This window comes from Rhineura floridana, chromosome 7, assembly GCF_030035675.1.
Source record: "Rhineura floridana isolate rRhiFlo1 chromosome 7, rRhiFlo1.hap2, whole genome shotgun sequence".
Taxonomy (NCBI): Eukaryota; Metazoa; Chordata; class Lepidosauria; order Squamata; family Rhineuridae; genus Rhineura; species Rhineura floridana.
This window is the reverse complement of record NC_084486.1, coordinates 63,535,396-63,607,484: the sequence shown is the minus strand read 5'-3', so window position 1 is coordinate 63,607,484 and position 72,089 is coordinate 63,535,396.

Below are 72,089 nucleotides of genomic sequence, written 5' to 3'. Positions count from 1 at the left end.
TCTCTGTTTTTTAAAAAACGTTTCTTTATATTTTAAAAAGCATTACAATATGTGGTACTTCATTTTTTCAATACAAATGTTGATGGAGAACAATGTTAGTTTCATTTCCTGAGTAGGAAAGGAATGCCTCTTATATATCCCAGCGCAGACTCCCATGCGTGGATGGTGGAATCCTATCACCACCGTGTCTATTAGCCCACTGTTCTTCAACTTTGGGTCCCCAGATGTTGTTGGACTACAACTCCCATCAACCCAGGCCAGCTTAGCCAATAGCCAAGGATGATGGGAGTTGTAGTCCAACAACATCTGGGTATTCAAGGTTGAAGAACAGTGTATTAGCCAATCAAACACAAACATACCATTGAGCTGCAAAGTCAGCTTCATTTTCAGCTACTATAAAAGCTCAGATTTATTTAGTCGGTTTCTCTGCCAAAGTGCATTCTTGTAATTGCACCTCCATTTTCATCTTTCCCATCTTTCACAGTCTTGCAGCCACCATTTATTTCCCATTCTGAGGCTGTAGTCCTTTGATTGTCATCAGTCTCTTTCTGCCAGTGATAGGCCCTCCAGACCAGCTATAATTCCCATCAGCCCCAGCCAGCATGGTCAATGGTCGGGATGATGGGAATTGTAGTCCAACAACATCTGGAGGGCCACAGCTTCCTCACCCCTGCGTCATGCTAGATTTGCCATGCTCTTTTAGGACCTTCCATATTAGGAACTGCAAGAGGTTTTTTGTGTGTGTGTGTGACTAGAGGGGAACAGAGCATCACGTCTGCTAAAATAACAATATCATGTAAATTGGATGTACTGTCTGCAGGCCCTGGCAACTGTCTCTCACTCTGACCCTTTCCTAGCCCTGACCATTTTCTCCCTTGTCCTATATTTTGCCTATATGCTGGAATTTGAGACAACATTCACCATTTGCTAAGTATAAGAAATGGTTTTAATGCCTCACACTGACACCTGAATCCTATCAATTTTTCTCTGTTTCATTCCTACCAGTAAGCCAGCCAATTGGCTTGTGCAAGCAATTCAGGGGAAAAAATGTAATTGAGGTTCCTCTTTTCAGAAAGGTACTTCTGTCCAATTGTTTTTATCTTGAGAATACAGCTCTGAGGTCTGTTTCAAAAGATGTCCTTCAGCAGGCGGCATGAATTGCAAAATCAGTCACACAAATGGCCCACCATATATAAAATAACCAATATATCAAGTGAGCTGGAGCCAAGCAGCAGTTAAAATAACTACTAGATCATGAACACTAAGCTCACAATGCAGCTCAACAGACAGATACATTCTGGAAATGAAAAAGCATGAGCTCTGTGTGTGTGTTTTAAAAGTCTGATTTATATTAGTGCTTCATTTTTTATTCAAGATATGAAACATTCTGAAAAGCACATGCTAAAAATTGAAAAAAGATTGCCATAAATGTATAAAATACAAAGCAACTATAAAATGGATGGGGAGATATTCCTGTCTCTAATGACAAACATGCTGTGGCTAAATAGAAGTTGTATTATGCAGCATACCCTATAAATGCTTTTATACAAACACACACATTTCCCCTGGTCATCTCACATGAGAGTCATCATTTTACAGTGGATAGTGTTAGAATGTTTATTAAACAGTGGAAGATGGAACGATACTGTTCTGATCAGATGCAAGACACCCAGTGTCAACTCTTAGGTCTATGGAGTTCAGAATCATTTTAGAAACGGCGTTTTTCCAGCATGGAAATAACTTGAGAGGAGAAAGTGCAGATGTGTGCACACTGCCATATTTGAAAACTGAACATGTGCTTTTTCCTGCTTATCATTGGTTTTAACGAATGGTCCAATAATGATAAAGATGTTTCACATAATCCACCCACCCTCCTTCCACATCCTAGGCCAGGAATAGGAAACTTGTCATCCTCCAGAAGATGTTGGACTATAACTCCAATCAGCCCAAGCCAGCATGGTCAAGTCAAGGACGATGGGAATTGTAGTTCAATGTATCTGGAAGACCACAAGTTCCCCACCCCCGCCCTATCCCATCCAAAAGATCAGGTGGGGAGAACCATTGGCTCTACAGATATTGCTGAATTACCACTCCCATCAGCCCTAGCAAGCATAGCTAATGACCAGGAATGATAGAAGTTGAAGTTCAGCAACATCTGGAGGTCCACAGGTCCCCCATACCTGCAATAAAATGTAAATGTACTGCCTTCAATTCCGACTTACGGCGACCCTATGAATAGGGTTTTCATGAGGCTGAGAGGCAGTGACTGGCCCAAGGTCACCCAGTGAGCTTCATGGCTATGTGGGGATTCGAACTCTGGTCTCCCAGGTCATAGTCCAACACCTTAACCACTACACCACACTGGCTCTCATATACCTGCAATAGAGGGAAAGAAAAGATGTCAGGCTACTGAAACAATGCCAGATATGATAGGAGAAGTTATAGCATGCCACTAACCCAGAGACCCACAGAGGAAGAAACATGGTACTTCCAATATCACAAGTATATCTTTTTTGAGACAGACATCTTTGCAAGCTCTTTAATGTAGATTACTACATGAAAGACTCCTGAACTTCAAAAGTGGTTTCACCAAGTGACATGATAGGATGTTGATTAGGAGGAGACACAAATCCAAAACCTAACCAATACAGAGAACTACAGCTTGTGATGTTATCTTACTGTGGCCCAGTCCAACAGTTCTTATCTAGAATGGCACATCATGACTCAAACTACCATGGTTTTGGTTTGTAGGGTTTAATCCCACACTCCCACCCCCCATCCATCAACCTATTTGCAGTAGTGAACTTTGCAAGATGTTTCCATTTAGGAGGAAGTGAATTTTTTCAAAGGGCTTCAGGAATGTTAACTGGCAGGGCAGATTCTCTCTTTTCTTTCTTTAAGTTTTATTTTTTCTGCTTATTTGTTTTTAGACCATCAATAGCAAAATTTCTTCAAGCACAAGACATTAATCTAACTAAGGCCACATTCACACCACACATTTATTCCACTATTATTCCACTTTAAACAGTCATGGCTTCCCCCAAAGAATCCTGGGAAGTATAGTTTGTGAAGGGTGCTGAGAGTTGTTGAAATGGAAATGGACTGCCTTTAAGTCAATCCCGACTTATGGCGACCCTATGAATAGGGTTTTCATGGTAAGCGGTAGTCAGAGGTGGTTTACCATTGCCTTCCTCTGAGGCTGAGAGGCAGTGACTGGCCCAAGGTCACCCAGTGAGCTTCATGGCTGTGTGGAGATTTGAACCCTGGTCTCCCGGGTCATAGTCCAACACTCTAACCACTACGTGTTAGGAGACCCTTATTCCCTCACAGAGCTGCAATTCCCAGACTTCCTGGGGAAGAGGGATTGATTGTTAAACCACTCAGAATTGTAGCTCTGTGAGGGGAATGGAGGTCTCCTAACAAATCTCAGCTCCTATACAAACTACAGCTCCCAGGATACTTTAGGGGAAGCCATGGCTGTTTAAAGTGGAATAATAGTGGAATACATGTATAGTGTGAATGTGGCCACAGTCTGGAAGAAAAATGTCTCCAGAGTTTTCTTTAAAAACAGTAGTGATAAAAACATACATATTTTCCTGGGGAGGGAGTTCCAAAGGTGTGGAGCTCCCTCAGAGAAGTCACTTTCCCTAGTACCCACCAATCTAGAGTTCACTGACCTTTTTGGACCCATGGGCACATGTAATATTTTGAGAGAGTGACATGGGCACTATCTCCGCTCATTGCTTCTTTCCTCCTCCCATTGGTCATCCTCCCCCCAAAGACAGAAGGAGAGCACACACACACTTTGCTTTTCTATGGGATCCAGGTAAAGGTCAGAATGAAACAGATACTGTCAAATCTGCAAGATTTTACCCAGAGTACCCTCAAAACCAACATCATTTTTTTTTAAAAAAAAAGCTTACATTGGTAGGTCCATTACAGAGAGGAAAAATCACAAATCTAATGTGTGTCAGCAACACAAAAACATTGCTTGAAGTCACAGGTTCTCATAGATCTTCATGTTTTTTACGCAAGATGACAGCAAAACCATCAACAAATCACAGAACACATCTGTGAGCTGACCACAGAGGTGATCTATGATATAATGATGGTTTGCTGTGATCCCTTGTAAAAATGTTGAGAATCCATGATGATTCATAATGTTCAGGGAGGCTCACAACAGGCATAGATGGCCCTTCAGATAACCTCATCCCAAACTATGTAGGGTTTTAAAGGCCAGAACTAGTACCTTGATTTGGACATGGAAATTGCTGCCCTGGGATCCTTCAGGAGGAAGGATGGGCTATAAACTGAATCATCATCACCATCACCATCATCAATAGGCAGGCTAGTGGTACAGAATAGATATAAGGTAATCTGAACGCCTAGTGCCCACAATGGTTCTCACCATCACATTCTGTACCAATTGCAGCTTCTGAAGTGTCTCAACAGCAACCCCATAGACAGCACATCAGAGTAATCTAGGTTGGGCATAACCAAAGCATATGTCACTGAAGCTGGGTCAATTTTCTCTAGACATGACCACAACTGTCAAGGCAGTCTGAGCTGGTAAAAAGCACTCCTGAACCTGATGCCACCTGAACCTCTATAGAAGGGATGCTTATCAAATTTGCAGATGACAAAAAATTGGGAAGGGATAACTAATTTCAAAGAAAACAGTACTGAGATTCAACAGGTTGAAACTAGCATAAAGGCACAAATATAGGATCAGAGAGAGACTTGGCTTGGTCTCTTAGGGGAACATGACCATGAGCCAGCAGTCTGATGTGACTATTAAAAAACAAACACATTAATACAATCCTAGGTTGCATCAACAGAAGCACAGTGTCCAGATCACAGAAAGGAAAATTCTGCTCTATTGTGCACTGATCGGGCTGCATCTTATGTGAAAATGTGGACAACTGAAGTTAAGATTGGAAAAATGAGAAACCAAGATTGACAGGTTTGGCCATTCCTACCTGCTCCTGCTCCTCCTTCACTCCTGCCCTCTCGTCTCAGCCTTGTCCTTCTCGTGGAGAGAAGTCCCCAGTCAGTGCCCCTGTAGCCACCCTCCCAGTGATTGCATCTCTCCCTTATGTGGCCATGGGAGCTGTGGGAATGCATCAGACAGATGCCACACAATGCATCACTTCCAGCTTTCCCATGTTTACTTCCAATCAGGCTGGATGCAAGGCCACACAGACTTTCCACAATGAAATAAACAACACAATGAAAGTTCTCAGACAGTTCTTCAGGGCATCCACTACTTCATTTGGTTCTGATGAAAAGAAACAGAGCTGAATTTCATATAGAGATTAAACAAGATGAAAGGCCAGGTAGAGTACTGATTACTACGCTGTTTTTTTCCCCATGAGGATGAGCAAAAGTCTTCGTGCAGTGCAGGATGCAACTGGCACAAATTGGTGACTTCTCCCAATTCACACAAGAGTCCAGAAGAGACTCCATGGTGTTGAAAGCAGTGAAGAGCTCCATAACAAGATCAACTCTCCCTGCCTTTCTAGTAAAAACAAGGAAGAGTCATGTAGCACCTTAAATACTATCACATTGCAAAGTTTGGATTTATGGCTGCTATCCTTCCTTACAGGGGTGATGTACAGATTAGGATGGTCTGCTCCAATGGATTCCTGAATGCCTTTGGGTTTTTCCTAGTCTAGTGGATAGAGTAGGTGGCCCTCTTGAAGCCCTTGTCTCATTATGAAATTTTAAAAGGGGTAGGCCTAGAAGTAGGCATTGTGAGAGCAGGGGCACAGGATATAAATTCAGAAGGGCAAAATTACCACAGGCCAAACCACAAGTGCCAAAGACACTTGAAGAGAGACACTGCTTACAAGTGCCTGTACGCTAATGCTAGCAGCCTCCGAACCAAGATGGGAGAACTGGAGTGCTTCGTCTTAGAGAAGAGCATTGATATAGTGAGCATAACGGAGACCTGGTGGAATGGAGAAAACTAGTGGGATATGGTTATCCCTGGATATAAACTATATCGGAAGGACAGGGAAGGACGTATTGGTGGCGGAGTCGCTCTATACGTGAAAGAAGGCATTGAATCCAGCAAGCTCGACTTCCCAGGAGGATCCTTCCACCTGTGCTGCCTCTGAGACGGGCTCCCGTCTTGGATGAAACTTTTTCAGTTTTAAATCCAGTCAGAAGGGGGTTTTTTTGACTGGGGATAATTTCTTCTGGATAAGGAAGAAACGTGAGATTTCCCACACAGCTTTGTTGTGTTTGTTGGAGACTGGAATTCATTAGAATTGTCTGTGAAAGAAGGTCTTCCAGCAGCTCGGACGGAGCTAGGATTTCTAGCTAGCTCAGCTGAATAAGTGAGCCGTTTTTTCTTCTTCAAAGAAAAACGGATTAACAGGCAAGCATTCTCCTGTCTACGCTCATTATTTTGTTATCTATACAGCTAAAGAGATTTGTCAAAGAACCAGCAATTAAGAAAACCTGGGTGAGTTAAAACCTTCTATTTTACTCACAGAACTAAGGGGGAAGAAAATAAAAATAGCCTATCTTTTTTTTTTATTGCAAAAAGCTGGCATGGAAATCAGCATTATAAAGATTACAACGGATGAGGGGTTTCTGATTGGAAGAGACTTTTGTGTAATATATGTCTGGGACTATTTTTTCTGGTCTACTTTTTTTTTTTTGACAAATCTGCTCATTCTTTCTGCTACTAGTTATTTGGATGCTGTGAACTAAAGCTGTTTTTGCACTTCTGGGCATATAAGAGATAAGGAAATCCATGCTGTCTTGAGTGTGACGTCAGTTGGTTTGAAAGATTAACTCCTTTGTAACTGGATAAAGAAATAAACTGCTCTTTGCTTGGGACATTGAAAATTGAAGGAGTTTTGTTCCTTTGGTTTTAAGAATGACAATTAAGAAGATCATGGATGTACAAGAAGGGACTTTATCTTTAGATATGTTTCAGAAAATAATGAATGGGATTAAGTCAATAAAACAAGAACAGAGAAATAATAGACAAGCGTTGAGAATTGAATTTGACGAAATGAGACAGGAGCTGAAAGAAATTCAGGATTCTATGAGAAAGGAGAATAAAGATAGATCTGGAAAACCAAAAAAGGATGAAAGAAAAATTAAAGGCAAGGTTCAAACTATGGAGATTGGATTAAATATGGACTTGGAAAAAGATTTGGATTTCCTGGCTGTGATGGATCCTGGAGACAAATATTACGGTTTGGAACTCAGTGCTGTCCCTGAAGGAATTGAGGAAGAGATTGGAGATAAAGATATTATCGGTTCGAAAAAATTCCTGGACTGGAAGGATTTGATGGAACTTGAAATGGAGAAAGTTAACAGAATTAATCCCTGTTTTGTGTCAATGGAAAAACCTTCAAGAGATGTGCTAGTGTATTCTGTAAAAAAGAGGAACAGAGATGCGGCTTTGCAACAATACTTCAGTGATACGTTCGGAATTGATGGCAAGGAAATATCTGTGATAAAGGAAATTCCTATCAGACTCTTATTATATGATTATGACAGCAAGATTATTGGGTGCGTAAAGATGGAAGATGGAAGATGGAACCAACACGGATAATGGAAGAAGAGCGATTTGAAATTACTGGACTTAGTAGACTTGATGAGTTGGATTAATTGACATGTTTATCTAGAAAAAAATTGATGGACATATATCTCAAGGATTGGAAACTTCTCTTTGACTTTTTGTGGAAGAATAAAATGATATGATGTTAATGAGATTTGATACCAACTAAGATAACCGCTGGAGGAAGGTGATTTTATAATCTATTAAGAGACAGGCTTGTTATATATTATAGACTTATAGCTGAACTACGACAAATCGGAAGTCAATTTTTTCTCTTTTTTTATTGTATTAGTTATTGATTTGTGTTTTTTCTTTTTGTATTGTTTTGGTTTTGAAAATTTGAATAAAAATTAATTGAAAAAAAAAATCCAGCAAGCTCGAAACCCCAAAAGAGGCTGACTCCTCCACAGAATCGTTGTGGGTGGTGATACCATGCCCCAGGAGGGATTTAATACTGGGAACGATCTATCAATCCCCTATCAAAATGCTCAGGGAGACCTTGAGATGAGATATGAAATTGAGGAAGCATCCAAACTAGGAAATGTGGTAGCAATGGGTGACTTCAACTGCCCAGACATAGACTGGCCGCATATGTGTTCCAGTCATGGCAAAGAAGCAAAATTTCTAGATATTCTAAATGACTATTCCCTAGACCAGTTGGTCATGGAACCGACCAGAGGGACGGCAACGCTGGACTTAATCCTCAGTGGGGACTGGGACCTGGTGCGAAATGTAAGTGTTGTTGAACCGATTGGGAGCAGTGACCATAGTACTATTAAATTAAACATACATGTAAATGGCCAATTGCCAAGAAAATCCAACACGGTCACATTTGACTTGAAAAGAGGAAACTTGACAAAAATGAGGGGATTGGTAAAAAGAAAGCTGAAAAACAAAGTCCAGAGGGTCACATCACCCAAAAATGCTTGGAAGTTGTTTAAAAACACTATATTAGAAGCTCAACTGGAGTGCATACCGCAGATCAGAAAAGGTACTGCCAGGGCCAAGAAGATGCCAGCATGGTTAACGAGCAAAGTCAAGGAAGCTCTTAGAGGCAAAAAGTCTTCCTTCAGGAAAAAGAAGTCTTGTCTGAATGAAGAAAATAAAAAAGAACACAAACTCTGGCAAAATAAATGCAAGAAGACAATAAGGGATGCTAAAAAAGAATTTGAGGAGCACATTGCTAAGAACATAAAAACCAACAACAAAAAATTCTATAAATACATTGAAAGCTTAGCAGTCATGGAATAAGAGGAGAGGTCCTCTTGTGGATAAGGAATTGGTTAAGACCATCTAGGGAGGCGACTGGACCCTTGGATGATAAGGGAGTCAAAGGTGTACTAAAGAATGATAAGGAGATTGCAGAGAAGCTACATGAATTCTTTGCATCTGTCTTCACAGTGGAAGATATAGGGCAGATCCCTGAACCTGAACTAACATTTGCAGGAAGGGATTCTGAAGAACTGAGACTAATAGTGGTAACGAGAGAGGAAGTTCTAGGCTTAATGGACAATATAAAAACTGACAAATCACCAGGCCCGGATGGCATCCACCCGAGAGTTCTCAAAGAACTCAAATGTGAAATTGCTGATCTGCTAACTAAAATATGTAACTTGTCCCTCGGGTCCTCCTCCATGCCTGAGGACTGGAAAGTGGCAAATGTAACGCCAATCTTCAAAAAGGGATCCAGAGGGGATCCCGGAAATTACAGGCCAGTTAGCTTAACTTCTGTCCCTGGAAAACTGGTAGAAAGTATGATTAAAGCTAGATTAACTAAGCACATAGAAGAACAAGCCTTGCTGAAGCAGAGCCAGCATGGCTTCTGCAAGGGAAAGTCCTGTCTCGGTAACCTATTAAAATTCTTTGAGTGTCAACAAGCATATAGATAGAGGTGATCCAGTGGACATAGTGTACTTAGACTTTCAAAAAGCGTTTGACAAGGTACCTCACCAAAGACTTCTGAGGAAGCTTAGCAGTCCTGGAATAAGAGGAGAGGTCCTCTTGTGGATAAGGAATTGGTTAAGAAGCAAAAAGCAGACAGTAGGAATAAAGGGACAGTTCTCCCAATGGAGGGCTGTAGAAAGTGGCGTCCCTCAAGGATTGGTATTGGGACCTGTACTTTTCAACTTGTTCATTAATGACCTAGAATTAGGAGTGAGCAGTGAAGTGGCCAAGTTTGCTGACGACACTAAATTGTTCAGGGTTGTTAAAACAAAAAGGGACTGCGAAGAGCTCCAAAAAGACCTCTCCAAACTGAGTGAATGGGCAGAAAAATGGCAAATGCAATTCAATATAAACAAGTGTAAAATTATGCATATTGGAGCAAAAAATCTTAATTTCACATATACGCTCATGGGGTCTGAACTGGCGGTGACTGACCAGGAGAGAGACCTCAGGGTTGTAGTGGACAGCACGATGAAAATGTCGACCCAGTGTGCGGCAGCTGTGAAAAAGGCAGATTCCATGCTAGCGATAATTAAGAAAGGTATTGAAAATAAAACAGCCGATATCATAATGCCATTGTATAAATCTATGGTGCGGCCGCATTTGGAATACTGTGTACAGTTCTGGTCGCCTCATCTCAAAAAGGATATTATAGAGTTGGAAAAGGTTCAGAAGAGGGCAACCAGAATGATCAAGGGGATGGAGCGACTCCCTTACGAGGAAAGGTTGCAGCATTTGGGGCTTTTTAGTTTAGAGAAAAGGTGGCTCAGAGGAGACATGATAGAAGTGTATAAAATTATGCATGGCATTGAGAAAGTGGATAGAGAAAAGTTTTTCTCCCTCTCTCATAATACTAGAACTCATGGACATTCAAAGAAGCTGAATGTTGCAAGAGTCAGGACAGACAAAAGGAAGTACTTCTTTACTCAGCGCAATGATAAACCCCCTCTGAATAGCGCTTACCATGAAAACAATGGTGTGTTTGTGTGTGTGTGTGTGTGTGTGTGTTTGGCTGCTGTGAGAATAGGATGTTGGTCTAGATAGGCCTTTGGTCCAATGCAGCAGGGTCTTCTGCTGTGGTGATTATAAGATGTACTGTTTATGCAAAAGATACCTGCTGTGGAATCACCTTAATAAATGCTAACGGAGGTTCCTCATTGGCGAAGCATATAAGAATCAGGCTTTTTGTGTGGTGGCACTTATCATTTGGAACAGCCTCCTATTACGTATCAGACAGGTGAAGTCCCTATTGACTTTTCAGTGCCTATTTTTCAACAAGCCTTTTAAGTGGAGATCTTTATCCCAGTCTATCTGTACTGGAACTATTTGTAACAGGTTTTGTATGTTGAATTTTAAATGCTTTTATATATGGAACTGGTTTTAATTGTTGTTACTCTTGTTTTATGGTTGTTTTAGAGCCACAAGAGTGGCTGTATAGTATAGTCACCATGGATTTTTTGCATTCCACAATGTTATATTGAAAATACACCCATGACATTCTGATGCTTCCCATAAGCTCATTTCAACAAAACCTTACAAAACTTATAGTCCTGAACTCAGAAAAGCTTGCTTAACAACCTGTAAATTTTCACGGTGATACACAAAACAGTCAAAGAAAATTGAGAGTTCAAAAAGAGAGAGAGAAAGAACAGACCCCTTTGGGACTTTTTTCTGTCAGAGTTCTCGTAATCTGTTGAAATTAATTAAAAATCAGCCATGTTCACAGAGTACCTGTAATCTATTACTGACCTTGCCCCATACTTTGACCTTCATCTTCTGCAGTGTAAAAGATTTTTTAAAATGCCTGGATGATTTTTAAATAATTAAAGACATTTAGCATTGACGTCTATTATAACATCGGGCATGCTCAGTAAGAACCAACTGTCAGTGTTCTAAAAGCCAGACTCACAGCTGTTTGGCTTGGCTAATCAGGGGGCCATACCCACCCCAGACCTTGATTTCACTTTAGACAGTCATGGCTTCCCCCCAAATAATCCTGGAATGTGTAGTTTGTGAAGGGTACTGAGAGGAGACTCTTATTCCCTTGACAGAGCTCCAGTGGCTAGAGTGGTTTAACAGTCAGCCGCTCTGATTGAAGCTCTGTGAGGGGAACAGGGCATCTCCTAGCAATTCTCAGCACTCTTCACTAACTACACTTCCCAGCATTCTTTGGGAGAAGCCATGACTGCCCTACAAATTTGTCAAAATGCAAACATCATTTGGGTTGGTCTTTCACAATCTAATCCACTTCCTGTGTAGCTTGGAACAATTTGGTAACATGTGCCTCTAAGCATATATTGTGAGTGATGGTAACACCTGCAATCAGCCCAAAGAACAGAAACAAGACATGTGCTGTGCTGATCTTGTTTTAGCAGGGAGGAAGCGACAATATTAAAACAGTTGATATGGTTCATATGGTCACTTTAAGTATGTTTGATTTACTTTGCAATTTTAGTGAAGTTTTCTATAGTAAATCATTTTCTTTTGCTTCTGTTTCTGTGAATATGTGAAATACAGCAACACTTTCCAACACTAAAAAAAAAGCTACAAAAACAATTGTGGAATAATAGCACTGACTGTTCTGCAGAATAGTTTCCAATGGACATCAGGAGTGTCTCAGTTTGCACAAGATAAAACAGTGGGAGGTGAAATATATTCTAGCAAAATTCTAGGTGTGCTCTATGTTTTTAATTGACCATGCCCACCTTTCCTTAAGTGGAGTGGTTTAAGCATTGCAGCATGAAAATATCCATCTTGGGCAGGCCAAGTTTGTTTTTTCTAACAGCTAGAGTCATGGCTTAAGTAGCAACGTACTGTAATCAGTCTGATTTTACATCAAACTGCAGTTTCAGATTCAACAGTTAATGCACCCAAAATAGAAGATAACCTCCAGTTTGAAACACAAAAGGCTGCCTTCACCATCATATGGCATTGACCAATAAAAAGGCTTTGAAGTTAATAAAAATAAATTTGACACAGATTTCTAGGATTAATAATGAGAGAAATATAATTTTCCAGGTTAGAATCTCTGTAGAAACAGTAGTAACACAGGAAAGAAGCAAAGTAAGAACACCAACAAACATACAAAAATGTAATTCTCCATCTTTGGAGATGGGAGGTGTTGCCACCACTCACCATATGTTCAGAGGCACATGTTACCAAATTCTTCCAAGCTACACAGCATGTGGATTGGACTGTGAAAGACCAACCCAAATGGTGTTTGCATTTTGACAAATTTGTAGGGCAGTCCAATATCTCAGAGAGGAGGTCAGGTCTCCTGCTCCCCTGGTGCATTCACTATAGCTGCCCAGTTTTCCCTACTTTTTAAAGTTGGATAGAAATATCTGTTGGCTATAGGTACATTCTTAAACCACACGGTTTTTGCCTATTAGTGAATAACTGTTTTGTTTGTATTTATAAGTGTGTATTTTATTATAACCTGCCCTGAGACCTTGTGGTGATTTTATGTATTTATTTATTTTCAGTCCTGTTACAGGCGCCTATTGAAGACTTTCCTTTTTCAACAAGCCTTTTAAGTGAAGATCTTTATCCCAGTCTGTATCTGCATTAGATTTGTAATTTTTTCTACATTGTTTTTGTATATGGACATGTTGTTTGTATATATGGAATTGTTTTTTAATTTTTTTTACATATGGAATTGTGTAAATTTTTATTGTTGATGTTTGTACTGTGAAATCACCTTGAGATATTACATAAAAGAAGTGATTGATACGTGAAATCAAATAAATAAATGTATTATGGTATAAGCTTTCATGGACTATGAAAGGTTATGACATAATAAAATCTGTTAATGTTTGTGGTACCACAAAACTCTTAGTTGTCTTTTCTGTGACAGTCTTGAACATGACTTCTCCTCTAGATATTGCCTTTCTAGTGTAAAAGATCTAACAGCAGCAATACCTTAAATAAAACAGTAAACAGAAAACAACAGAGACTGGATTTTGCCAAACTTAAAATACACTTTTAAATCAAGGAAAATAGAGCATGTAGAGCTGTTTTAGCTTCATCTTTTGCCAGGATCTTCCACTGAGTGTAGTGTGTGCAACAGAAATATGCTTCAATACAAATATAAAACAAAAAGCAGGTCTACTTTTAAAATCCTCTTTTATCCCTCCAGCCACCATGTCTTGAAACGATACACTCCATATATCCACCAGGTGGTGCTTTTGGTCTATGAATGGAGTGTTGGTTTTCTTTTCTGATCAGGTTGGGACTATGGAAAAAGCATCAGTGGAGTTATGAAATAGAAGTACTTCTTGTTTTTTAAAAAAACTAAACATTCAAATGGTGGTTGTTAATTTGGTTCACAAAAGAGACGTATGAATGCCCTGCACTCTTAAAATTAGACTAAAGACAATGAAATGAGGATTTCATATTAACATCAATTGATCAAGGAGTCATAGGGATTTCTTGTTGGCCTCTGCAGGTAAGGCTGCAATTCTATGTACCCTTACTTGGAAGTCATTCCAATTGAACTCACTCGGATTTTCTTCCCAGAAAATATGTACAGAGTCGTGCTGTAAGACAGGGCTTGACAGACCAGATTTACAGGATCTCCTTTTTTTTCCTCCTAGAACCCATCAATCAGAGTCAGACAGATTGGGTGGGATAAAGCCAGATGCAAAATTGTAGCTCAGGGGACAGAGCTATTTGTATACTGCACCGAGACAACTCTAGGTACCAGAATGAATCTATGTCTGAGTTGCTACAGGTAGTTTAATTGTGTTTTTTTGGGGGCGGCGGGACTTTTTGCTGCTGCATTATCTTTTACCTGTGTGCAGGGATGCATTTGTTAATTCAGCAAAGTATTGCATAAAAGAATAATAAAGTAGATGTATGTGAGATGACGGTGCTTTTTTTGCCGTGTTTTATTTAATGCATGTCAGGAATGTAAAAGGCAGGAATATATAAATGAACTGAACAAATGGAAAGCTGTAGCAAAGTATGCAGTATCTAGTCTTAAAATGGATTTTGTTATATTAGCAACTTTGAAGATATTTTTTAAATTATATATATATATATACTTACAATGGAATAAATAAATATTTTTAGAGATTCTCCAGTTGAAATGCCTGAAATTCAGGAGAAATGGAGTGCAGGACAGAGTGAATGGTAGATAACCTGTGAACCACAGGCCTCATGTGGCCCACATCGTCATTGCTTGCAGTCCCTGGTGTTCCCAGCATCTTCCTTTCCCTTCCCTCTGCTGTACAACAATTCAGCTGTCACCATGAAAAGAGACCACTAGGTGGGTGCACATGTGGAAGCTGGTGGCTCCATGTCAGTGGAGCAGTGGAATCTGCCCTGGGTTTTAGTCTGAGCTTTCAAGGAAAGCTCAGACTAAAACCAGGAGCAGATTCTACTGCCCTACTGACATGGAGCCACCAGCCGCCACTGCACATGAGGCCCACCCACAGAATGAGGCAGCTTTGGAAAGATGTTCTATCTGTTCCCCCCACCTCCAATGGTTGGACCTCCAAGCTCTCTATCTCCCTGTGTTCTTTTTTGTTCTCTGTAAGACGGAGAAGGATCCAGACACTGATGCAATGAGGTGAGCAAGAGTAAAGAGTAGGAGGCAGAGAGCTCAGAGCCCTGACTGTGGCACGTGGCTGCTAGTGTGTGCTTCTGCAGGCTGGACCTCTGAGGAAGGGAAGAATGTGAATCCTTCGATGGGAGAGGCAAAGTGGGAAGGCAGAGAAAGAGATAAGAGGGGCTTAGGAACCAGGTACCTGAGAGACAATCTCTCACAAGAACCTGCCTGTGTATGCCTTGGAGGCCTTTCTCCAAATTCTTCCCATTGAAGGTGAGGCAGGGGGTGACCAGGGATAGAGTCTTCTCTGTGTGGTGGCATCCTGACTGTGGAATTACCTCCTCAGGAAGCTTTATATGGTGCTGGATCTGTCACCCTTTTGCCCTTGAGTGAAAATGTTTTCATTTTCCCACACTTTTGAGCTCTGCTATGTTTACTCTGCATTTATTGGTTCATGCTGTTGCAATGGGTGATATTCAGTGCTCATTGGATACTGCCCACTGTATTCAGATGTCTTATTGATAGATTTCACTTGTTGCTATTAGGATTCAAAATTATTGTAAGCCACACTGGGGGGCTGTCAGGGAGAACAGTAGCCTAGAAATGCAACTATAAATAAACAAAAGCTGAGGAATTATAAAGGAATGGAATGGAGAAAATTCTCTAGTTTCTACAAAGGTGTCAGGGTTGCAGGAGTGGGAGTTGGTATGCAGGGCAGGTGCCAAAAGGTGGCCAGGTGGGGCCCTGGCTGAGGGCCCTATGGCCCACAGGGGCCCCTGAAGGGCCCTTGATTAGGGTGGGGGAGTAGCACTCCCCTTCGGCTCGCTCACTCACTCCCTCTCCCCCTGCCTGCTTGGTCTCCCCCACCCATGTGCTCGCTCGCTCGCCCTCCCCCTGCCCACTCACTCACCCCCCACCTGCCATCCCACCAGGTAGGTAGGTAGGTAGGAGGGGCGTGCATGCATGCGGGTGCCAGGACCCAGGGCAGGCTGGTGCCCAAGGGCCCCGGCATGCCTGGCGCCAACTCTGTTGGTATGTATTGTGTAAAGAATGTATGAGACCTTGCATCGAGACTTTGCAGATTGTTTGATAGGCATACATTTATTCAACAATGACAGGAATTATATAGCCAGACATACTTGAAACTGAAGATAGTTGGGATTTTTAATGAGGTTTTCGCTGCTGCCATTTACAATGGGTGAACTGTGGAGGCTTGAAGATCTTAGCTCTCTTCAGTGGCTGTAAATAGTTAACCCATAAGCCACAGACATGTGAAAAAGGCATCCCTTTAGGGATGCTGGAGGAATTCAGTCTTTCAAATTCTGAACAAAGTGATCTGATCTGCACCGCCCAGATGAATATGTGGATTGGAACTTAATTCTCCTCTGGCTATTGCACTTCTGCAATGTTTAGCTGCAGATCTCAGCTCAATTTGGTGGTGGTGTTTTGTTTTGTTTTAAATGTATATTTGGAGAGAAAATACATGAATGCATATTTTAATACATTAAATACAAACTTTCATATGGATTTGAAAATGGCAGATTAATGCAGAAACAGGACAGAATGGATGAATGGAGCATGAACCAGAAGCAGACTGATTCACCTATCCCTACGTAACTCATTTCCCTTTATAAGAAAAAAAATCTTTTTATTAATATTAGGGCGGAAAATTCACCTTAAACATATAGATTTTTTTGTTCACATGGCAAACACCATGCTGATTCCAATGCCACAACCCACATGGAGGGTGTTTTTTGCACCAGATATAACTGGATGAGAACAGTAGGATAGACTGGCATTACTGTCAAATAGGCTGTTGGCACAATCCACAAATATCTTTTTTTGTTTTGGTTTTTAATAAAGTGACTAGTATTTTGCTGATAATTCGCTAGGTGGTGCTCTTTCTTTGCTCTGAGTCAATGCCCGTTTGTTTTTGTTTTTTATCAGTATAGAGATTGTCTGCTGGAAATGTTTCTTCTGATTATAGTATTAAGCTGCTCAGTATTTTGCCTTGATTTGTTGTTGAAAGCAATCTGCATGAAGAAACACGTTTCAGTTTTAGCGCTCTTCCACTTTAAATTTGAATTGATGCTCCTAGGCAAATTTTACAAACTTTGTTCAACAACATAAGAAACAGGAATAAGGTGACATCATAAGATACAGGTGGAAGGAGGAGCTTTCCACCTGTACAAGGATGATGGATGCTGAAGAAATGGGAATCTAAGTAAAATAATCAAGGATAACTTATTTATTTATTTTATATGATTTCTTACTATAAGGTGCTCAATGGACTACAACAATGTAATATACAATTATAAAAACAGATAATACTATCAAAATCAAAGTTATAGATATATAAGTATAAAAGGTATTGGTAAACAAATGTAAGAGAGTTTCTGCCCAGGCTTTCCCTGACCCTGTCGTTAGCTAAAGGTCTGTTTTTATAGACCTATTTTACTGTTTTTAAGTTTTTAACTTTGTTTTTATGACAATGTTTTATTGTTTTTACCTTGGATTTTTGTAATACGCTTGTTGATTTTTAAATATTAAGCAATTTAGATAAATAAATGTTTAAGGTAAATCTAATACCAACATAAGTTATTTTCCAGCTAACAGAGAAAAACTAAATTGTTTCAGTTCAGCAGGCCACACTGAATAAAAAACAAGGATCATGTGAAGCTAGCTGTATTTGGATCTTTCTGAGCAGAGGAGGTAGCCTTTTCATCCTGTTAAATGCCCTGGTGTTTCCATCTCTGCTATGGTTGGATTTTCTTCTCCTGAAAAACCAACAGCATCCTTGAAAAAAACCAAGAGAGATCTTCAAAGTTCAGAATATATAACCACAAATAGCCTAGTGGCAAACATGACCCCAAATTAACAGGGGCTGGCCCTTTCTTTAACCTGCTTACCATCCCTGACTTTGCATTGGCCTTTATACAAACCCTGATGTGTCTCATCTCCAACATGCTTAGGGCTCCTCCAGGAGAATTGTTTATTGAACTTTTATCCAGATTTGCTTGCACAAAGGTTACATGGAGGTTAGACTATGTCCAGGCTTTACTGAGCATTTCCTCCACTTTGTTTACAGGGAGGTTATACATCAACGGGCATTCATTCTGATTTGCTTATGCAGTATTTATACATCTTCCTATTGACCATTGGCTCATCCCACACTTTTCAGCCATCTCCTAAGGCTCATCTACACGGGGATGTGCTGTGTGTCTGGTGCTACTTACATCCCCTTTTAATTTGCATGGTTCACATGACATTACTGGCAAAGAAAAGCTATCATGCAGTTTCCCCCCTGTAAATCTTTACTAACTCAATCCCTTGATAATGTGAAAAGGGAAAGAAAAAAAGTCTCTACTCTGTATCTCTAGTGCTTGCCTACGCTGTGCTCTGATGCTTTTAGATGGGTGTGTCAATCGTTCCCCTTTCCATGACCACTCTCTCCTCCTCCCTTCTTTCATTTCATTTCCCCAGGGATGAAGAGTAACTTCTGGCTGCTCTCTTGCATTCTGCTGGCACTTTTCAAGTGGCTGCAATGGTGCCTTTATTTTATTTTTCCCCTAACTTGTGTGCAAAAGCATAACACTGCTCAAACAAAGACTTGTATTTCAGATGTATTGTACCAGTGAAAATGCAAACAATCACACTTCCGGGTTGCTGTTTTTTAAAATGAAACTAACTGGTATAAAGTGAGCATGCTTGGTTGCCAGGGAACAAGAGGGAGTGGAAATGTTAAATTAGATGGTGTGGTCATTAGGAAACTGCGTGATTGATCCTTCCCCTCCTGCAAACAACATGTTTGAAGCTGGCATTGAGCCCATACTGTGGATGATGCAGACAGAAAATGGAGGTAAAAACAGCATCTTTAGTACAAAGTAATGCTGCTATGTGGATAAGCCCCTAGTCTCATTCCAATTGCAGAAAGCACTTTTAAAAAGTGCATTTGGTGAGCTAGGGTATCAGAGCATTTAATTGCAAAAACCTAAGTTTCTGGTGTGCATTTGAACCCCTCCACAAATTACTGACAGTTTGGAAGTGACCTTACAGCATTCTGTGCAGTCCTCAGTCAGCTTTGGCCTACTTAATATATATTCACTAATAGGCAAAAAAACACAGTTTAAGAAGGTACCTATCGCCAACAGATATTTCTATCAAACTTTAAAAAGTAGGGAAATTGGGCAGCTATAGTGAATGTACCAGGGGAGCATGAGACCTGACCTCCTCTCCGAGATATTGTACTGCCCTACAAATTTGTCAAAATGCAAACACTGTTTGAGTTGGTCTTTCACAGTCCAATCCACTTGCTGTGTAGCTTGGAAGAATTTGGTAACTTGTGCCTCTGAGCATATGGTGAGCGGTGGCAATACCTGCAATCAGGACTACATCTCCAAAGATGGAGAATTACATTTTTGTATGTTTGTTGGTGTTCTTCTTACTTTGCTTCTTTCCTGTGTTACTACTGTTTCTACAGAGATTCTAACCTAGAAAATTATATTTATCTCATTATTCATCCTAGAAATCTGTGTCAAATTTATTATTTTTATTAATTTCAAAGCCTTTTTATTGGTCAGTGTCATATGATAGTGTGTTTCAAACTGGAGGATATCTTCTATTTCTATTTAGGTGCATTAACTGTTGAATCTGAAACTGCAGTTTGATGTAAAATCAGACGGATTACAATATGTTGCTACTTAAGCCATGACTCTAGCTGTTAGAAAAAACAAACTTGGCGTGCCCAAGATGGATCTTTTTAGCCTGCTATGCTTAAACTACTCCACTTAAGGAAAGGTGGGCATGGTCAATTAAAAACATAGAGTGCACCTAGAATTTTGCTAGAATATATTTCATCTCCCACTGTTTTATCTTGTGCAAACTGAGACACTCCTGATGTCCATTGGAAACTATTCTGCAGAACAGTCAGTGCTATTATTCCACAATTGTTTTTATAGCTTTTTTTAGTGTTGCAATGTGTTGCTGTATTTCACATATTCACAGAAACAGAGGCAAAAGAAAATGATTTACTATAGGAAACATCACTAAAATTGCAAAGTAAATCAAACATATTTAAAATGACCATATGAACCATCCCCCGCTAGGATGCACACCTTAACATGGTGAGGGGGTTTGAGAGTGTTGAAGAAGCTAAGAGCAATGCCATCAGGAGTCTAGACCAAGAGGCTAGACTCCTAGCTGGGGCACCCAAGGTGAAATGGTCAAAGCTGAAACACCAGACTAAGATGCATCCAAACTCAGACAAAGGCAATGGTAAACCACCTCTGAATATCTCTTACCACGAAAACCCTATGAACAGAGTATCCAAAATGCAACACAAGATAGTGCTGATAATCATGGGGGATTGGAATGCAAAAGTAGGGAACAGAGAAGAATTAGGAATTGTGGGGAATGGGGCTTAGGAGACAGAAATGAAGCAGGAGAAAGACTTATTGAATTCTATGAAGCCAATAATTTGTTTCTTGCAAACACGTTTTTGAACAACCAAAAGGATGACTGTACACGTGGACATCACCAAATGGTCAATATAGGAATCAAATTGATCATATAATTGGTAGCAGAAGATGGAGAAGTGCCATACTTTCTGAGAAAACAAGACCAGGAGCAGACTGCAGTACAGATCATGAACTGGTCGTATCAAAAATCAGAGTAAAGCTAAAGAAGCACAGCAAAGCAATCATAATGCCAAAATACAATTTAAATAACATCCCAGAAGCATATAAAGATCAAATAAGGAATGGGTTTGAGGCTTTAAACTTAGTTGACAGAGAACCAGAAGAACTACGGACTGAAGTCAGAGACATTATCAGGGAAGAATGCAAAAAGACAATATCTCTAGTTAAAAAGAGAGAAAGACCTCAATGGATGACTGAAGAAACCTTAAAATGGTTAAAGAGAGAAGGAAAGCAATAGCAAAAGGAGATAGAAACGAAGTCAGAACCCTAAATGCAACAATACAGCAACTAGTACGTAGGGACAAAGAGAACTATTACAATAGTTACTGTATAGAAATAGAAGAGGACAACAAAAAGGGTAGAACAAGAGCCCTGTTCCAAAAGATTAGAGAAATGAAAGGGAAATTTAAACCACGAGTAGGGATGTTGAATAATCAACAGGGGAACACACTGACTGACCGAGATGAAATAAAAGGAAGATGGAAGCAATACACTGAAGAACTCTATAAAAGAGATGCCAGGATGACAGATTGATTCAAGGAGGAACCGTATGATGAAGAACCAGAAATTTTAGAATGCGAGGTGAAAGCTGCTCTTAAAATACTTGGAAGAAACAAATCACCAGGAATAGATGACATGCCAATAGAATTGCTACAAGCTACTGAGACTGAAAATGTCCAAATTTGACAAAAATCTGTCAAGAAATATGGAAAACTAAACAATGGCCCACAGACTGGAAGCGTTCCATATTCATCCCAATTCCAAAGAAAGGGGATCCCAGGGAATGCAGTAATTATCTAACTATTGCCTTAATATCCCATGCAAGTAAAGTAATGCTCAAGATTCTACAACAAAGACTCTTATCATATATGGAGCAAGAAATGCCAGACATCCAAGCTGGATTTAGACGGGGAAGAGGTACCAGAAATCATATTGCAAACATACGTTGGATAATAGAACGGACCAAGGAATTTCAGAAGAAAATCACCCTGTGCTTTATAGACTACAGCAAAGCCTTTGACTGTGTAGATCATGAGAAACTATGGAATGCTTTAAAAGAAATGGGGGTGCCACAGCATCTGATTGTCCTGATACGCAACCTATACTCTGCACAAGAGGCTACTGTAAGGACAGAATATATTTCCCCATTGGAAAGGGTGTGAGACAGGGGTGTATTTTATCACTCTATTTATTTAATCTATACGCAGGACATATCATGCGGAAAGCAGGATTGGACCAAGATGAAGGAGGTGTGAAAATTGGAGGGAGAAATATCAATAATTTAAGATATGCAGACAATACCATACTACTAGCAGAAACCAGTAATGATTTGAAACGAATGCTGATGAAAGTTCAAGAGGAAAGCACAAAAGCAGGACTACAGCTGAATGTCAAGAAGACTAAAGTAATGACAACAGAAGATTTATGTAAATTTACAGTTGACAATGAGGACATTGAACATGTCAAGGATTATCAATATCTTGGCACAGTCATTAACCAAAATGAAGACAATAGTCAAGAAATCAGAAGAAGGCTAGGACTGGGGAGGGCAGCAGTGAGAGAACTAGAAAAGGTCCTCAAATGTAAAGATGTATCACTGAACACTAAAGTCAGGATCATTCAGGCCATGGTATTCCCAATCTCTGTGTATGGATGTGAAAGTTGGACAGTGAAAAAAGCGGTCAAGAGAAAAATCAACTCAAATTAAACCAGAACTATCACTAGAAGCTAAAATGATGAAACTGAGGTTATCATACTTTGGACACATAATGAGAAGACCTGATTCCTTACCAGAAGGGAGTAGAAAAAGAGGAAGGCCAAGCAAGAGATGGATTGATTCCATAAAGGAAGCCACAGACCTGAACTTACAAGATCTGAACAGGGTGGTTCATGACAGATGCTCTTGGAGGTCACTGATTCATTGGGTCGCCATAAGTCATAATCGACTTGGAGGCACATAACAACAACATATGAACGATATCAACTGTTTTAATATTGTTGCTTCCTCCCTGCTAAAACAAGATCAGCACAGCACATAACTTGTTTCTGTTCTTTGGGCTGATTGCAGGTGTTACCACCACTCACCATATGGTCAGAGGCACAGGTTACCAAATTGTTCCAAGCTACACAGGAAGTGGATTGGACTGTGAAAGACCAACCCAAATGATGTTTGCATTTTGACAAATTTGTAGGGCAGTCATGGCTTCTCCCAAAGAATGCTGGGAAGTATAGTTAGTGAAGGGTGCTAAAAGTTGCTAGGAGATGCCCTGTTCCGCTCATAGAGCTTCAATCAGAGCGGCTGACTGTTAAACAACTCTGGCCACTGGAGCTCTGTCAAGAGAATAAGAGTCTCCTCTCAGTACCCTTCACAAACTACACTTTCTAGGATTATTTGGGGTAAGCCATGACTGTCTAAAGTGAAATCAAGGTCTGGGGTGGGTATGGCCCCCTGATTAGCCAAGCCAAACAGCTGTGAGTCTGGCTTTTAGAACACTGACAGTTGGTTCTTACTGAGCATGCCCGATGCTATAATAGACGTCAATGCTAAATTTCTTTAATTATTTAAAAATCATCCAGGCATTTTTTAAAATCTTTTACACTGCAGAAGATGAAGGTCAGAGTATGGGACAAGGTCAGTAATAGATTACAGGTACTCTGTGAACATGGCTGATTTTTAATTAATTTCAACAGATTATGAGAACTCTGACAGAAAAAACTCCAAAAGGGGTCTGTTTTTTCTCTCTTTTTACATTTTGAACTCTCAGTTTTCTTTGACTGTTTTGTGTATCACCATGAAAATTTACAGGTTGTTAAGCAAGCGTTTCTGAGTTTTGGTTTATACGTTTTGTAAAGTTGTGTTTTGAAATGAACTTATGGGAAGCATCAGAATGGCATGGGGGGTATTTTCAATTTAACATTGCGGAATGCAAAAAATCCATGGTGGCTATAGTATACAGCCAGCGTCATGGCTGTATAAACCCTAAATTCAAAGCATAGTGCCATACAATTCAATGCAGAACTAACTTAGGAAATAGGTAGCTACACCCAGCCTTGATTATCTTCAATGCAGGGTGGGGGAGTACAGTCCTCCTGCTCAGGGAATAACAGACCACATCCATTGATGTATTAATTATGTGGAATTACAGTCACTGTGCAAGCTGAAGTGGCACTTGTGTACACAGGCTATCAGCCTGTGCATAGCCTCTTCGTGCAGGTCTTTGGACCAAGAGAACTATCTATAAACATTCATTGCATCTTCCATTTTTTCCTATTAGCGCTTTCTTTCATGATCTTACACTGTTTTCAGCCGTTATTGTTTTTGCATTTTACATCTGAGATACAGTTATTAAAACTTCATTCAAATAACTGCTTCTCCTTTTCATGTAGCAACAATTTGATGTAGTTTTCTGTTCTTTACCTCTTCAGTAGCATTATGTTCTTTCCTGCCAGAAGCTGTACCTGAGTGAGCGACAATATAGTTTGTCTTTCTAAGGATCTGGTTTTACATTACAATTTACAGATGCATATTTATTGGCCAGGATGCAATCGTGTAAATATCCAATTGGAGCCTGAAATGGGAAAGACAGCATACACACATGTTTACTGCTACTAGGCCTCTGATTTAAAACTGTCACTCGGTCCCCCATGAGCTTTGCTGAGCCTTTGTTCTTGCCACGTGTTTCTGATCTTCTACATTTCCCTGCAATTGTTTCCAAAGACCATGTTGATACTTGCCAAGCAGACAGTCCAGGGAGCTTTACTCAGCTGCTTTCAATGACCCAAAAGATTTTCTACACAGAGTACCATAGTCAATACTAGCTGTAAAATGATGTTTGTGATTAACCAGCTGCAAGCTCAGAAGTGGGTCCTTACCTTATTACCATTGTAGAGATAGCCACCCCCAGCTTGGTACACCTTAACACGTTCGTCCTCAATGCTTAACAGAAAATGGACCTTGTTTTTCAAAGATTCTGCGTTCCATTCAGTAGGCATTTCTAACTCATTATTAAAGTCCTTGTCGCTATTTAAGAAATTTGGGTTCTTCCAAAGACTTCTAGCCATGCATAAAGATGTATGGCTCTCTAAGAATGAATGCTGTAGCGTTTGTCCTGATTTGTCTCTTTTCTCACTATTTTGTCCCTTTTGTACAGGGCTTCTAGCCCATATTTTATAGGCTGTGTATCCACAAGTTCAAATTCACAACTCATACATGCATTCTATGCACAGTTGTACATAAGATGTACTGTAAACCGGCTATGGGGAGGTATATAAGTACAATAAATAAATAAATAAATAAATAAGAAGTGCTGCCATCCTGCAAAATCTGAACTGGGTCAGTTACGTGCAGGAGGCAACTACCCCATGTTGTTTGCATTGCAGGCAGGTATAACTACAAGTGCAATCTTAGTGATGGTGTCTGATGTACTATCCACACATACTGCATTAGGGTACATCAGTATTGGTGGTATTTAAATAATTGCTTTAGGGGAAGGATTAGTGCAAGTGCAATGGGACTTCCCCCCCTCCCCCCCATGTACACTCCATCCCATCCCATCTACAGATCTGCTCCAGAGAGTTGGGGGAACACAGAGAAAGGATGGGGAGAATGTTCTGTTGCACAAAGAGAAATCCTTGTGCTGACAGAACAAGTGACTTTGTGACATTGAATACAATCCTATGGAAACATCTTGTGTTCTGGCATTGCTGCTTTTGTACCAAGTTAAAAAGAGCAACAGAAATCCTCCAAGAAAACAGGAAGGATGAAGTGTAGGAAAGTCATCTGTTGATGCAGCTTCCAGCACACCATGGACCATTCTACCTGTGCTAGTCTACAACTGGAGTTATAGCAAGAGACTAAGCACAGGTGGAGCCAACTAGAGAAATTCTGCTTTGCAGTTCAGTTTTCCAATCTTAAGAAGAGGATTTCCATAGGAAAATTGCTTTCTAGTTCAAATTTTATCAGGTTCTGGTTATACAGATTTTTTTTTTAAATCCCATTCTGGGTGCTGCACCCACTCTGGAAATGAACAGATTCATTCCCACCAAAATGTTTTGAAGTGGGACCTACTGGTTCTACCCAGCTGTAACGTTAGGTCCACAGATGAGCACTTATGTACATAATTTAGTTTAGTTTATAGTTTATTTATATACCACTTTTTGGCCAAAAGGCCCTCAAAGTGGTGAACAACATATTTAAACATATTACACACACAAAAATTACATAAGAAATAACCAGTAAAAAATATACAGTAAAATTACCATGCAACAAGAACAATGCAAATGCAATGCAACAAGAACAATAATTTGAATAAAGCTAAAGCCTGCTTCAAAGAAGAAAATAAATGTATCAGGAGAGAAGGAGACAAAAGTTGCCAATCTCTTAGCTGAGCCAATGGGGTGGTCCTGCTTTCCATCTCTCCTTCTGCTGCAGCCTGAGGGATGGAACCTGGTGAAGCTGGCTTCTCTGAAGAGCTGATGGAGTGAGCCTGCTTCTCTCCCTCTCCCTCTATGGCTATCTTTGAAAATAGGCAAGAGTCTGCTTCTAAAAAGTAAGTAAACAGCCATCACCAGCTATTTAATTTGAAGAGCTATTTTTTCTTCCTTGGAGCATTTCCTTCACAAATAGAGGGCCACATTTATTTTCCTGCATTTGCCACACACACAAAGATGAGCTGAAGAAGCAGGCTAGCTAGCTGCCACTGTGTATTAATCTTGAACGCCTTTCTCCTCATTTTTAACAACCGTAGGTATTTGTTAAACCAGCTTAGAAGCACAGCGTTTGACATGCTGAGAGGAAAGGTTCACCAGTCACTTTGGCTTACCAATTATATTGCTGGTGGTATGAGTTCCTTTGTTTGTAAAGATGCATCCATCTCAGTTCTCTGTTTTCACATTGAAAAGTCATCAAAGTGATGAGCAAGTGGCATCCTGTTGTTAAAATGAATGGCAATTTCTCTAGCTGCTGGAAGTGTGTTTTAAAAAAAATCCTGCACACCTATATCATTTATTTATTATCAGATTTATATCCCTCCTTTTCTCACAAAGGAGCCCAGGGCAGCAAACACATCAGTTATAAAACAATACAATACAATAAAAACGTCTTAAAAACATCTAAAAACAATTAAAAACAATCACATGCTCTCTCAGCTGATTATTTTAAGGAATAATATCTTTCAGCCATCAAATGCCGAGGTAAACAAGAATGTTTTAAAATTCCTCCTGAAGACCTCAGTACGTAGAGAGGACCTCCGAAAGAATCCACCAGTCACACATGGACAGTTATGGATTGACCTTCTAAGATAACCTATGAAATGGAAAAAGAAAGATAATACAAAAAATGTAAAAAAGAACAATTGGTCTACATCAATTACCTAAAATCTTTTAGGGGTCGAGGGTTAACAAGTTCTTGTTATTGTTCTTTTTCCTAAAATGTAACATGGAAGTGCTTTGGAATCCATAGTATGCAATATATGCTTGTATTTTGGAAAATCATAAATAATTTTTTATTAAAATGAAGGAGCAGGACACACATCACTAGGGAGAGCATTCTGCAAATGAGGAAACACCACCAAGAAGGCCCTGTCATAGGTCAATGCCAACTAGACAGTACTCAGTGGCAGCACCAACAACGGGGCCTCCTACTGATTATAGGGCCGGTGATGGTTGATATTTGGGGAAAATACTCTTTGTATAAACTCACACAGGCCTTAGCAAGACACGAAAAAACAGAGAATGCTTAATCATTGCAATCTAACAATGTAGACAAGGAAATATATCTTTTGCTAGCTTGCCTCTCAGTGCTCTTCCACGCCCCGATCAGCAAAAGTGCTGGACAGGCCAATGCCTTTCATTTCTGATTCTTCTGCTGGTAAAGAACTCCATTGTGTTGGTCAAGGGTGAGGAAACTTTTTCAGCCTGAGGGCTTCATTCCCTCATGAGGAAACTTCCAAGGACCACATGTCAGGAGTGGGCGGGCCAAAGACATAAGTGGGTGAAGTAGCATTACCTTCCAGTCACACAAATGTTGGAGGTTTCTACCCATGCACATATACACAGACCTTTCCATCCAAGCAAGCAATAGGCATTATCACAGTTCCAATACACATTCCAGACAGGGAATGTGGAGAGCACTGAACAGAGAAAGTGTGGGGTGTGGCCTGGGGAGGGGAAGTGTGTGATCTGAGGAGGAGGCCTGGCCTAGGGAGAGTCCCAAAGCCCAGACAGAGATCCTTGAAAGGCCACATTCAGCCCCTAGATCTGCGGGTCCCTCCTCTGGTGAGGGGTTTCTCTACCCTACAATCTTGCCATTGACAGGGGATGAGCATGTCAACCTATTTCCAGCTCATGTTAGTTTTACATGTGTTCATTCATGATTCTGTCCCATTTCTAAATTAGTCTGCATTTTTAAGCAAATATGAAAATCCCCTTTTAAATATGTATTTAAATGCATATTTTAAATTTTATTTTCTCTCAAATTTTATTTTCTCTCTAAACAAAATTTGACTCATTTTTGAGTTGAAATCTTCTTCAGAACATTCCAGAAGTGCGAAATCCAGGGAATAACCAAGTTCTGATCTGCAACAGGAATTAAACTTATACTTTAAAGTAACTTCCAGCAAATTAAGACAGACAAGCCACAGAGCTTGGAAAAGTTATTTTTTTGAACTACAACTCTCATCAGCCCAATCCAGTGGCCATGCTGGCTGGGGCTGATGGGAGCTGTAGTTCAAAAAAGTAACTTTTCCAAGCTTTGACAAGCCATACAATCAGCATGGCCTCATTTGCATCTCCCCTTTCTCCCCTAAGGAGTAAATGACACTTCCCCTCTCCCCATCCCTCAGTTCATTATTAGTGCATAGAGTTGCTACCAATGTGGGATCCGTAGACCAAATTTTCAACTTAGGTTTTGGACGCGGCAAAGTCAAAATGTGAGCCTTGTCAGCTTTTGCATCACTTCTTTTCTTCTTCAGTTTATTAAAAGATTTTAAAAGGGCTTTGTGAATGATAGAATACAGAAATTATATGAAGATTGGACATCCAGTGACGAATCTGGGTGACACATCATGCCTCTGTCCATGGAGGATAAAATACAAAATGTACAATTGTTCTGGCACTTATGAATTGATAGCACACTGGGCTGAGTGCTGACAGCACTGACAAATAGTGCTTCCCAAGGCAGGGTGAGCTGTTTCTTTGTGTATTAATCAATAAACTGCACGGCTGAAGCTAAAGAAAGGGAGAGGGGTTAGTGAACTGTAAAGGGGGAAAAAGACAATTCATCAGATTGATCTTGACAAAACAATGCAAAAATGCACCTGTGGGGAGATTTAGGCTACATTTACACCATACACTTATTTCACTTTAAACTGTCATGGCTTTCCCCAAAGAATCCTGGAAAGTGTAGTTTGTGAAGGGTGCTGAGAGCTGTTAGAAGACCCGTATTTGCCTCACAGAGCTAGAATTCTCAGACTTCTCTCGGAAAGAGAGATTGACTATTAAACCACTCTGGCAACCGTAGCTTTGTGAAGAGGATAGGAGTCTCCTAACCACTCTCAGCACCCCTCTCAAGCTACATTTGCCATGGCTCTTTAAAGTGGAATAATAGTGGAATAAATGTGTGGTGTGAATATGGCCTTAATATGTACAGTAGGGCCCCTCTTACTGGCGTTCCGCTAATGCGGAGGCTTTCAATTAGGGGAAATCCCCTGTTTTAAAGCCGTTTTTGCGCTTTTGCTGCATTTTCACGTCATTTTCGTGCGACGCGCCCCATTATACTCAATGGGTTCCACTTTACGGCGATTTCCGCTTTACAGCGGCAGTCCGGAACGGAACCTGCCGTATAAAAGGGGTTGTCTGTATTTTTGTATTTAAAACAGGTGCAGTCTATTAGATAGATAAATATATTATTTGCAGCTCTTCCTTTATTCTAAGTGCATGTCTCTTCCTCTTTCTGAGCCACTAATTTGCAGTTGACTTGAGTTAGTGAACCTCGGCATTCTAGGAAAAGGATGATTGACCTCCATTGCTGCTTTTGGGTGCCAAGCTAAAACTGCTCTGGTTTTATGCCTTTTTAACATCCTCCCATACTTGTTAGCATCATGTAACACATGATTATGATTATGAGTAGTAGTAGTAGAAGAAGAAGTAGAAGAAGTAGTAGTAGTGTCACTGGGCTGTTTTTAGTTTTTTAGATATGGTTTTAGCTTTTGATAACTAAGTAATTTGACAGTGGTTGCAACCCAGTCTTTCCTATTCGCAGTGCTCTTTCCTCTTTCAAGTCTGCTACCTTACTTGTCAAGCAATCCCCCCCTTTCTCCTTGTTGACTCAGCTAGGGTGGGGTAAATCTGTGAATTGCTGTTCTGTTTCTCACTTTTCTAATCTTAAATTCAGTCCTCCACATTTCCCCATTAGTCTGTGCTCATGAAATTTTTCAGCATTTTAGCATGAATTTCTCCTAATATACAATTTTTTGCAAGCAATTTCCCCTAATATAATTAATTTTCATGTGTTATTTTCATTAATATATGCATATTTATGCACCCTTAGAATATGCAGCTTTAGTCGGCTGGAGAACTGTATTGCAAAATTCAGAGAAGTTTGGATTTCAAAGGATGACTGCATATTGGTTCGTATATTGTTTTGGGAAGTGCAAATAGGTGGATTCGCCTTTAAACATGAACTGAATCAAAATTCCCTAGACTCGGACTACTTCTTCCATCATAGATATACTCCAAAAATCCTTTTCTCTGTCCTTTCTTGTCCTCCTATCCCATGATTGCTAAGTTTACACAGGACCCTTTGACAAGGAACTTTGTCAAAATCTGTTTGAAAAGTATACAATTCTACTGGATCACCATTATCCACACTTGTTGATATGGTGGGTGAGATAGGATGGACCTTTGCAGAAGCTATGCTGATTCTTCTTCTGCAAGATTTGTTCTTCTATATGCTTGGTACTTTCATCTTTAATAATGATTTCCACCAATTTACCCCCAAACAGACACTCACCGTACAGAGTTGCAATTTCTTCCATTTCTTCCTCCTTAGATCCTTTACTAAATATTGGTGCTACATTTCCAGGCCTCTAGAATGAAGGCTGATCTTAGACACACGTTACATATTTTTGTTAGAAGATCATGAATTTCATTTTTTATTTCTTTAAGAATTCTTGGGTGAACCCCATCTGGACCTGATGATTTGTTACTTTTAAATACAGTATGTGAGAAAAGGATAAAAACTTCATTTTTTGTCATTATTATTTGCCTCAGTTCTTCAACTCCCTTCCTGAAAAAGTCATTTTAGGCATGGGTGCCTGCCTCCATCTTCCACAGAGAGAGAGAGAGAGAGAGACTGCAATCTCCTTTTGCACTCTTTTAGCTCCATTGTTATCAAATGGTCCATTCACCTCCCTATCCAGTTTTCAGCTTCTGATACATTTTTAAAATGTAAATGTTGGTTGTTATACATTTTTAGTAATACACACCTCAAATTCTTCTTTTTAATCCCTTATTGTCTGCTTGTATTTCTTTTGCCAAAGTCTGGTTTCTCTTTATTATCTTCATTTAGGGAGAAATCCAAATTCTGGTTGCCAACTGGCAGGGCTTCGTGGAATGGCAGAACCACCACCACATCTGCAGCCTTGCCACATATGGCAGTCAGGGTAGAAGGGGGGACAGGGTGATCCTGGAGCTGGCACAGTCATATTGTCATCCAATGGATCCTTAGCCCCTTCCCCTCCCATTCTCTGGAACACCCCATTTTAGGGCTTTCTGCTGGCTGCCATGAACATTCAATGGGCAGAAAGTGAAACTGTGCAATGGCAGAGTGATGTAAGCATCACTCTGTCAGCAGCAGCTGGAGGAATGCCAGCTTAACTAGCAGAGGTGGCTTAACTGGCAGAGAGACACCTTGACCCAACCCAAGCCAGCACAAGGGGAACTTGGATGCTTTCTTGCCTCTAATAGCTTCATTGACTCTAACCATAGATCAGTTTCAATCAGGCTTTAACATGGTTTTGGAATGAAAACTGACTAGGTCACGTTGTGGTATGATCTTTTCTGGGACAAGGACTGGGGGTATGTGACCCCCATTCAATGGTTTTTGATACCATCAACCATGGTGTTATTCTGGATAGGGTGTCTTGGCTAATGGTTGGAAGTACTATGTTGCAGTGGCTCCACTTAGATGGCCAATTCCAGAAAGAAGTTTGGGGAGATTATTGCTCTGCCTCTTGTTAGGTCATATTTGAGTTCTTTAAGAATTATTGGGTGAATCCTATCTGGACCTGTTTGTAAATAAGGACAGGGTATGCTATAGGGGTTCTGTTTTATTCCCCATGCTGTTTAACACCTGCATGAAATCACTGAGTGAGATCATCAAGAGATGTGGAATGAGGAGTCATAGACTCCTATGGAATGAGCCCCGCCACCCTGGGCTCCTGCTGGGAGGAAGGGAGGGATATAAATCAAATAAATAAATAAATAAATACATGGATGATGCCCAGCTTTTTCTCTCCTTTTCCTCAAGTCCAGGTGAGACAGTAGATGTTCTGAACCAGTGCTTGGTCACGATAATGGACTGTGACCCAATCCAGACATGATGGAAGTACTATTAGAAGGTGGTTCACCTAACCAGTTGACTGGTGGTCAATCTGTTCTGGAGAAGATTGCACTTCCCTAAAGCAGAGGTAGCTAACCCCAGTTCTGATCCAGCTCTCCAAGCAAATTTTTCTGCTCCCTCAAGACCCCACTAATTTTGCTGGAGCAGTGCTAGGGCGAGTGGAGCCCAGCACCCTGATGAGATGTAAATCACCCCTTCCTGGGCTAGTGATCATTTGATAAACAGAGGGCAATAACGGCTTTACTCTGCTGATCTGTGTGGATCAGTTGAGGAAAGGGGGGCTGTGGGTCTGCCTCTGTATGTCCTGTGTGTGTATGTATGCAAGAGAGAGTGTGAAAGAGTGTGGGGTGCCACAAGCACTGCTGGCATGCAGCCACTGAGGGCTTGTCAAGGGTGGATGTGGCCTACAAGCCAAGAAAAGATTAACCACCCCTGTTCTCATTTGGGTTGCCCTTGGATCCAGCACTGGCTCTGTAGGCACAGGTGGCTTTGGTGGCTCAGAATGTCTTTTGTAGCTCTATCCAGACAGAGATTACCTTGCTACTTTTAGCCATGCTCTGGTAGTCTCCCAGTTGGATTACTAGAACAGGCTATATGTGGGGCTGCCTTTGAACAAGAGCCAGAAATGCCCACTGGCAAGACTGTTCACTAGAATGGCTGATATGATCACATTATGCCGGTGCGTTGTTATCTGCACTGGCTTCCACTCCAATTCCAAGCCCAGTTCATTTAGGTCCTAAATGGCTTGGAGCCAGTTACCTGGTGCATTGTCTCTTTCCATATATTCCTACTCAGACTAAGATCTTCAGAGGCCCTTCCCCAGGGTGGCCACTATAGAGCTTCAGCACCTCGGACAGCTCCCTGAATGTTCAGACAAACCCAGAGTGGATTCCATTGCCCCACTGACACGGAGTCACCAGCCTTTTCAGTGGTGGCATCCCAGTTGTGGAAAGCTCTTCCAAGAGTGATGCCTATGTTGTAGTCTTTTCAGCACTAGGTAGACATTGTTTTATTTTGCCATGTTTTGTAGCTGTTTAGTGTTTTTGTAAAGTTCTTTGCACTGTTGTTGTTGTTGCCTGCTGCTATTTTAGTTTGCTTGGTCAAGTTGCATCTTTACCTACCCACACCTGATGTCATATATGGTTTTATTCTGATGCTCTTTGAGCTGTTAATGATAGTGGTATTCAATGTTACTTCTACTCAGAGTAGACCCATTAAAATTAAAAGATCATGAACTTTTGTTCATCAATTTCAATGGGTCTACTCTGAGTAGAACCTAGCTGAATACAACTAGATGTTCTGTGTCTCCTCTGCTTTTATTCTTCATGGTTTTAACTTTTATTTGTGAGCTGCCTACATAACCTTTTAATGAGTAGTATAGAAATGCTGTAAATAAACAAATAAAGCCCGTGCTGCCATTCTCTTGGACATGCTGGTACTTTCCGTAACCTGCTATTGTGGTTTTGAATAACCACAAGTGTTCATAGAATCATATAATAGTAGAGTTGAAAGGGAACTATATAGGACGTTGGGCCCAATGTCCTGTAGGACCCTGCAGAGTTGCATAGTGTAACGGAGAGTATTGAGCAAGCTTATGTGTGTGTGTTTGAATCTTTGCTAAGATTCTACCTTCCCTGCAAATTAGTCAGACAGAGGCTTTAAGCTTTAAAATAAGAAACAACTACTTTATTCTGGAAGTACATGTTTGATAGGAAAGAGTCCTATATTTGGCTAACTAGCTAAGTTGGAGCAACGAGCACTGCGCCCAGTACTCACCCTCATGCTGGTGGAGAGGGAGAGACAAGGGAAAGATGTCTGCTCCCCTCTCGAGAAAGAAGAAGACTGGGAAGGAGGGAAGGAACTGGGATCAACATCCTCTGCACATCAGTCTAGCAGGAAGGGACAGCAGGAGATCAAAGGAATAGGTATAGCCTAGCAACCAAGAGGTCTCCTCTCTAGCTACCCTTTTTAACCCCATGCAGCCTCAACCCACAAGTTGGAGTTGAACCTCATACATTCCAACAGACTATAAGGCCATCAAGTCCAACCCCCTGCTCAATGCAGGAATCCAAATCAAAGCATTCCCACCAGATGGCTGTCCAGCTGCCTCTTGAATGCCCCCAGTGTCGGAGAGCCCACTATCTCACTAGGTAATTGGTTCCATTGTTGTATGGCTCTAACAGCTAGGATGTTTTTCCTGATGTTCAGTCGAAATCTGCCTTTCTGCAACTTGAAACCATTATTCTGTGTCCTGCACTCTGGGATGATTGAGAAGAGATCCCAGACCGCCTCTGTGTGGTAACCTTTCATGTACGAAGAGTGCTATCATATCTCTCCACAGTCTTCTTTTCTCAAGGCTAAACATGCCCAGTTCTTTCAGTCTCTCCTCATAGGGCTTTGTTTCCAGTCCCCTGATCATCCTTGTTGCCCTCCTCTGAACCTATTCCAGTTTTGTCTGTATCCTTCTTAAAGTGCTGTGGTCAGAGCTGGACACAGTACTCAAGGTGAGGCCTAACCAGAATAGAGGGGAACCAATACTTCACGCAATTTGGAAGCTATACTTCTGTTAATGCAGCCTAAAATAGCATTTGCCTTTTTTGTAGCCTCATCACACTGTTGGCTCCTATTCAGGTTGTGATCAACGACAATTCCAAGATCCTTCTCACATGTCATATTGCTGAGCCAAGTATCCTCCATCTTATAACTGTGCATTTGGTTTCTTTTTCCTAGGTGTAGAACTTCGCATTTATCCCTGTTGAATTTCATTCTGTTCTGAAGAGATCTGAACCATTTGACTTTCTCTTTCAAAATCCTTTTCCCAGTCCCCTCATTTTTAGATGTTTCCTCTTTTGAAGTCAGATGGAACTGTTGCTCAGACTTCAGATGTTCCTGCTGCTGATCCAACTGCTCCTCTTTCAAGGTTCCACAATGGCCACAGGGGAAAGTTGTTGCTTCACACATGAGATGTGAGCTACGTATAAACGAAAGCCAGATAAGGGAAGGGTAGTGACATAGTGGCAGAAGGTCCCAGGTTCAATCCTCAATATCTCCAGGTAGTGCTGAGAAAGATTCCTATCAGAAACCCTTGAGAGCCACTGACAGTCAGTTTAGACCAGCAGCAGGGAACCTCCCTCCCATGGACCTATTAGGCCCTCCATTTTGGGAAAGCCACACCCACCTGCCCTATGCCTGACATCATATATGACATCAGATGTGGACATTTAAAGACCCAACTCAGCCAAGCAGGTTGTTCAGTCACTACCCACCACAGGACTCTGCCATCATGATAGCTGATTGTCAATGCTTGAAAAGCCCTGCATTTTGGAAGTGCCACCAATCAGCTGATCGTTAGTGGCCATAAAACCCTCTCCCTTTGCCCGTGTGGTTTTATTTCAAACCATGCAGGCAAAGGAAAATGGGTCAACTGACATCATTGTCACATCAAGTGATGGACAGCTGGATGACACACACACACCCGTCACACTCAGCCTATGGAAGGTAGAAGTGGGAGTTTCTCACTCCTGGTATAGACAATAGAGTGGTAGATCAGTCTGTTTTGTTGTAAGCAGCTTCCTATATTCCTTAGAAAGCAGCAGATGTTTCTGCCACTGGAGGTGGGGCACCTCCTCTGGGACATCTGGGTCATCTACAGCTCCTGGTAACTGAAGCAGTGAAGAGGTAATGATTCATTTATACAAGAACCTTAAGTGTCCACTCCCCAGCCATTTCAGCACATTCCGAGCAGCCTCATACTGAAAATATAGGACGTAACGTTAGGGGGAAAAAACCAGAAAATCATTGCTTTGTGTTCTCCTACTTAATGTACTGAAACGAGGAAGCAGTGCTAAGTTATCACACAGCATCATTGTCTGTGTCATTTGGTGAGCCATTTGTGATATAACAATAATGCCAAGCTAATTTTGCAGATGGTGCCATTTGCATTGATTCATACAGTAAAAGCTGAGTACTGACAACCAACAAAAGTAAATATATATATACCCTTCCCAAAACTCAGACCTTCACAAGCCATGTTCCTTGGTGTCAGTCTTGGCAGTCTGCAGCAATTAGAACTCTTGGACAATTTGCCTGCAGAAATCCTCTTGTTTATTTCTATTAAAAGAATGGACTCAGGAGAACAGTACAGAAGCAGGAACATGGGGGTGAAGTTTCCTATATTCCTAGCATCAGGTGGAAGACAGGTAGAAAATGAGTGGGTTTGCTACTGGTATGAATAAAAACAGTGTGCGTATGTGTGTGTGGGACTCATAGCTTTAATGCAAGGAGAAACCTCAGCATGCTTTTCAGGAAGAAAAGGATGGCCAACAGCCCTTCCAGAGTTTTTGAGTTGTGTAAGAGGATACAAGGACATGAAGGTTTGGGAACTATTTCTCTCCATCTCAGGCTTGACATCTGCAAGCTACTGAAAAACATCAAAACATGCTCTAAACTTCATAAGTGCAACAACCTCCATAAGTTGAACTGAAACTGGGTATCCAATCACCAGCTGTCCAAGCTCCCCATAAATCCATGTTCAAAGTGCTGATTGATTCACCTAGAAGTTACAGCACACTCCATGGGGCAAGGCTCCAAAACAGAGTGAGGCTCCTTTTATTGTTTTCTGATTTGTACTGTCCTGGAAGTTTGTTTTTCTTTTTAATGACAGGGTAAAAAGACGTTTAAAAAGCAAAATAACAACAACGCTCTAGCCACTCCACTGAAGAGTGGGACCCTCAGAAACCATCAGAGCCTGCACCTAGTTGTAAGGACTAAGGACTCATCCACAATGGAGTTTAATTTGGCTTGGAAGCTGTTTGTGTCTTCTTTATTTTTGCAACACCATCACAATGTCCTCCTCATCTGAGTGGCAGCCTGCACTCCCCCTCCTCATATATACACAAAATCCAGATTTTCCCAATCTATGGATAAACCAAGTGGGGGAAGAATCCAATATAAAACTGCATCATGTTACCTGACTGTGTATGTAATGAAGCACATTTTGTGGGTGGGCTTTTTTTAGACGTGTTGGCATTTTACTGGAGGCTGTCTGTTGCTGCACCCTGTACTTCCATTTTGTTTCAATCAGCCAAAAGGAAAGGATGCAGCCTGCCCTTTCCCACCAAATGCTACTGAAGTCACTTTTTTATTTTTAAAGCAGATCTTTTGCACAGACTTCTTGCACAAAACAGCTATACTAAAAAGTAAAATAAAATTTGCCTTTGAAGGGAAAGGATGAGGGAAAGGGAAAGGACAGGAAAAAAAACATAAGAGCCTGCTGGATCAGGCCAATAGCCCATCTAGTCCAGCATCCTGTTCTCACAGTGACCAACCAGTTGCCCATGGAAAGCCTGCTGCTGTTTCCAGCAACTCGTATTCAGAAGCATACTACCTCTGACTTTGGAGGCAGAGCAGAGCCATCATGGCCAGCTAATAATTGATAGCTTTATCCTCCATGAATTTGACTAATCCTCTTTTAAAGCCATCCAAGCTGGTTGGCATCACTGCCTGTTGTTGAACCAAATTCCATACTTTAACTATGTGCTGAGTAAAGAAGTACCTTCTTTTGTCTGTCCTGAGTCTTCCAACATTCAGCTTCATTGATTGTCCACAAATTCTAATGATATAAGAGAGGGAGAAATGTTATTCCCTATCCACTTTCTCTATGCCATGCATCATTTTTTTCACTTCCATCATTTGCCTGTGACTTGCCCTTTCTCTAAACTAAAAAGTTCCAAATGCTGCAATCTTTCCTCACAGGGGGTTCCCTCCATCCCCTTGATCATTTTGGTTGCCCTTTTCCGAACCTTCCCCAGCTCTACAATATCCTTTTTGAGGTGAGGTGTCCAGAATTGTACACAGTATTCCAAATGCAGCCACACCATAGATTTGTATAATTGTATTATCATATCAGCAGTTTTATTTTCAAAGCCAAACAAAGAGAAGCAGCACCCTTTTCATGCCAGACCAAGTGTGGAGCAACACACATTTTCCCCTGCTCTTTTGTGCAAATCTAGTACATCGGAAAACTTGTATTTCAAAAATAAATATTTTTTTAAATTAAAGGTATACACAGGTAAATCAATAACTGTGAGCTTGCCCACAAGGGACCTGAGGCTTCCTGGCTTGGAGTTGTGAAAACATATTTTAAAAATTATTTTTACCACTCTTTTGTGCAAATCTGTTCTATCAAAACCTGTATTAAACAAACAAACAAACAGTAAACATGCATGTACAACTAAACAAAGTCCTGCAGGGATGCCTTCAAGAGACCTCAGATTTCCAGAACATATGGTGGGTGGAGAAGTAGTAATTGAGGGGAGGGGACAAGAACACAAAGCGTGAATACGTCCCATTAGTGTGGATGTGAAACATCAAGATAAATTCTGGAGGCATAACACTGAAAGTGTATATGTGTGGAAAAAGATGCTCAAACATACACATGGAAAGAGTGACCCAAGTATGCATGAATGTCCTAGTGTTGACACAGCCTCAGTTGTTCAGGGCCGTGAAGCTTGTTGGATTAAATTAAATTGTCTGCTGCCTCTTTGAGCTATTCATCATGTGGCCTAAGACTGTCTCTATCAACAGAGCACTTTCTGAAACCTCCTCTCCTCTAATCTGCTATCTGCTTCCATGTGACAATTACCACCACCAGTTCCTGCTGCCTGGCGTCGACTCACGTTTGTCCAACCAAACCTCAGAGGACATTGCTCAGTACTTGTGGACCTCAACTGGTCAAAACAAAACAGAAAGCCAGTGTGACAGGCATATTGATTATGGCAGCCTTTACCAACTTGATGCCCTCCAGATGTTTTGGACCACAACTCCCATCAGCCCCAAACTGGGGCTGATGGGAATTATAATCCAAAACATCCAGAGGGCATCAGGTTGGCAAAGATGGGATTGTGAAATTCTATCTGTGTGAAGAGAACTATCTATTTCAGAAGTGGAAGCAATTTTATTTGCTACTTACATGAAAATTTATGCAAAGAAATCAGAGACTGACATGCTTTAGTGTCAGGAGGCTGTTATGAATAATCACCACTTTGCCAATCATCAGAAAGAAGCATAGGAAACTGAAAAGATTTCATTGTGGGTTACAAAAGTAATAGGTATTCCAATAACCATTTTTGAAACTATTAGGAGCATAGCCATTTTAACAATCTCAGAATCTAAAACAGCCCAAAACTGAGTACTGAAATGTGGAGTCTCAAACATTCTTCTGATAGATACAATAAATTCATCTACTTCTGAGGAATCTTGTTAAATTTATGCAAGTTGACTGGCACTGATGTCCCTTTTCATTTGATCATAAAATATATAATTTCATCTTTTCAATTTGCTTTACTTCATCTCACTAATACTTTAATTACAACAGCTCAGCAAGGATCCCTCCAGACTGGTAAAGTTTTTTGCAGGTGTATTCTGCAACATGTCATTGGCACAATAATAGTGTATTAGTGGTGGATTTACACTGGACCTTCCACACATCATTCTGCTTTATTAGTTCCACATTGCTTCCCCAGTGTTACCACATTGTTGCCATCTGATAGCACCCTTACACTACAGTGTAACAAAAGTGGGACAAACCTCCTGGCCCAAACCCTGGAGCATTTGAGGTGAAGAGGTACAGAATTTCAGCAGGAAGCTATGGATTATGCACTGACTAGAAAAGAAGCGGCATGTCAGCCCTGAAACTTTTGCCAGCGCAAACTAACTGCCCTGACATCTTCATGAGGGCAAAGCATCATGAATGAGCACCATAAAAAGGATGTCTAGGGGGGCCCTACATTTGTCTCTCTCCATCTCTGTCTCTCAAGCTAGCTCTCTGCTAGCTGTGCAGTCCATCATTAAAGCAACCCAGGATCAGAGGAAGAAATCCCAGAGACCAACGGCAATGGTACTAGTTGGTGGTAGTGGTGGGAAAATCTCTCTTGATTACAGTATTCAAAAACTCCCAATCACACTGCACATTCATACATGTTCTGCAGGGATATACAAATTACCACAGATAGTTGCTGTCTCTGACTTGATGGCCAGTCTAGTAACATAAAGTGATGGATGGAGCTGAACGGTGGTGGAAGGTTCACAATGGTGCTGGGGTGCTGCAGAGTCTCACCAAAAATGCCTCTGTCCCCAGATTTCTTATACTTTCCCTGCCTCTTGTTGTTCAGTCCCAAGAGCCTTTCCTTCTATGACAGTTTTACAGTTTTATTTCAGGATGCCTTTGCACCATGAATGCTTCCCTAATGTTCTTATTTTCTAATTATTTAATCTATGTTTTAAATGTACATTGTATGTCTTATTTTTTCTTTGTAAACCGCTTTGAGATAACATGGGAAAAGCTGGGCATACATTCTTTAAATAATATATTATCATGATATACAGGGATCTTATGAGGTTGCTATTGTCATTTCTGGAAGCCAAGCCAGTCAGGCCCTGTTAATTTATGACTTCCAAGGAAGATTGCTCACCTCTAATCCAATCTTGAAAACTGTCTACACCCTTTGCTTTCTCAAAGATAAGGGCCTGCTTATTGGAGATAGCCATCAACAGCTTTCATCCTGTTGTTTTCTCTTAGCAGTTTATGCAGAGCCAGAATCCATTCAAGCATTCACTCATTCATAATTGATCATTGATTACAATTGTTTATAACTGGTAACAGTTCACTGGAGAATTAAAAACAGAAATAATAGAAACATAAAGGTAATAGGAAGAATGATTACATAGCACTTGGAAGCTAAATACCTTTTTATTTTTTTTATTTTTCAGAGAATGCTACTATGTCATCTTATGATTCAGATAGTACAGTGTTTTCTCATCATGGCTGTTATTATTACATTTTCCTTTTTATGTATGCCTAAGTATTAAATTCATAAATAAGAATAAGAAAGAAGAAAAAAGGGGAAACAGAAAATAATTGAGCAAAAAGAGTTAATTTATATCTTCTATTGTGTCTGTATAATACAGTGAAAAATATATGGGAAAAGACAGAGATGAGATATTGTTGACTGAATCAGCTTCGTCTTATATCTTAATCGTATGTCATGGCTTCTTATGTCTGTCAATTTAATAGGTGTTACCACTTGCCAGCTCTTTTCCAACCATTATTTTAATTGAGGTGGCTCTGAGGCCAAAAGCTAAACACCTTTTAAAGATATAAGAATACACGGGCAAATTATTCACAGAACCTTCATGGAGAGACTCACATTACAGAATGATAGATCTTATCACATCTACTCACAACAAGCTGAAGTAGGTTCCACTGGGTTCCACTGGGGCTTACTCCCCTGCAAGTGGACACTGGATTGCAGCCTGAGATTACTGGGAGAAAACATGTTCTTCACACTGTAGAAAATAGTTAAATCTTTCATGCATGATGAATAATGACCCCAAAACCCCATGCTGAATAATGAAAAGGAATAGTTTGGCAAGAACCAACATCTAGAAAACCAACTGCTGATTGTTTTTCTGAATATCAAATTATGAACACCAAACCAGGGGAAACAGAATAAAAATCAAGTGTTGGTTAAAGGATTTTTTGAATTCTGCAACTCATGAAGTTGTAATGTTTTGTTTAAAGGGACTGTGCATTGGCTGTCATATCAAGGAGTATTGATTTTGTGTCTAAACAGGTCCCAATATTAAAATTAGAAAGGAATGCTAAAACAGCACATCAGACTCTGATAGTGATTACTCTTGTCTGGTTTTCAGGTCTTTCTTAGCTTATATTACAAAATCAGCTGTGTTACACATCTACTCTTGGACATGAGATACTAGCACACTGGAAAGACATTATGTAGTCATTGACAATGTGTTAAGGCATGGGTAGGAAGCTGAATCCAGCTGGCAGGCCGGATCCTTCCTTCCCCATACCCCCCACTGGTCAAATTTGAAAGGTGGGCAGGGCTGCCCACTTGTCAATAATCTGATGCCATTATGACATTGGGAGATACCTTGAAAGGGGCTCGCCTTTGAAGTCTGATGGCAAGGGGTTTCAAAACAAACTGTTGGCAAATGGACTTCAATGATGGCAGCCACATCTTTATCTGCCTCACTTTTGAACAATCACATATGATGTCAAGGGTGAGGTAAGTGGGCATGATTTGAGGGAAATTGCCTAATTAGTCCTGTGGGTTGGAGGTGCTCCACCCCCGTGTCAAGCATTTACTCGTGGATTGAGATACTTGCACACTGGAAGGCACTCAGCAGGGGCCAACTCTGATTGATGTACTCATGGGACTCAGATCAGATTCTTCTGCAGATGTCTGCTTTCATGTCTTTGCAAAGCACTCTTCATACTTAACTCTGATGAAAGATCAACACAGGTAGAACGGAGCTGCATACCTGTACCTCTGGCCCTTTCGTATGAGGTGCACCTCCCCTTGGCCTTACCTCTGTATTGTCCACACATTAGCATGGATGTTTGAGGCAGGGAAACCTATGCGCAAAGACCTCCATGTGCTAACACTTCCCTGGACTGTGCCGGGAAGCTACTTGCTTAGATCTTCAGTCTGGGGAAGCCTACTTGCTTAGAAGCCTACACATGGAAAGTGTATCCTCCTGAGTCATGCTAGTGCATGGACAACACAGTAGCGGTGGTGGTGGGGAGAAGCTCCATATTCTAGGGTGGGGCCAGAGGTGCAACCATGTAACCCCTTTTTGCCCGATTTGTCTCTTCAAATATGCATTAAGAAAGTTCTTGTCCATCATTCTGATCAGAACCAATCACATTAATGTTGGATGGATTCTACGTCATAAGACAATGGCATTTTAGCTACAGCAGAAATGAAGAAATTCTTAGCCTGTGTATAATAAGATGGCCATCATTTCCTACATTATCTGCACAGTTGTAAATGTTTACAGTGTGAAAACTAAATGGACATAATACCCTGAATGCCTAAAATGCTATTAGCTAGCTATTTCTGTACAACATTTAGCCACCAAATAGCCCTGTAATCTAGGTTACTCTCACTTTGACATATGGGGAATGACTAGGCTGTGAGATAGTAATCCTACCCAATGGCCTCCCTTTCTTTCTTTGAGGATCCTTCTTCCAGGGTCATTATTGGCCTTTGAGCATGACATGCAACCCTCTAAGACAGGGATTGGGAACATTTTTCAGCCTGAAGGCCGCATTACTTTCTGGGCAACCTTCTGGGGGGCCATGCACCAGTGATGGATGGGGCCAGAGGCAAAAGTGGGCAGAGCAATGAATGTATAGTAGGCTAATTTCTACATACACTCACATACCACTCTCTATTATCCATCCAAGCAAAGAGGAGTCATTATCAGGGCATATTCCAGCCAACAAAAATACTCAAGGAGGGCATGAAGTGAGGCCAATGAGAGGCATGGCCTGAGGGAGGGGGTGTGGCCTAAGGAGAGTCTCAAGGGCAAGACAGAGAGGCCTGGAGGGCTGCATTTGGCCCTTGTGCCTAAGTTCCCCACCTTTGTCCGAATGCTTATAGTATAAGTGTTCCCTTTCTTCAACTGGCAGTGTGTTACCTGAAATTCATGGGTGGAGGGGGAGATGCACTCCTTTTCTCTGTTGAATATTTATATCTAAAAGAAGGATAAAAGCTCATACGAATAAGTAGGAGTTCTTTGCAAACTGGCCTCTCACAGCAGCTTCTGTTTTACTTTTAGTTTCAAAGATAAAGATAATATTTAAAAATTACAGGTAACTTGGAATGTTCTAGATAGACTTGCAACCTGAGATGGTCTTGTTTGAGAGAATTAAAATCACAGTTTGCTCAATGTTAGCAGACAGCAGTTCCTGGCTATTTATAACTCACAAACAAGCAGACAGCTAATATAGCCCAAAGCAAAAGGTAACAGAGCAATATAGTTTTATTAGCAAACCTGGGTGGGCATGCTGTCTGAACTATCCATGTATAGAAGTTTTCTTATCATTCATATGTTGAAAAAGATCCAGAATCCTTTGAATATGAACATTAAATCACACCGTTCCAAAGATAGTAAATCCCTGCAAGCACTGGGTGATGTCCATGGCTTGAACAATACTTAGAGAAAACATTGAACTAATTATGTATGACGTTGGTTTGCTCGTTCTTTTTAGAAACACACACATGCACGCAACCTAGCCTAACCCTTTAGGACAGGGCTAGGGAACTTGTAGCCCTCTAGATGAGACTCTATCTCCCATCCTCCTCAACTGTTGGCCATGCTGGCTGTGGCTGGAAGTTGGAGTCCAGCAACATTTGGAGAGCCAATTTCCCCATTTCTGCTTTTGCAGTCAGGATGTGGAATGCTGTGGACATATGACTCAAATGTTTGTTGTTGGAAAGAATGTGTATTTGTTTTTATAGTGAGAGTCATGAAAAGCAAAGCCCACCGTCGCCCATGTATTTAAAGCTAGCAATATGTTAGGTTATATTATTATATTATAGATTCTGCTGATGTGATTTGTAAGTAGGCATTAAATAATGTCTGTCATATTGATATATTTAGTGATGAGAGTGGCTACATCTCCATGTCACATGCTGGGCTTGTTGCCACATAATGGCCTAGTTCACATATCATGCTAAGCCAAACTATGGCTTCCAGCAGGGATTCCCAAACTGTGGTCTGTGGGCCACCAGTGGGCCACAATCTTCAGTCAGGCGATCCACTGCATGTCTACATTAAGTATTTACTTTGATTTTTTAATTTATTTTATTTTTATTGCTTCTTTTATTTCTTATATCGTATTTTTATTACAATTTTAATTCTAAGGAATGCAAATTGTAATGCAATAAAATACCAAAGAAGGCAATTAAAATGCAATTGAAAAGCATACAGCATCTAGCACAGCACATTACAACTGTTACAATAGGCAGAAACATTATTTAGTGGTTTGTCAAGACCATCAGGAATTTGAAATGGTCCATAGAGAAAAAAGTTTAGGAACCACTAGCTTAGAGCAACTTTGCAGGTTCCCAGAGTAAAGGTCCCTGCCACATCACGCTTCTCGGGTTGTTTTGATGCTGTGCCATGCTGAGCTAAGCTATGCTGAGCTTGCCATTTTAACCCAGGTTCATGGTTTAGCTCTTCTGGACAAAGCACAAGAGGTAAACCATAGGACAAGCCTTGGTTACAGCTTGTGATTGGTCTAGAGCAGCCTTTTCCAACCAGTGTGCCTCCAGATTTTGTTGGACCACAACTCCCATCAGCCTCAGCCAGCATTGCCAATGGGCAGGAAAGATGGGGATTGTGGTCCAACAACATCTGGAGGCACACTGGTTGGGAAAGGCTGCTCTAGAGCAAGCGAAACCATGAGCCCAGGTTAGGGTGATATGCTAAGCCAAACTATGGCTTAGCTCAGTGTGGTGCAGCAGCAAAACAACTGGGGAGGGGTAAAGTGACTGGCACCATGCTTCCATGTTTGCGTGAAGCCATGGTTTGGGTTAGCATGATGTGGAAAGGGTCTCAGAGGTTGACTAAGGCAAAAAGATTCATGTTCAAATCCCTGCTCAGACATGAAGGTATCTCAGAAAACAAATATTGAATGGCACTTGTGCTTCGTAATAAGGGGGAACTGTTAGATGATTTCTATTCTTTCTGTGAGAAGCATCAAGAAATATATTGTGTAAAATACAAACCACTATTGAAAAAAATTAGATAGTGAGCCAGTTTGGGACCATTTTGGCCCCTCAACTGAAAAGTTGAAGTGATTTAAATAAATCGCAAAATGAAATCTAAGAGTGACGAGTGTACTGCCCCTAATGTGGGGCTGCTTTTGAAGAGTGTTCAGAATCTTCAGTTAGTTGAAAAATGCAGCTGTCAGGCTGTTGACTAGGACAAGTCAGTGGGAACATATCAGAATTGAAAGAATTTAACAGGCTTCTAATCCATTTCTGAACATGGTAAAGTCTTGGAGCGTACCTTTCTGGAACACCTGCTCCAATACTAACCTGTTCATGCATTGAGGAGGCCCTTCAGAGGCTCTCCTCCTGGTCCCCCTGCCACCTGAGGTAAGAAATGTGGTAACCAGAGACAGTGCCTTCTCACTCTTTCTGTGGAATTCCTACCCAGAGAGGCCTGCCTGACACCAACCTGGTAATATTTTTGGCATCTGGTAAAGACTTAAAACAACAACAACTATCTTTTTCATATCTTTTAATGCATTTCATACTTTTTTATTTTAAAAATATTTTGTTTCAATTGTGCTTATGTAAACTACTCTGGAAGCTCTGCTGAAGAGCAGCACAGAAATCTTTTAAACAAATACATAGCTAAACATTTCAAGCTCTCTTTTGCCTTACCAATATCCATCACCCCACAAAGACAGCCTAGGAAGCACACACACTTCCCATGTCTGTCTGTCAAGGAGGTAGGACATATTTGCTCTGAAATGAAACAAAATATTAATTGGTCAGAAAGAAAGGGAATTAATTGAACAGATACCTCCCCACCCCCAGCATTATAGAGCACAAATGCCAATCAGTGTTGGCTAACGCTTATGCTTGGATTGTAATGGTTCTATAGGAATCTCTGTCTCCAAAGCAAGCAGTGGCAAACAATTTAATATTCTTCGGCATGGAAGGGTGAGCATTGATATGCAGTATCTTTTCAGGGGGGGGGAAGGCATAAAATTGTATCAACCCAAATACACCTTCCAGGTGGGGTAAAGAGAAGTTTGCTTATTTTTCCAGCACAAATCATTTCTGACTCTGCGGAGGAAAATAGCTGCTTGTCAATCCTGCACGCCCACGCTGCAAGGAGATGAAAACCGGCGCCTAAATAGTGCAGCTTGGCAGATATTTCCTTTCATTACACCAGCACAGCTGTTTAAATGTAGGGTGTTAATGAGATCAGCAGTGTAATTATTAGCTGCTGATCAGAACCTGATCCAAAGTCTCTCAATTCCTATATGTCTCATGAAACTTTAGAACTTCCGGAGCATTGGCACAATATGATTGGCTGGGTGTAGATGTGAATTTGGGGGAAGTGAGGACCAGTCTAATGCATGTTGTACTGCATAAGCAGGTTCCACCATGTCTCGGGATGGGTTTGCTTCTAGGCAGCTCTCCGATCTAGGGAGCTAGCAGCAGCACAGCACAGCATAGGTGGGATTCTATGCCACTGCAGGCCTGACTTGTTGCCACAGAGACCCAAGGCCCCTTCTGCTCCCTCCCATCCATCATGGCTGCTGCTCCTAGTGTGGCTTCCCCGGGGAGCAATGTGTTGATCTCCTCATTGTCACTCTCCTATATTCATTCTCCGAGTGTGAATCTTCATGTAGCCAAACAGAACCATTCATGAAAAACAGGGAAGTATCAGCAGGCTGGGGGCTGGGTAGGGTGGGGACCACAGGTGTGAAGAAATACTTCAAAAAGAAAAAAACTCTAAGGGGAGAAGGGCCACAAAATATGAGCATGCTCAACAATCACAGAATGCAGACTGACTATTGGGGGGGCTGAAATCTCTGGAGGGGAGAATGGAATGGAGTATTTTTACAGGAGGATGAGCTTGGTTATAAATGTCTGAATGGGGTATAACACCTGAGAGTATCTGGATTAAAATAAATGGAGCAAGGAATAAAAGGAACATGTGTTTGGAGTCTACTACTGACCACCCAATCAAGGAGAAGATAAGGATGAAACTCTTGAAAGGAAATTGCCAATTTTTCAAGAAGGCATGATGCAATAGTAATGGGGGACTTCAATTACCCCAATATCCATCTGGATACAAATTCTGCCAAACACAGTCCCTCCAAGAATGTTACTGATAACTTTCTCCTACAGAAAGTGGAGGAGCTAGAGGATCAGCTATCCTTGACTGGATTCTAACCAAAAGAGGTGACTTAGTGGATGAAATGGCAGTTCTGGGAACTCTGGGGGAAAGTGACTATATTATACTTGAGTTTTTGATTCTTAAGGAAGCAAAAGTTGAGAGTAGCCATGCATGTACCCTGGACTTCAGGAAAATTATTTTAATAAGCTCAGAACAATGATAAGTAAAGTTCAATGGCAAGAGACCCTAAAATGAGAAAATGAGTCCAAGATGGCTGGAAGTTTCTAAAAAAGGAAATTCTAAAGTCACAATTGTAAACAATTCCAACAAGGAAAAAAGGTGGAAGATAGCAGAAGAAGTCAATGTGGCTTCACAAAAAGCTTAGAGATGACCTGAAAGGACACATGCAGGAAGTGGAAGAAAGAGCACAGGCAGGTAGCACAGAATTGCAGGGATGGTGTCAGGAAGACTAAAGCTAAGAATGAGCTGAGGTTAGTGAGATATGCCAAAAGCAATAAATAAGCTTTCATCAGGTACATACGTAGTAAAAGACAGATAAAAGAAATGATGGTACAGCTACTCAATGAAGATGGCAAAATGATAACAGATGACATAGAAAAGGCAGAAGTGCTCAATTACTACTTTGGCTCAATCTTCTCCCAAAAGAGGATCTATGAAGTTGAAGGAGCAAGATTGCTGTTTGAGATTGATAGGCAAATGGTCAAGGAATACTTAATACATGGAATGAGTTCAAATCTGCATCTATGGGGATTATGGTTCTTAGGCAATACAGATTTTTGTATGAAGTTCAAAAGGGATAGTTTAAGACATTTCACAGAATTAGAAAGTTGGTCTCAATCAAAAAGATATTTGGCAGGGCCATCAACATCATTAACTCTCACCACTATCACCAAAAGGTCAATCTGCTCAGATGAGTTCATAGTACACCTTTGGCATCTCCTGCTTTTGTATGAGAATCTTTGGAAGATGACACAATAAGGTAGCGACAAGTGATGTACCATATTCCTTGTTCTGTTCAATAGTAAGTAATTATATAATGTAAGTTTACATGCCAGTTTGATAGAAAAGCAATTCCTCTCCTGTGCATGCCACAGAGCTGCAATTCCCAGGGTGCTTTAACAATCAATCCATCTTCCCAGGAAACTCAGAATTGTAGCTCTTCAAAAGGAATAATGGTCTCCAAACAACTTTCAGCATCCTTAACATACTACCCTTCCCAGGATTCTTTAGGGGAAGCTATGACTATTTAAAGTGGTATGATACTGTATAGTGCAGATGAGGCTTAAATGTATGAATGGGTTATAACACACACATACATATGCAACATACCTGCCCTTAAGGCATCCCTATTTTTTCTCTGTGCTTCAAATCTGTTGACACACCATAGGGGGCAGTGGAAACTGACGACCCCAATATCAGTGAATCCACTCCCGGTTTTAGTCTGAATTTTCAAGGAGCTCTCCAAGGCCATATTGAGGCCTCCAGTCTCTCCTGATAGGGGAATTAGCAGCTTCTCCAGCTCAGAGGAGGTTTCTCAAGTCTGCAGTTCCTGTCATTGCTTCACAACTGAGCAAATCCCTTTATCTCCTGACTGCAAACTTATTTGCTTATCTAATTAATTCTTGAATTGATTGATCACTTTTCATATTGGAAAAAATCTGCATTCAGGGTGGCTCACAGTCATAAATATGTACAAATAATACAATACAATAAAAACACAGAGAGACTATTGGAAATATTAATGAAAAATTAAGGAGATTAGCAGCCAGATGCAGGAGTAATGCTAATATAATGGGATCATGAATGATCTTTATCAGATCTGTGTGTCAATGGGGCTAACATGTGATGCAAAGGCATAAATTTAATGTTTTTTCATTCAGGGCAAGCATTTACCTTCCTGGAAATAGAAAATTTCACCCAGAACAATGGCCCAGTTCACTGGTAATAGCTAAACTCCATTTGCAAAGAAATGGAATGCAGATAACCATAAAAAGGGATCTAAGCAAGCTTCAGATGGAACCATTTAATATTGGCAAGCGAGCAAGTTCGCATAAACATCCCTAGAGATGCCACACTGCCTGCTTTAATTAAAAGATAATTAAGAATTAAGATTAATTATTTCAAAAGATCACTTGCATTTTCTGTCTCTTTGGATGAACATCAGCTGAAATATACAAAAGGTGATGAGGAGAATGTTTGCCTTTTCAGTATTCAGCAAGGTTTCATCTAAAAAGAAATGCAGAAGGGAAGCTAAAAATCCAGTTCTATCAGTCGGCAGTTGTAAAGTCATAGTCAGAACTCACATACGCATCCAAGCTGCACATGCATTTATCATGGTATGATGCATTAATCCTACGATCCATCCTTTAAACATATTGCACTTTTAAATAAAATAGATGTTATGAATTCATTTACTTTAACAAAGATAGATTCTACAACTTTCATTTCAGTCAATAGTACCTCCTGAGTTAAAATTATTTCTTGAACCCAATGATATTACCAAGTATATTCGTGAGTCAGGATTGTGGCCCATATTATGGAGACAAATCTAAATGCAAAGACAGAATGCAGACAAATGTCCAAATACTAGTGGTTAAAGCAGTTACATTGGAAGTACAAGTACTTAAGGGAATGAACACCCATTTCCCAGATTTACTTTTAATACTGCCAGTGCATTGCTTGAAGGCTTTAATTATTAAAAATATGCTAATCTAAACCAGCTATTTAGAAAGTTCTTACACAGATGTGAAAACAATCTGTTTTAAGTAATGCTGCTCATTCAAAAATAGGCCACACTGTTTAAAAATGGCTGCTTTTATTCAACTTAAAAACAGTTGGCTAGGATATAACTATAATGCAGGTATAGACTACTGGTGGACAGTAGTCCAGATGTAGACCTTCAGAATGACAGAGGCTGCAGTTTTGGAATCTTGCATACCTGGGATTAAGCCCCAATTAATTCAATTGGACTTACTTCTGAGTAGACATGTATGAGATTGCATCGTTAAAAGAGTCCTTCTTTGTATACTAGGGTTGCCAGGCTCAGGGCCTGAGAATGATTCTGTATCTTTAAGAGAAGAGAAAATTCAGCCAAGTGCAGGTTTTCTTGCAACACTGTAATGGGAAAAAACACAAGGTGAAATTCTCCTTTCCCTCTGCACAACTTTTAAAGATACAGAAGACATCTTGTTTTTTCTGCTGTAAGTTACTTTGTGTGTATGAAAAACTAATAATAATAATAATACTTTTTATAAAAAAATGAGATGCCAGTACTCATATCTTGATAAAAGTACTGTGGGTGCCAGCACAAAATGGCCATCATGGGCAGCAAAATAAAAAGGTGTGGTTACTCCATACCAGTGAGTACTGTCACAAAAAAATAATAACATTAACAATAATAATACATAATGATGTATGTTGACAGTCTTAGGGCTCATCCAGACGACGGTAAAATGTGTGACATAATCGCTTTGTGTTTTCATTATTGTTCGGTTGTCCATGTGACACCGCACGCTTTTGCGCATTTTCGCACGGTTAAATCCGGTCCTGCAATACCACAAATCATGCGATTTGCTTTTTTTAAACCAGGAATCATCCACTGTACCTTCAGGTGCTTGGATGCAATACTGCGGACTTTACAGCTGTGGGCGTTTGTTGGGCGGTTCTTGGGCGGTTCCCCATATCCCTTCCCTCATTCTCAGCCAATCATGTATTTCCACTGTTGTGCATGTGCGCGAATGTCCGGGGAAAGCCCGGGAAAAAGGAACCTATCACAGCAACGGTGTGGTGTTGGGGGGGCCCCTGCAACTTCTACTGAGCAGATGCAAAAAAGCATATTTGTGCAGAAGCAGCAACAGTGGTTAATTTTTAGCCAGCCTGCAAACTGGGCAGCCGCTCAGGGTGAGATCTGCAATTGTGGTTGTTTGGAAACTTTTTCAAGGGAGAAAATATTTATATTTGCCTAATCTCCACCTCCCACCCCTCACCCCCCCATCAAATGCCATTCTTGAACATATTGGTCTTTGCTTCCAGGCATCCAGAGTTGAGGGACGGGGGGGGGGAGAAGAGAAATAGAGGCTTTCCTCTTGGATTACAGACACTCAGGGACCCTTAGCCAATTTCGCTTTCCTGCCTGCAAGGCTACTCTCTTCCAGTCTTGTCAATTTCAACTACAGCCTGCAGGTTCTCTGCAGCCCAGCTGAGCTGAAAAGCATACAGTCGCTTTTGCGAAATATTGCAAATACAAGCAAAAAACCCACAGGAATTATTGGCATATAAGTGGTTTGCTAGAGCGTCTCAGCCACCCACAACCATAGAGACTGGTGGTCTATCTTCATAGACATGACACATTGTTACTTGCTGTTATGGAGAAATAAGTGGAATTGCAATCATGTGTATCTCCAGAAACGTTAATATGCGTAAAGGTAGAAAAGCATGCAGTCGGTTTTGCGAAATATTGCAAATGCAAACAAACAAAAATACAGGAATTATAGGCATATAAGTGGTTTGCATGTTTCTTTTATCAGAGGGAACACCACAAAGCCTGTGCTGGTCACTTCAGCACAGATTGACACAGCAGCACGCAGGGCTGTTTGCCCTCATTCCCTGCCCGAGCCAAGAGTGGCCACCCATGGGGGAGCTGTTTGCTTCCCTCAGGGGCAGCATTCCTGCCACCAAGCTGCATAACAGTTGGGGCTGAACTCTGCAGTGAATGAGCCCAAGGGTTACGGGGGGATTCGCCCGGCGATTACAAGCGCTGATCCCTTGCACTGCCCGCAATCCCTCTGGATGGTCAGGGGCACCTGGAGACACCCCCTCGGCTGGCGCTGCTCCAGAGTGGTGAGACAAGGAACTCCATTACAGCCTCTACTACCAAACCATCAGGAAATTCAAACTTTCGCGCTCGTACGTTCCAGCGCATGTGCCTTGTTGTGCTTAGTTGCAAAGGGGGAGAGGACCATACGTCATATTTTTGCAGACCAATTGGCTGATAGGGGGGAGTGTTATGGGCGGAGCTGGGGAAAAGTGAGAAGTATGGGTCCTCTCGCTGCGTGTGTGGGTGCAAAACAAGCGGGTTTTTTATTGGGAAAGAGCGAACAAACAGGCAAAGTGAGGACTGTCAGATGACGAACCGGATATGGAAAACGTGGATTGTCCCGCTCTGTTTGGATGAGCCCTTAATGTATGAGATCTGCATTCACTTGTTGGGTCTTATACCTGGTGGCATGTTGTGCTTTGTTGCATGGTTATATCCTCTGGCATTCACTTTAAATTTGCAAAGGGGCAAGTGGGAATGTGCAGGATGATGCTGTGTACATCAAGCACACTCCTCAGCCGATGCATATTTAGCATTAGTTTCTAACATGTAGAGTTTCCAACACTGGGACAGGAACTCTGGTCAATCAGGGTACCATCCCTGTGTTCGAAAACCTATGCACAAGTCAGGCAGTCCCTCCAGGCTAACTTCACTCACACATTGGCCAGGAAGTGTGCATTGTGTGCACAATGTCATCAAGAGGGCAAGGCTTTCCCTACAAATTCCTGCTTGCCCTTTGCCCCTTCACATGTTCAAATGGAATTACTTAAAAGGACTTTAGTCATGATGATTCTAACTTCCATTGTGTCTCTGGGGCAGAGGGGAGCAGGCATCTCGGGCTTTCCATTGATTTCAATGGGAGGGTTTTAACTAGCATTAAAGTTCCTCCTAAGCTTCTATCCTCTGATACTATGCCTCTGTTTTGCCTTCTCTCCCTCTGTGGTGTCTTGCTGGCAAACAAGTTGTGCCAGTCAGCATAGATTCATTGTGCTTGGGCATCTTTGGCTCTGCCAGTGCAGGAGGATTAGTAGTGAACCCAGTAGGACTAATGAGAGGAAGAGTGCTCTGCAAATCACTCCTTGTGAATCTTGTGCATCAAAACTGATAAAGCATTACAAAATAGTTCAAAGAGCAGCATTTCACAAGTACACACAGATGTGATGTTGTTCTTATGTCAACTTACTAACACAGCTAGAGGGGCAGTAGAATTTGCTGTGGAGTCTGATGTTTTGAGTTGAAATGTAATTTTGAAAGAAGTCATCCAATGGGACCGGTCAAGTACCTTCTGCAAGATTTTTATACCCAAGATGTCTGTTTGCTTCTTGATATATCTGTTTGAACCTCTGAGAAAAGCTGCAGCAGCTTTATGAGCTCTGTTTAGGTAATCTAAAAAACCTTCACATGATGATGGAAAGTGGGGATAAGCACATAAGCTCTGCCCTCTGGAAGATCAGAGTTCTAAATCATATGAGGAGCCTACAAAAGTAGAAAAGGCTCACCTTTGCAGGAATCATCCTCCCAATTGGTGGAGGGTGTTGGGGACAGTGAGATGAGGGTGGAGCAGTGTGCTCATCTTCACTCTTCTTTTTTGTGTGAGAGATTTAGAACACCTGGATAATGCTATACTATAAAGCACTTTGGAAGTCTGGCTGACTTGGTCCAGAGCAGGTGTGGGTAACCTGTAGCCCTTCAGATGCAGTTGGACTACAGCTCTTCTCATCCATGACCATTGGCCATGCTGGTTGGTGCTAATGGGAAATAGATGCCAACAACATCTGGAGGGCTACAGGTTACCCATTCCTGGTCTACAGAAATGCAATAAATCTATACAACCAGTAAGGCATGTCTTACTGATCCATTTAAATATCTTACACAGATCCATTTCAACTGGGGGTTAGGCCTGGTTTTGGCATGGAGACTGCCTTGATCACCCTTTATGATGACTCAGTGACTTTCAATACCATCAACTGTGGTATCCTTCTGGAGTGGCTGTCTGAATTGGGACTGGGTGGCACTGCTTTGAGGTGATTCCAGTTTTATTTGGAAAGCCGCCTCCAGAGAGTGGTGCTTGGGGGATGTGGCTCAACCCCATGGAGCCTTCAATAAGGGGCAACACAGGGGCCAATCTTATCCCCTATGCTGTTTAACATCTATATAAAACTGCTGAGTGGAATTATCCGGAGATCTGGAGTGCATTGTCATCAATATGCCCATGATATGCAGTTCTATTTCTCCTTTACGTCTGTGGGTGTGGCAGTGGATGAGCTGGATCAATGTCTAGCTTTGGTAATGGAGTGAATGAGAGCCAGTAAACTGAACCTCAATCTAGATAAGACTGAGTTACTATTAGTGGCTGGTTCTCCTGGCTGGATGAGTAGGGTTCAACCTGTTCTGGAAAGGGTTGCAGTCCTCCTAAAGAAGCAGGTGTGCGCTTGGGGTTACTTCTGGATCCACTTCTGTCACTGGAGGCACAAGTGGCCTTGGTGGTGCAGAGTGCTTTCCATCAGCTTTTGCTGGTGGCACAGCTCTGACACTATCTGGACAGAGATAACCTAGATTCAGTTGTCTATTCTCTGGTAACCTCTAGGTTAGATTACTGCAATGCATTACAAATTGGCTTGCCTTCGATGACAATTTGGAAACTACAGCTAGTGCAGAATTCAGTGGCTAGATTATTGAGTAGGACGAGAAGGTCTGAACATATTGCACCAATTCTAACCTGACTGCACCGGGTACCAATTAGTTTCCGAGCTTAATTCAAAGTGCTGGTTTTGATCTTTAAAGGCCTGTACGACTCAGGACCACAATACCTCAATACCTCTCACGATATGAACCCTGCGGTCTTCATCAGAAGCCTTTCTCCATGTGCCCTGCCTGAGGGAGATGTAGATGGTGGCCATATGAGAACACAACTTTCAGTGATTACCTTCCATCTGGAATGCTTTCCTCAGAGAGACATGCCTGGTACCATCTTTATCGATCTTTAGATTTTTTTGTTTACGCAGGCCTTTGGTAATTAGGTTGCCTACTATGGTGGTGCTCATTTTTTACTTGGGTGGGTAGGGCTTATTAATATATTTTTGGATGAGCATTTTATGTATTTTGTATTGTTTATTGTTTCCATTTTTTCTATTAAATTGTTTTTATGTGGTGTATTTTAGCTTGTCAAGTAATTTTGAGACGTTTTCTTTGTATACAGGAACTGATAAATGTAACAAATAATAACTGCACTCTAAACTAATGTTGGTTTTGTACTACTTTGTTTGTTATGGCTTCACCCCTCTGCCCCCCCCCCCAAGAATTGAAGTTTGATGAGATTGGAATTGAGAATTCTGTTTGAGGTGGTGGTGGTGGTAATGATGATGATGATTTATGTTTATATCCTGCCCTTCCTCCCATAGGGAGCCCAGGGCTTAAACAGATGATAAAGCACTAAAAACATCTTAAAAGATCTCTTCATCCCCTCACAGAACTTCAGTTCCCAAAGTACTTTCAGAAGATGTTGCTGCGATATGACCGTACTTCCTTCTTCCTCTGATGTTGAGCTGTGGCTCTACAGCAGGGACAAGGAACCTGTGGTTCTCCAGATGTTGCCAGACTACAACTGCCACCATCCTTGACCATTGGCCATGCTGGCTGGGGCTGATGGGAGTTGGAGTCCAACAGGTTCTGGAGAATTCCATGCTACCAAAGATGGCAAGAGGAGACAGTACAGACTGATACTTGCAGCAAGAGGGAAGGGGAGAGGAATCGTAGTCCTTTTGGCAAAGCAGATCTGCCCTGCCACAAGCTTTTACTTGAGCACCACTTCATCTGGCACTGTCCTGACCTGTAAAGTCTTTTTCAAAATAGTTATTTTGAACAGACACAATTCAATGTCTGCAGACTGACTGGCATTTCCCTGTTCATTCAAGCATTTAGGCAAGCTGCTGTTGCAGCATGACTCATTTCCCTCTATCTCAGTTGTATCCCATGTACTCTATGACCGGCACAAAATACAGAACATCACTGCAGTGCAATAGTTTATATTAAACAACGCAGCTATCATTTAGTTGTTTTGAGTGCCTCCTCTGATGGCACAGAGAATAAACCTATTAAGATGATGCCAACTTGAAAGAGCTGCAGTCGTTTAAAAACAAGCAAACAAATCCAAATGTGTCCTATAGAACATTATTATTGTTTCTGCAAAGCAAGCTGAGAGAGGTGGAATACACCCAAACTCAGGAAATGAGGGACATTTTAGCTGCTTTTTGCTTTCAGTGCCTCATTTCTTTATCTTTTTGTTTACAGTCCCACCCAGCATGGCCTGTTTGTAAGGTTGCCTTCTTCCTGAGCTGTCATCGGGCAATTAAACAGCATGGGCTTCCCAGTGCATCTCTGAATATGCACTCGTTATAGCCAAAAATAGGGGGGAAAGGGGGACTGGGTAGGGTAATTAGATGCCAATATTTAGAAGCAAGTGTGTGCATTGCAAGAAAGCAAAACAAAGCTGCACCTCCTTGGCAGAGATGTAGGATACAGGAAACTGCTGATGGCCAAAAAGGAGCCTAATTGGACATATTTGAGTGGCCATTCAATATGTTCAGTTGTTGACTTCTCCCCTGCCTCCAAAATAATAACAGTAAAATTTTTGGCATGCATTTAGCTGTAAACTTGCTGAGCTGATACATATTTAATTAGAGGCTTTAAGTAAAATGCTCATATAAAGTGGTGCTGGAACCAGTGCTGCTACCTCATCATATATTTCTCTCTCCCCCTGCTTTTTAGTCCAGAGAATTTCGTTCATTTACTGTATCACTGACTGCTACAGTTTCACGTGGCATTTTCATAATCATTCAGACAAGCCTCAATTTGTCCACTGATGGCCAGTTCTGCATTGCCAAAAATAAAAACTGCATCCCCAAAAAAGAGGTCAAAAGGATTATTTGCAGGAAATTTTCATATGGTATTATATGTACTAGTGCAAATTTAGAAATAATTACTATAATTTAAATTGAAATACAATACCTCTCACCATAGAGGGGAAGATACAGAGATGACTTGCGTGTCTGCTGACAAGGTGCTGCTAACTGTTGATGGGCAAGTTCGAGGCTCTCCCTTTTTTATGGTTCCTTATCATTAAACCAAATTTGGACTGGACAGGCCTCAAATGGAGGATTCCTTCACATAGACTTGCCTCTTACAGCCCTTCAAAAGAGAGGACTCACCACTGTAGAGTGAGACACACTCAGGTTTGTTCACAAGTGCAGATGAAAGTGATAGTACAGACCATGCACTGAGGATTTGCAGAGCACTCATCTAAGCTCAAAATGCTGCAACAACTAAGGCAGAGTGTGCTGCACAGGATAAACTCCAAATCAGCCTAATTCAAATTGCTTCAGGTCAGGCTGTTTAGTGTGCTTAAAGTGACCATAGCAAGCATCAGCAGTGCCTTTTTGTGTCTGTGCTTTGAATCTGAAAGCTGAGCTAGGGTTTCTTGCTGCTAAAATGTCAAGTGTCTGTTGGAAGTAACCTAGTGCGAACAACAAGACACAAGCCTTTGCACACGGTCAGGCAAATACCATCTTGCTAGGAAGTTACCTAAACCTGAATCTGCAGGAAAGCCAGTTGACAAAATTGTTTGGTGGGGCTCTGGGACTGAAGGGCATAGCTGAAATATGGGATTGCCTTTTAAAATGTGGTTGAAGAAATCAAATTGCAATGACAGTTGCTGGATTTTTAGTTATTTTGCCCAGTAAGGAAATGTGGTGAAGAAAAAGCTGTACTCAGTGCCGTAACTAGGCAGGTGCAACAGGTGCACAGGCACAGGGCACAGGACGAAGGGGCCCCTGAAATGGAACTGACAAAAAAAATTGTCAAAGATAATAATATTTTCAAATTTTAAATTTCGCCGCCGTGCTCTGCTGTGTGGTTCAGATGTCGGTGAACCGAGTGCATCGAGTGGGCCCAGGCAGCCCATTGCGTTATTTAGCAGTTTAGCAATTGGTCATTGCATCGCTCAGTCCCTGGATGCCCTGGATGCCCTCGGCTCACCAACTTCTGAATGACTGAGTCGCAGGACTGATCGACACGTCATGCACACAACAGGAGCGAATGTTTATGTTTATGTCGTGGTTTGTGCCGCTTTTTACCCAATGACCACAGCTGAAAATATTGTTGACGCTGTTTGTTAACTAGTCTGACTTCGACTTGTGATTCGATAATGAACGAATTACTTTGTTTTCGCGTTTATGTGTTATTGTGAAAACAGGTAGGTAAGCTTTATTAAATAATAAACATTCCAAAAATATGTTTGTATACTTTAAGGTTAAGGTGGTGAATCACCTATTTGAATTTAGCGATATTACATTATTTTGCTACAATTCTATACCAGGGTAGATGTTTTAATTTATTAAATTTATATTGTACATAAATTAAATTAAATTAAATTAAAAATTAAATACGTATGTGATTGTGAAATGTAATTTATAAGGCATACAAAAACTTAGCTCATAATTATCGTTATTATTAAAGTAAAGATAACGTCAAATGAAAATAATTATAAATATAGGAACATATTTATATAAAAGATTATCATTGTAATACTTAAGCTCTTAAATTTTCATAAGATTTTATGATTTTAAATTTTTTGAGATTTTTTATCGATTTAGATTTTTTTATATTTTTACCAATACTCATGCAGTGTGAAAAATAGTATTTTTGTTTTTTTCTATTATTTCCCCCCCCCTCTAAAAAAATTAAGGGGCCCAAGAATAAAACCTTGTACAGGGCACATGAAAAGCTAGTTATGGCACTGGCTGTACTTATTTCATTTTTGCCTTTCATACAGTTATGAAATGCACCTGGGCTCTGTTGGGGGGACTTGGACTGTTTTGAGGACTACTATGGTGTCGTTGGTTTGTTACTATGTAAAGACATAGTGACAGCCTGCTATGTTAAGGCTTATCATCTCAGCCCTGTTACCTCTTTCTGAGCAACAAGTGAAGTTTCTGGTATATCACTGTATGTGTGTTTCTTGACAAGTATGGAAGATAAAACACATCTATATCAACATTAATCTCCTTCACACCTTAACAGATCCATCAGCTTGCATGGTGGAAATGCTTATTTACTATAATTATCACTTTGCATGTTGTAACTAGTTAAACCAGGAACTGCTATGAAATCAGATTTCTCATCTATCATTTCATTTACACAAGGGACACTGTGAGAGCTTTAATCTTTGCCAGACAGGCAGAATTCATCTGGAGCAAGGACATAACTGTGGTATTACTTTGGAAATATTACTATCAACCAATATAGCATGTTGGTTTCCTTGTTGATCATCTCCTGATGATTTCCCACTTGAATGACCAGATGACAAGTGGTACATGTGTTACTCACTGGTCTAGTAACGTCAGAATCAAGAATTCACAGAGGACAGTTTTTGCCACAACAGAAAACTAGGAAACTACTCTAATTTCCTTGGATAGCTGAGATCTACTGTTTTGTCTTCTGGGAGATGGCACTACTAGTACTAACCAGGCTTGCTTGAGGAGCTGTGAGTGCTGTCCTAAATGATCTATGATCCACTTCACAGACTAGAATGTGATGGTTTCTATGGAGCAAGAGGCTAGTGGCTGGTGTTTTCTGAAGTCACTGCTGACTGACTTGTTTCTTTGATTTGTGTCATCTGTAGCCGATCTGACTGCGCATGGCTACTCCATAAAAGCTCACGGAAGATGTCTCTTTAAAGGATGCCACTGAATGGAGTTACCTTTGATTAATAATACCCCTATTCTGGCATTAAATCAGGATTCCAAAACACACAGGGAGCCTCCACAGATACAAGAGACTCCCTGCTGCAGACAGTGGACTTCTAACTTGTAGAAGGTGATGGAAATGGGGGCAAAGGGGTGTGTAGAGCTAGTGTGCTCATCCTTATTGCCCTTCTCACATAGTAACTTCCCCATGTAAATAATGCCTAAACAGGGCAATTGTCTCTGAACAAACCTCCTCTTCATTGAACTACCCTTGACCAGGTATGTAAGTTGAGAAGATTTACCCCAAGTAGGGCTTGCACTTTGTAGCATGATAGCCTCTTTGAAAGGGAATAGAGGACTCACATGGAGGGTGGTTTCTGTTTCTTTGTGTAAAGCCCTTTTCGGCACAGTGGTGACTATTTCAACCATGTGAGAGTAAGACTTCTTTCATCTAGGCTTCCTGAAACCATGGTTGAAATCATCCTAGCTGTGTGTGGAGAGCCATTTCATGCTGTTCTTGTGCATTTCAGTGGGGCTTGCATGGAAGAATGTGTGTGGTGCCCATTGGGACTGGAAGGGCAGAAAGCAGAGAGGTCAAGAGTAGGTGGAGCCAAAACCAATGATAGGCAGAGTCAGAGCCAATGATAGGCAAAGCCAACTAATTCTAATTTTGTCCCCATCCTCCTTCCTGCTGAATTCTACAAGGACAATGCTGAGATTAAGGAGGAGGCAGCTGACAGGCAGGGCCACCCCCTAGGCTGGTTGTAAGTAAGAAGGCAGGCAGGTGGGGACAGGCAGAGGGCAGAATGAGATTGGTGGAGCAGTGCCCCTTTCACCCAAATGGATCGTCCTCCACTAGTGGATTGTGCCCTAATTGTATTTTTTCTTTCTGGCTGAAATGTTTGGCATGCCTTGAAAATATCCTGCAGACAATCATAAGGGATGTAAGCCCTTGATCTGTCTAGCATCACATTTGTGATTATTCTTCTGCTAGCATCCCAGGTATGTGAGGAAATTTGAGTGACCGGCATGAGTAGAACACCCACTATGTGGAAATGAGGTAGATTTAATGAGCAAATGACACATTCTAACCCATCTTTTCCTGGTGGTCAGCAATCAAACATTTTTATGCGTAGCTTTGGTGAAATCCAGCAGATCAAATGCTTAGTAAGATCTCAGCAGCTCCTAATTAAGATCTTCCCATCACAGCATGTAAAATGTCAAGTACCAGAAGTTGTAAGATTAATACATTATTTTTAGTGGCAATTTGACTCATGCCTTCAGAATTTCTAACTGGGCATTAATAAGCTGAACACTACCCTGTTTCAGGGAGGTTGTTGTGAATTGAGTGCAAGTTATGAGAAGCCTTGAAACTTGCAGGAATACTTTATTCCCTTCTGTATTTCTATTCAGTACTGCTAGCACATTGTGGAAATGCACTGGCCATTTTTATCCAATTAGGATCTGGAATATAGGAAGCTGCCTTATACTGAGTCAAACCATTGGTGAATCTAGCTCAGTATTGTCTTCAATGACTGTCAGCAGCTTTCCAGGATTTCAATCAGGGATCTCTCCTAGCCTTGCCTGGAGATGCTGGGGATTTCACCTGGGACCTTCTGCATGTCAGGAAGATCCTCTGTCACTGAGCTATGGCCCTTCAATAACCATTCTTCATTCAAAACCACCTTTTAACACTACCTACTTTCCCTTTTTGCTAAGAGCAGGAGAAACATCGAAAGCATCGGTCTGCAATCACGAATGTTCAGATGCAAAAATCAGGCTATTTTGTTGGGACTGTACTCAGAAGATACCTTTAAAAAGAAAATGGGGATGAGGTGCTAAACAGAAAGCCTAGATGGGCCCAAATGGTCTGATCCAGCAAAGCTTAGTTTTTCAAAATTAGCTTTGTCAGTTCACTCAGTATGAATAATTACGACATTTTATGGCTAGATATTTTTTAATGCCTGGTAGAAGGATCTAGTAAAAATATATTCTAATGTCCCTACAACCAAAAAAGATATATACTGTATACTCTTATCTTTATATTTAGAAGGCTTGACAGATAAGGAGAGAATTTGGGGCTCCCTTGATTGTACCTTTGTTCCTTACAAAGCTAATAGTATATTCCTGCAGAGGCTGCGGAGTTTGTACAGATGGAGCATGAATCAAACAGGCTAAGCATATTAATTTTTTCAGGAGACTACACCATAAGACAGACGGACGGATGGACGGATGGACGGACGGACGGACAGACGGACGGACGGACGGACGGACGGACGGATGGACGGATGGATGGAAGGATGGATGGATAGAATTTCTACACTACAGCAACCTGGAAAAAAACTACATTCCCCAGGCTTACTTGCATCTGTCATGTTGCATAGCAACTCTCCGGGTGCTGGAGGGAGAAGGAAAATATACACCTCTGCCCCACTTAGGCAAAGGTGGGAACCTCTCTCAACCTGAGGGCCACATTCTCCTCTGGGCAACCTTCCAAGGTTCACATGCAGTGGGGGAGCAGGGGCAGCAGGGGGCAGGTCATGAAATGTTAATTTTCCCTTTGTACAGTAGGATAGTTTCTGCACACACATATGGGTGCACGCACACAGAGACACACACAGTATCTTCCATCCAAACGAGCAAGAGGCATTATCAGCATTCAAGGGCACATTCCAGCCAAGCAAAAACACTGGGGTGTAAAGCAAGGGCAGTGAAGGGTGTGGCCTAGGGAGAGTTCCAAGGGCCAGATAGAGAGGCTTGGAGGGCCTGAGGTACTTAAGGTTAACCTGCAATGGCCTCTTTGTTTTTTGCTGCTCTACTTGCAGGAAGCATTTTAGCAATCCTTTTATAAGATGGGCATGAAATTGGGTAGGTGTGAAACTCACCAGCACTGGTGGCAGCTTCTCCTGGTAACAAGTGACTGGCAGCAGCCGCAACCGCACCACGCTTTCTCACGGTCCCCTCCATTGTGTCATTCAGAGGGGTTTTCTGGGAGGAGGGGGAACTAACCCTCCTGAGAATGATGTTTTGTCATGTTGTACAGTTCATAAATGCACAGTTATAAGATGGGGGATACTTGGCTCAGCAATACTACATATGTGAGAAGGATCTTGGGATCGTTGTTGATCACAAGCTGAACATGAGCCAAGAGTGCAATGTGGTTGCAAAAAAGGCAAATGCTATTTTAGGCTGCATTAACAGAAGTATAGTTTCCAAATAGCGTGAAGTATTGGTTCCCCTCTATTCTGGTTAGGCCTCATCTTGAGTACTGTGTCCAGCTCTGACCACAGCACTTTAAGAAGGATGCAGACAAAACTGGAATAGGTTCAGAGGAGGGCAACAAGGATGATCAGGGGACTGGAAACAAAGCCCTATGAGGAGAGACTGAAAGAACTGGGCATGTTTAGCCTTGAGAAAAGAAGACTGTGGAGAGATATGATAGCACCCTTCAAGTATGTGGAAGGTTGTTAAACAGAGGCGGTCTGGGATCTCTTCTCGATCATCCCAGAGTGCAGGGCATGGAATAATGGGCTCAAGTTCCAGGAAGCCAGATTTCAGCTGATCATCAGGAAAAACTTCCGAACTGTTAGAGCACTACAACAATGAAGCCAATTACTTCGGAATGTAGTGGGCTCTCCAACACTGGAGGCATTCAAGAGACAACTGGAAAACCACCTGTTGTGGATGCTTTAAGATGGATTCCTGCACTGAGCAGGGGGTTAGACTCTCATCAAATTCAAGATGAGCATTACATTCACAGAATTCTTATCTGATGCCACCCTCCAGTCATACTTGATCCTCGAAGCACCTCCCCTCCCACCCAGTTACCTTGGTGAAGGTCTGTGAGGGGATGAAACTCTTGGAGTGAAACTGGACTACCTTTTCTGCCACCCCTTTACATTTTCACTTTTAGCATCTGTTTTGCAGCATTTGTGGCAGCACTGTTCCAGTTGGGTGCTCGCTGCCAGCCACCATCCTTGCCCTCATAGGCTCCTCTGGGAGACACTACATAGAATCATAGGATCATAGAGACAGAATATATAGTTTGACAACAATTCCAAGATCCTTTTTACATGTAATATTGCTGAGCCAAGTACAGTATCCCACATCTTATAACTGTGTATCTAGTTTCTTTTTCCTAGATGTAGACCTTCGCACTTAACCCTGTTAAATTTCATTCTGTTGTTTTCAGCCCAATGCTCCAGCCTATCAAGATCCCTTTCAATTTTGTTTCTGTCTTCCAAGGTATTAGCTATCTCTCCCAATTTTGTATCATCTGCAAATTTGATAAGTGTTCCCTGCACTTCCTCATCCAAGTCATTAATACAAATGTTGAAGAGCACTGGGCCCAGGCCCAAGCCATGCTGTACCCTGCTTGTTAACTCCCCCCAGTTTGAGAAGGAACCATTAATAAGCACTCTTGGAGTACGATTCTGGAGCCAACTGTGGATCCACCTGATAGTTGTTCCATCCAGCCCACATTTAGCTAATCTGCTAATCTGAATATCATCAGAATGTCAAAAGCTTTGCTGAAGTCGATATATATTATGTCCACAGCACTCCCTCAGTTTACAATGGAAGTTACCCAATCAAAAAATAAGATAACATTAGTCTGGCAGGATTTGTTCTTGATAAATCCATGTTGGCTTTTAGCAATCACTACACTGTTTTCAAGGTGCTTCCAGACTGACTGCTTTATAATCTGCACCAGAATTTTCCCAGGGGTTGATGTCAGGCTGACTGTAGTTCTGAGGACCCTCCTTTTTGCCCTTTATGAAGATAAAGATAACATTAACCCTCCTCCAGTCATCTTCACCAATGCACCATGATTTTGGAAAGATAATAGACAGTGGTTCTGTGAGTTCTTCAGCTAGTTCCTTCAATACTCTAGGATGCAATTCTTCAGGCCCCTGCAGATTTGAACTCATTCAAAGTGATTAGGTATTCCTTGACCATTTGTTTATCAGTCTCAAGCTGCAAATCTGCCCCTGTTTGCCAGGGGGGTCACAGACCCTCTTTTGGGAGAAGACTGAGCCAAAGTAGGAATTGAGCACTTCTGCCTTTTCTTTGCCATCCTCATTGACTAGCTGTATCACCATTTCTTTTCTCTGCTTTTTATTAAAAGCTTTTTTGTTGCTTTTAGCATCTCTCGCTAACCTCAACTCATTCTCAGATTTAGCCTTCCTGACACCATTCCTGCAATTCTGTGCTACCTATCTGTACTCTTCCTTTGTGGCCTGACCTTCCTTCCGCTTCTTTCCAAAGATTTGGCTGCGGCCAAATAATCAATTTATAGATACTTTTGGCATGGCAAATTCTGATATTCTATGCAAGAGTACATGTTCTTGTTGGTAACAAACTCCACGTGGCTTTTGCAGATGAAAATTGTGAACAGAAATGATAACAAATGTCCTGGTTGCAGATCTTTCTTATGTATGGCTTTTGTATTCCAAAGTAATATTCTTCAAATGAATTTTTCAGTGGAAACAAACAATTTTTACATTGAGGCTGCAATTTTACACACACTTACCTGAGAGTAAATCCCACTGAACTCCATGCGAATGATTTCAGAGTAGATATATATAGGATTTCACTGCGTTAGTACATTTTCAAGATTTTTTTAAAAAATACTGTGGTTCTATTCTTAAAATTGTATGAAACTGCTGATATATAAATGTAAAGTTTGGAACTGGAATTAGCTGGAATGGGATATGGTCTCCACTGGGAGACATGATAGATCAGCTTCTTTAGATCATCCCCAGAGTCAGTATAGGAATGATATTCTTCTGATTGTGACAATAGATTTTTCCAAGTATGGAAATCTCTGTCTTGTTTTTTCCAGAGGTTAACCATTGCTGTGCCATATAATCTATTCTGATCAAATGGAAACTGCTCTCCCATGAGATGCTCTTGTCTTCCAGAAGAGGAAATTGGAATCTTTTTAGCAATTGTAGTCTTTGGCCAGATGCATAGCTGTTAACTTGTGAATAACAAGGTCCAGCAAAGGTAAAGTCTCCACTTACTTGCTGGCTGCCATGGTAAAGATTGTCACATCTAAGTCACCTTCCCATTTTTCTTCTTTTTTAAAAAATATGGCCTATCCAATTAAAACAGCATTCTCACTAGAAAAGAGTTGGCCTATTTAACCTTACTGAAAATAGACCAACCATTTCCTAAGAAGTCATGAAGAAAATCCTTCACCATATCCAGTTTGAAGAGACATAACTTGTCTTGCAATTCAGCATTTCAAAATCAATTTGCAATAGCCTCAGAATGAAAGGTTTAATATATTAGAAAGAAAATGAATTGTTTTTCTTGAGTGCTCTCAGACCCATCCTGTACAGAAAATTAATGAGAGGGACAACGCTTCTCATTAATGGGCTCCTTCTGGGAGGAAGGGTAGGATATAAATTTAATAAATAGATAATAAACACCTGATAACCTGTGATGTTGGCTAAGCTAGGCCTTGGAATGGAAACTGTACATGTGAGAACAGCGGCACACATTATGCTAGCCATGTGTCATACTTTAAAAAAAACAGTGCTCTATTGAGGGGCTGCAAGGTCCAAATCTATTTTCAAAATAACGAACAGTAAGAAAGAAAAGCAGGGGCCTTAAAGTTGCCCTTCAACAATTACTACCTGGACAGCAGACTAAGCAGTCATGCAAATCACCTGGTTGTTATGGTTAGATTAGTGGGTGGTATCCAAGTAAATCATACTCAGAGTAAACCCATTGTTATCAATGGACTTTACTACTCTGACTTACTTGAATGCAACCTATTGTGTTTCTGTTTACACCAGGGGCTCCCAAACTGTGATCCATGAGATTCATTCAGGAGGTCTGCAACATATTAGTAAAAGTACAATTCAAAATCATTCAGCACCTAGCACAGCGCATTGCAGTTGGCAAAAATGTTTAAAAACAATTAAAAACAGCCAGAAAAATTATTAAGTGATCCACTTAATTTTCATGTGGTCTGTAGGGGAAAAACTTCAGGACATTATAGTAATTATTTTGACATTCACATCTATACATATAGATTAGCATAATTATTAGCTTATGAGAATTTTATGCAAATCTGTCCCTCTTCTTCTTGTTCTTTTTTTTTTTTTTTTGGTGATGCATAAGTGCCCACATTAGTTGGCATTCAAACTGAACTCTAGGGTTACCTGAAGAGTCAGCAACTAGGAAAGGAGACGGGATTAGCAATGGCATGTGGCTGGCAGGTAGATTCAACTTGTATGAACATATGGGCATCTGGCTTTTAGTTTCCCAATACCTACACCAAACAGATCACACCTATACATGGGAGTTATGTCTATATATACTCCCAGCTCCCAATTCAACATGAGCAATCCAATCTTTTTTAAAAGAGAGACAGACAGACAGAGAAACTCCATGACCCAGCTCAGGCTGTATGGAAGCCCACTTGCTGAAAATCTCTCATTTACAGGATTCAATGAAACACCATTGTGAATTAGCTGCATGGAAAATTCCACATCCCAGCTACATCTGGGTATGCCCTGAAATGGCTTCTGTTATCTTTTATTTTATTTTATTTTTAATATGAAAATGGTAAATAGTTGCAAAGGTAAAGGCTTACATTTCACTTGGGAGCTGTACTGTAACATATAGGGTACACCATCTAAATTGATTAGTTAATTTGCATCCAGATCCCTGGGCATTTAGGTATTGTCTTCATTGCAGAATTAGTATTTTAAATGCCATCTGCTAAGAAGCTGAATTAATATAACCTGCATAGCATAAACTCTCGTTATAATGAAAGATAATTCATTAAAATTATATTTTAATTAGGAGGCTGGCTTAGAAGAAAGAATTCTCTTGATCTTGTTATAATGTAAATTAATAACAAGGTTTTGGAAAAAAAGACACACAAAATATGACAGGATGCAAAGTATCACTGAGCAAAGGGAGCTGCAGTTGTTATTCCATGGAGGTCTGTGTCACTTGGAGTGAACCAATGCATTAAAAGTGCAATTTAATTAACAGCTTTCCTTTGTTAATAAACAGATACTTATGCAGGTTATATTTGCTTTGCTTCTTTGGGTCCACCTTTTGGAGATGCTGGCTTGCTGACTACCAGCGGAGTTCTGAAAATGAAAGCTCCACTTCCTGTTTACATTCATTAATTCTCACAATAACTGTGCTCATGGAATGACTATGTCAAAGAGAATTCCTCAGGCCTTTCCTTCCACCAACAGCTGCTCTACAATTTCTGCCACACTGTGTTTTGTGGGCTAGCTTGGTGGATGGCAACACATGCTGACACCTCTGTATAATTTTTTGAAGTACAGTTAGAAATAATTTTGGCCTTATTATTTAGAGATGCTCCGGTCCAGGAAACCAAAAGGCTATTCTTCCCTGCCTAGCTAAAAACAGCATTATCAGTTGTGACTGTGCTGATTCCGTGTTAGATGGTTGGAAAAGGGAGGCCTTGGATTGCATCCAGTGCTTGCTTGCTCCGTGTCCCAACAGTGGTGATTCTCACATGTGATGTGCAGAAACAACATACACACAGCATCTCTCTGCATAGCACCTGATTTTCCATCTAGGTCCGCTATAGGGCACCTTGTTCAAGAACATATATTATTTCTTATAGGCAGTAGTGTAGTGGCAAATTCAGAAGTGTGGAGTTCCTTCATGATAGTCACACCACTCCCCCTTATAAGATTATACAAACTCCTAAGACTATACAATAAAATGAGCTTTCAGTCTCTACTTTGTTTGGAGTACTTTCACGAATTAATGCATTGCAACTATCAGTGAAGGTCTCCATGTGTTGCCTTTCAGCTAGATCTACTATTTTCTGTGTGCATATATGGGCAAATGTACTAAAATGCTGTAAGGTAAGAAGCTTCCTTTGCTGTGTTTCCCTTCTTGGTTATCATACTAAGACCCAGAGTAACTGCATTTGGGCAGAGCTTATGAGTTTTAGGTGGAAACATAAGCATAGACACAAACAGGCATATTTATTTGCATTTCATGATATATATACAGAACATAATTAAAAGCTAAAACATCATGACACATACAAGTCTCCCTCCCACACACACATTTTTTTCTCTCTTTCCTCCCTCTTCCCCTACTACACTTGCTTTGGGCTGAAACAAAACAACACATCTTCCCCCTCCCCCTCTTTTTTGCTGCTGGATTGAGAAGAAGATCCTTGTCAATGAACAAACAAACTGGAGGCCATGCAGCAGAGAAAGAGAGAGAGAGCCCCCACTTCAGCTCAAGTTATCCTCTCCCTACCCCATTTTCCACTTTCCCTTGCTTGCTTGCTCTCCATCATTGACTCACATTCCTTAGTCCTTCCCACACACCCCTTTCCCCACAACAATAGGCATCCTAGGAGCCAATCAGCATGAATGAGTCTTCTCAATGGCTGACTCACCTCCTTTCATTCTGGTTGACTCCAATAAGCAGAAAAGAATGCTGGAGACATAGGGACCTTGCAGGACCCTGCTCCCAAAAAAGTAAGAGGTCTAAGAACCTCTATAAAATCATGGGAACTGTAGTTTGTTAAGGGTGGTGGGAACTATAACTGTGAGGGGGAAACTACACTTACAGATGCTGGTTGAGCATTACGGGGGGGGGAGATGCTCTGCAGTGCATAATAATACTGTCCTTCCTGCCTTTTCTTCTTCCAATTGCAAACCTTTAGGTTTGCCAACTCCCTCTCCCATCCATCAAGACTTGTGTTCACTTCATTCACTCCATGGTCATAGGCAGCATGCTTCTGAATAGCAGTTGCTGGAAACTGCAGGAGGGGAGAGTGCTCTTGCACTCAGGTCCTGCTGGCAGACTTCACCTGGTTGGCTTATGTGAGGACAGGATGCTGGACCAAATGAGCCATTGGCCTGATCCAGAGGGCTCTCCTTATGTTCTTATTTTTATGTTCTTAAAGGGCTTGAAAAAGGGCTTATGACTACCCTATGAATAGGGTTTTCACGGTAAGCGGTATTCAGAGGGGATTTACCATTGCCTCCCTCTGAGGCTAGTCCTCCCCAGCTGGCTAGGGCCCGCTCAGCTTGCACAAGCCAGCCCCTTCCTTGTCTGCAACTGCCAGCTGGGTGGCAACTGGGCTCCTTGGGACTATGCAGCTTGCCCACGGCTGCACAGGTGGCAGAGCATGTAACTCCTGAGCCACTCACTGTGGGGGTGATCTTTAGCTGGCTCTTTACACCCAGGAGACATGAGCAGGGATTTAAACTCACAGACTCTGGACTCCCAGCCAGGCTCTCCTCCCCATTGTGCTATAACAGCTAAAAGGCTTGTGAGGGGCATATTAATCCCATTTCTCTAATGCCCTATGAAAAAGAACACAGAAAAGAGCACACAAAAAGAAAGAGTAATGGATGTAGTGAAAGAAGGAACGGTCTTATAGCCTGGCCCTAGGGTTGCCAGATCAGAAGCATCCCAAACCCTGAGATTTCAGGGTCGGGCCCTAGTGATGTCATTGGGCAGATCGTACTGATTATGGTCCCTAGACTACAAATGAAAACAGCATCCATCAAATGAAAACAGGATTCAATCAGTGGGATTGTGAGTGACCCATTCTTGACTGGTGATGGACAGGAAAATGTCTTGAGCTGGCTCTGGAAGGCAGGGAGCTAGAGTCATTCAGAAAATGGTGTGAACTTGGTGCCTGATGTAGTTTCAAATTCCAGATTATAATCTCTTGCAACAAAAACAAGAAAGGACACCTGAAAGACTAACAATTTAACAGTGGCCCATGAAAGTTTGTAACCAGTCACAAAACTGGGAAAGCAGGAATAGCAAGCAAAAAGGGGGGGGGGGAGAAAAAGGAAGGGACCTCCAGCTGCTTAAAATGAAAATTTGGAGCATAATCCATAGGACACTATGCCCCAAAGGACTGTTGGCCATGCTGATTGGGGCTAATGGGAGTTGTAGTCCTCAATATCTGGAAGGCATCTCGTTGGCTACCTCTGCTATAGAGGAAGGGAGTTTATACAGTTGTGAGGAGAAATGCATAATTTTCTTATAATGCTTTCTCATGTATCTGAAGATATTGGACGGCGCCCAGTCTCTGCCTGAGCAGGAACAAAAGAAAAAGGCAGTCCAGACCTTGTACTTCCAAGCCAACCCTGCAAAGTAGACTTGCTAGGTATCAGCCTTAATATATCTCTTTAAAAGGTCTGACACAGCAAGCAAGGAGGAAGCCACTTGCTTCTTATGCTAGCTATACTTTGATCTGCTCCCACTTCCTCTTCCCTCAATCTTCAGTAGCAAGCAGCAGTCACAGTGATAAACCTCCTATGAACGTTCCTCACCCCAATCCCCGTGGGCAGAGAGCAAGGACCGTTTGGCCATTAAAGGTACAGGAGCTACAGAGTT